Genomic DNA, 72,089 nt, shown 5'->3' with positions numbered 1-72,089 from the left:
AATTCTTCAGAGTTAGCACTAATAATACTCCCTTCTTTAATTCTTTATTTTAATAGTGTGGGGTTTTTTTATTTTTTGGCACACTGTCAATTTTGTTGATTTTTCACCTTTTGGTTTCATTAATACTCATTGCTTTTCTGTTTTCCATTTAATTGATTCCCACTTCAGTCTTATAGTTTCCATCATTCCACTTCTTTACATTTAGTTTCTTCTTCTCTTCCTAGTTTCTTAAGGCAAAAACTAACTTATTGATTTGAGCTCTTTCTTCACTTCCAATGTAGATGTTTAAAGCTTTAAGTTTCTCTTTAATCTGCTTCTCTTTAATGTACTTCTGCAGTATCCCACAAATCTTGATTTGCCATGCTTTGGTTTTTATTCAGTTTAAAATATTTTCCAATTTCCATGTGATTTCTTTTTTGACCAATGGATTATTTGAAATATCTTAATTTTCAAATTGGGAATTTCCTAAATTTGTTTCTGTTGCTGGTTTCTAATTGTGTTGTGGTCTAAGGATATAACTGTAGGATTTCAATGATTTTAAATTTAGTGATCCTTGTTTATAGCCTAACACATGGTCTACCCTGGAAAATGTTCCATGTGTGCTATTGTTTGGTGAAGTATTTCACAGGGTTGGTAGTGTTATTTAAGTCTTCTACAATGTTGATTTTTCTGTCATGTACAATACCACTTTACAAATTACTGAGTATAGAGTATTGAAGTTTCCAACTATTATTATTGAATGGTCCATTTCTTCTTTCAACTCTTTCCATTTTTTCTTCATATATTTTGGGGATCTGTTATTGAGTGTTTACACTTTGATTCCACTTCCTTTTACTGGGCCATTTTACATTATAAAATTCCCCTCTTGGTTTCTAGTAACATATGTGGTCTTTAATTCTACTTTTTCTGATAATAAGGTTATCCTTTACATAGTATATCACTGTTGTACTTTTGATTTTTACCAATTTGGATCAAAAGTATCTATCTTATAGACAGCATACAGCTGGAGCTTAATGCTTTATTCAGTCTGATATTCTCCGCCTTTGACTAGAATTTTTAATTCATTCACATTTAGTGTAGTTATTGATATGGTTTTATTTACATCTGCCACTTTGCTTTTTTGTTTTCTCTGTTTCATGCCTCTCTTGTTCCTCTGTTCCTCAGCTACTACTTTCTATGGGGATAAACAAATATTTTACAGTGCACCACTTTAATTATTTTGTTATTTTTTTCTTAAATATTTTGTGAGATGTTTTAGTGGTTGGCTTGGGATTTGCACTGCAAATTCTTAGCTTATTACAATCTACTTCAGATTAATACTAACTTTTCTTAATAGTTTATTGTCAAGTTGATTTCCATATAACACCCAGCCCTCATTCCCACAAGTGCCCTCCTCCATGCCCATCATCCACCTTCCCCTCACCCCCACGCCCATCAGTCCTCAGATTGTTCTCAGCATTCAAGAGTCTCTCATAGTTTGCCTCCCCCCTTCTCCCCCACTACTTACCCCCCCCCTCTTCTCCCCCATGGTCCTCCATTAAGTTCTTCCTAATCCACCTATACGTGCCAACATATGGTAGCTGTCCTTCTCTGCCTGACTTATTTCGCTCAGCATAACACCCTCAAGGTCCATCCATGTTGCTACACATGGCCAGCTTTCATTCTTTCTCATTGCCATGTAGTATTCCATTGTATAGATAAACCACATCTTCTTGATCCATTCGTCCGTTGATGGACATTTAGGCTCTTTCCATGTTTGGCTATTGTTGAGAGTGCTGCTATGAACATTGGGGTACATGTGCCCCTATGCATCAGCACTCCTATATCCCTTAGGTAAATTCCTAGCAGTGCTATTGCTGGGTCACAAGGGAGTTCTATTGTTAATTTTTTGAGGAATCACCACACTGTTTTCCAGAGGGGCCACACCCGTTTACATTCCCACCAACAGTGTAGGAGGGTGCCCATCTCTCCACATCCTCGCCAGCATCTAGAGTCCTCTAATTTGCTCATTTTAGCCACTCTGACCAGTGTGACGTAGTATCTCAGTGTGGTTTTGATTTGTATTTCCCTGATGAGGAGGGATGCTGAGCATCGTTTCATGTGTCTGTTGGCCATCTGGATGTCCTCTTTGGAGAAGTGTCTGTTCATACCTTCTGCCCATTTCTTCACTGGGTTGTTTGTTTTTCGGACGTGGAGTTTGGTGAGTTCCTTATAGATTTTGGATACTAGCCCTTTATCTGATATGTCATTTGCAACTATCTTTTCCCATTCCATTGCTTGCCTATTAGTTTTATGGATTCTTTCCTTTGCCATGCAAAAGCTTTTAATCTTGATGAGGTCCCAATAGTTCATTTTTGCTCTTGATTCCCTTGCCTTTAGGGATGTGTCAAGTAAGAAATTGCTGCGGTTGAGGTCAAGGAGGTTGTTTCCTGCTTTCTCCTCTAGGGTTTTGATGGTATCCTGACTCCCATTCAGGTCCTTTATCCATTTTGAGTTTATTTTTGTGTATGGTGTGAGAAAATGATCTAGTTTCATTCTTCTGCCTGTTGCTGTCCAGTTCTCTCAGCACCATCTGTTAAAGAGGCTGTCTTTTTTCCATTGGATACTCTTTCCTGCTTTGTCAAAGATTAGTTGGCTGTACACTTTTGGGTCAATTTCTGGGTTCTCAATTCTATTCCATTGGTCTATGTGTCTGTTTTTGTGCCAATACCATACTGTCTTGATGATGACAGCTTTGTAGTAGAGGCTAAAGTCTGGAATGGTGATGCCTCCTGCTTTGGTTTTCTTCTTCAATATTACTTTGGCTATTCGGGGTCTTTTGTGTTTCCATACAAATTTTAGGATAGTTTGTTCTAGTTTTGAGAAGCATGCTGGTGCAATTTTGATTGGGATTGCATTGAATGTGTAGATTGCTTTGGGTAGTAGTGACATTTTAACTCTCAGATTAAGACTAACTTAATTCATATAAAATGTAGAAACTTATTCCAATATAGCTCCATTCCTTCCTCCTTCCTTTTTGCTATTATGTTCATATATATTATGGCTTTACATGTCATAAGCTAATTTAGTTTTACAGGTATTGTTTTATGTAACCTCACATATTTTCAAACAGTTAAAAGAAAAAAGAAAAAATATTTATGCAATTTTATATGTTTACCTGTATATGTATCTCTTTCAATGTTCCTTATTTTTACATGTGAATTCTATTTACCATCTAGTAAAATTTCTTCACAACCTGAAGGAATTTCTTTAGTATTTGTTGTAAGACAGGTCTAATAGAAATAAACTCACTCACTTTTCAATCTTGGAATGGCTTTCTTTTTCAAATGTCAACTTTGAATGATAATTTTAAGGGATTTAGAATTATTGGAATGTCAGTCTTGAAGGATAATTTTAATGGATTTATACATCTTGGGTGACAGTCATTCTTTCAGCATTTTGAATAGGTCATTCCACTGCATTCTGCCTTCCTTTGTTTTGAATGAGAAGTCGGCTGTTATATTGTTGTCCCTTATATATGATGAGTCATTTTTCTTTTGTTCTTCTCAAGACTGTCTTTGGTTTTAAACAGTTTGATACAAGGTGTACAGGTGTGGCTGGCTCTCTTGAACCTATTATACTTGTAAGTCACTGAGTTTGTTGGATATATTGATTAGTTTTTAATCAAATTTCGACAGTATTTGGCTGTATGTCTTCAATTTTTTTCTATTATTTTCTCTTTCCCCTCTCCTCTGAGATTCCCAATTTGCATATGTTAGTATGATTGATAGTATCCCAGAAGTCTCTCAGGCTCTCCTCATTTTTCTTTTCTTTCCCTTCTGTTGAACAATTTCTATTGCTCAATCTTCAAATTTTCTGATTCTTTCTTCTGCAATCTCAAATATGCTGTAGGGCCCCTATAACAATGCTTAGCCTCAGTTATTTTACTTTTTATCTATAGAATTTCCACTTAGTTATTTTTATATCTCTTTATTAAGAGTCTCTAATTAATCATTATCATATTGTTCTTTCATTGCTTGGAAGTTACCTTCAGTTGTTTCAACATATTTACAATAGCTTCTTGGAAGTCTTTGTCTACTTAGTCCAAAAACTAGACTCCTCAGAGATGATAAGTATTGACTTTTTTTTCCTGAGCATTAGTGATACTTCATTATTTCCTTATATAACATCTTACATTCATTCTATTTTTGTTGTTGTTGTTGCTGAACAAAGTGCTGAACACTTTGTTGAAAATTGGACATTTTAGATAATGTAGCAACTCATGATTTCTATTTTTCCTTCCTGGGCATTATTACTGCTGCTGCTTTTTAAACTGTTTAGTAGGGGCACCTGGGTGGCTCAGTCAGTTAAGTGTCTGACTTCAGCACGGGTCAGATCTCACGGTTCGTGTATTCAAGACCTGTATCAGGCTCTGTGCTGACAGCTCAGAGCCTGGAGTCTGTTTCAGATTCTGTGTCTCCCTCTTTCTCTGCCTCTCCCCTACTGATGCTCTGTCTCTCTCTGTCTCAAAAATAGACTATAAAAATTTTTTTTAAAAATTAAAGTGTTTAGTAATTTGCCTGAACTAATTCTATAGTCTGCCTCCCTCACACAGTGTGACCACTGCTCAGTAATTTTATTCTTGCTTTGTTAAGCCTGACTTCCTAGGGGTTGCCCTTGTGCTAGCATAGCTTAGTGGTCAACCAAGGATTGCTCAGAGGTTGTATTCAAACACCCTGAACCAGTCTACCATTTTAAGATAAAGCTATGTGTAGGCTGGGAAATGCATTTAAAGTTCAGGTGGTTTACAAGACAGCCTTGACTTGAACTTTGTGTGTGCAGACTCACAATCAGCCAGAATGAATATACAGCTAGGGAATCTCTCCAGTGTCTATTGAATATGTGCATGCACTGCGTTCCAGATGACCAGAGATATTTTGGAGCCTATCAATGCCCACTATGGCTATCTCATTCTGTGGCTCTCCCTGCTAAACGTTTTTCTCCAACAAGGATCACAAGCTTCTGGACAGTTGCAATGTTGGTCTTATTTTTTTGCGACTGAGATCATACAATTTTCCATAAAACTTAGGGATGTGATTTCTTTTTAGCACTCAAGTCCAGATCAGGTCATTCCCCTCTAGCAGTGAGGTTGCTGGTTTTCTCAACTTGCCATGCCCTAACAGAACTTCTACACAGACTGAAATGGTCTTGTGGATGAAGTAAATGGAAGCATTTCAGGCTAAAAGGCCACAAATGTTCACAGTTTTAACCCATGGTTCAATAGGATTTTAAAAAATAAATTTTTCTACATTTGTTTTTATATCTTTGGTGGACTTAATTCAAGAGTTATAAAATGGTTGTTTTTCATAATTCTGTTCTGTTTTACCATTGCTTTTTGTGGTAAAAAGTAAAAGAAGATATACTATGTTCCTCACTTCTACCTTAGAAGTCTTGCCCTCCAGAATAAAATTGTGTGTCATGAGAACAACAGCAAAGAGATTACTGGGGGAAGGAATCTCAAAATGATCACTTTATAATAAAGTAAAATAAAAATCAATAATTAACCTAGAGTTTGGAAATATGATTGAATAGCATCAATAAATAATAGTAAAATTTAAAAAAGAAAAATGTTTTACATGAGAATTAAGATAACCGGGTTCTGGTTCTGACACTGCTACCCATGAGCTGCAAATCCTAATGTATTGCTTCATCTTGCTGAGTCTCATATTACTAAGCTATCAAAAAAAAACAAAAAGTATCTGGAATCAAATTTCCTATAAGGGTCTTTCTACTTATTTCAGATAAAAACAACAAAACATGGCAAGGAGATGCTTAAAGGACAACATTAACACTGAAAATATAAGCGAGTTTGCTGCACTAAAACACTTAGAGCTTGGCAAAACCCTCTGGTAAGCATGGATTTCTTCAGTGCACCCTCAGAAATATGAATGTGTCACTAGACCCAAGCACTCAGTCATTTGACATGCATAACCAAAATGTACAATGGCTTGCTTGAGAATATAAATAATAACTAGATAAGCAAGGCCTAAGCACCACAAATTAGTAGTATGACATGGTATATGTCCATCATTATGGAAGGAAAGACAATGTTTCAAATCTCTGCTCCCCACTTAGTAACTGCAGGTAAGAATCCTTACTATTCTAGGCCTCAAATTCCTCATCTGAAAAAGTATAAAATCATTCTTTTGACAGCTAAGAGGATTCATATATGGCATTTCAAGTAGATAACAGAGCGTGGAATACAAATGTTCCATCAATTGTCATAGTTATAATTATTTCATATGCCCAGGGGTGGTCCTCTGGGTTGACAATGGAGGTACCTGTGTGAATGAATGTGAGAATCCACACCCACTCCCTCCCCTTTACTGGACTCGTGCTAGGATAAGTGATGCTAAGGAAGCCCTCCTAAAAACAAACATCAAGGACCCATTATTGCCTCACAACCCTATGGGAATTGGAAAAGAGTGCCAATGAGGTGGGAGGGTAAGTAGGAAAGGTGAGAAGGGAGAGGGCACTGAACAGAAGGTACAGAGAGCCACTGATTTGCGTTAGGTGGTAGTAGAAAGGTAAGAGCAACTGAGGGTGGCAAGAGGAGGAGAGAAGACCAATTCTGCCTGAGGCCACCTCACAGATCCTATTACAGGAAACCAAGGGCTTCTCCCTTCTCTTTCACAACAACCCCAAGCATCTGTATATGTCTATGACTCACCACTCTCTCTCCTCTATCAGCAAAACATGTAGTTTAACCCCTCCACTTTGCCTCCCAAATTGGTCCCAAGCCCAGAGATTTCCCAAAATTGTGTCTCATTTATCCCCCTTGGCAGGCAGCACTAAGGATTGACATGCTGCTGACCAAGTTTCTCTATTCTAGTATATGTTGTTTTCTGACATATGGGCCTTTCCACTAAGGATCTAGTATATAGCCTCTTTGAGTGAATCAGTTGGGATGTTGGAGGATATATTGGCTTCTATAACTGACAAGGTCCAGAGGTAGGATGGAGATCAAATATGGTTCAATCAGGGTTTTGCTCCATGTTTCTGTGATGCTTTTGCCTCTGCCCATCCTCACATTCATCATCAGGCTGCAGCAATTTCAGGAACTGTACCCGGCCAGCATAGTAGACACAGGGAGAAAGGGACTATTCCTTTCTCTGGCTCTCTCTATAGAAAAAGAACTTACTTTACCATCATCTCCTTGAAAATATACCCTTTTCTGAGCCCATTCCTGTGGTCCAAGGAATGGCATAAAATGGTTGGCGATAGCCTGAATTCTTCAACTGACCACTGGCAAACTTCTCAGGAACTCATGTCCAGATGAACGCTCTGGGAATCTTGGTAAAATGCAGATTCTGGTTCAGGAAATTTTGAATGAAGTCTAACATTCTGCATTTCTAGCGTCCCAGGTAACACTGACAGTCTTCTCTTTGAGTACAGAGGAATAGTGGGCATGTGGACTAGATTGGGAAGGGCCTGTAAGCTTTTATACACCACTGAATTCACAGGGTCTGTAATACTACTCAGTACACAAAAGGTATCCTACAAATATCTGTTAAATTTTGAAAATTATCTGCCTAAAACTGGGAAAATGATGCATAGCCAGCTAAATCATTGTAATCCATTACTCCTCTGTGGACACAACTGTCAACTTCTGAGCCTTTTAATATTATTTAAAACACTCATTAGGGGCACCTGGGTGGCTCAGTCAGTTAAGTGGACAATTCTTGATTTTGGCTCAGGTCATGGTCTCTTGGTTTGTGGGACTCAGCTCTGTGCTGACAGTGTAGAGACTACTTGGCATTCTCTCTCTCTCTCTCTCTCTCTCCTTCTCTCTGCCCTTTCCTCACTCATGTGAGTGCACCCTCTCCCTCTCCCAAATAAACTTAAAAAATATATAAGGATGCCTGGGTGGGGCAGTTGGTTAAGCTTTGGACTTCAGCTCAGGTCATGATCTCTCCGTTAAGGAGTTCGAGCCACACATTGACCTTTTTGCTCCAGTGTAGAGTTCACTTTGGAGCCTCTGTCTCCCTCTCTCTCTGCCTTTCCCCTGCTTGCTTGCGCTCTCGCATGCGCACGCACTCACGTTCCCTCTCTCTCTCTCTCAAAAATAAACTATAAAAAATATATAAAAAAATAAAACAATAGATTCTGAAAGCTAAAAACGAATAAATGATAGAACACTTGTACTTTGAAAAGTTACAGAAGTTGCCTTTCCTTGAGAACATGTGTAAGAGATAAGCTCAATAACCCTACGGAAACATCAATATTTAGAAACCCGGATCTCCTTTCCAGGTGCACAAAATTTTGCAATTAGAAGTATTATATACAAAGATTACTAAATATTTGAGCTTAGAAGTAAACTGCATTATTCTCTGCAAACTTTTTAGCATGGCTTCTGGTATGGAACAAGGATAAGTGGCATGTGAAAAAAAAATTTTAAATGGCACAAAGTATCCAAATTCAAACTGAGATACAGAAATGAATGTTGAAATAAGATACTCTTTTGTTCACACAATATTCTCTGATTCATTAGAAAACATTCATTCTTACTGTTTACAGCACTAGCTTTGTGTTCTAGAGAGGGAGCAAAGACACTTAGATAGGTTCTTCTGGAATTCCATGCTCTTGCCCAGAATGATAGGTCTTGAGAGAAACCATTATCTCAAAAAGAAAAACTTAAAATGGAAGACTATAAAACATTTTGAAAAACAGACTTTTGACCTCTGATACCCTAATAAAGCAATTTTTCTGCTGTTAGAATAACACCTGTACAGCAGGGAACGCCAATGGCCAACGTAAACTCTATATGCACCACCTATCTCATGTGCCTGCTGAGTAGCAGGTCTCAGATGACCATCAGAGGCCCAGTCCGTTCCTGTGAAAGGGCCAATCCCCATTTCCTCATTCCCCTTCCCTACCCAGGGAAAAACACATATTTATTCCTTCTGGTATGATCTCTGGAGATGACAATTAGTCTCATGGAAATGACTGCAAACTTGTAACTGAGATTTCTCAGCTGCCCCTAAACTATAAGTCTGCCTCCAGCCAAGTTCATGGGTTCCTCTCTATCCAATAGGTAGTTTATGCGTGGCTGTCTTTTTTCATAAGAGAAGTATAGCTAGGAAAAAGAAAAGAGAAAGCAGGAGACAGATCTTATCACCCACTTTTTCCTTCTCCAAGCAGAAATCAGCCTATCCCCTCCATCAAAGAAAGTGTAGGGGAGCAAGTCTCACTGCCTTCCCTGACAATTAAAGTAACAAAAAAGCCTCTTGAACCAAAGTTGAGACAAGTTTGAAAGCTTCAATGGAGCCAGGTCTACAGCTGAGAGGCTGGAACATACTATGAACTACTTAGACAAAAAAAAAAAAAAAAAAAAAATCCTACAGCTAAAACTTCCACAAAAACCTAGAAATTGCTACCTTCAAAGGGACATTTTTCCCACCAAACTCTATGGGAAGACCTGGAGACTGGATGGAAGACAGAGGCACTCCAGGAGATTCCTGGATAGCATGTAGTTTAAATGGAACCCGAAACTCTTTGGTAAAACCAGAACTGCCATAATTCTTGACTCAGAAGCAAAGAGAATTTTCCATAGTAATGACTATATGCTTACTTCATTCTACCCTCCCCGACTGCTCTCTATTGTGTCCCATTCTTTTCAAGCATTTACATAATTTGGCTCACCGTCTGCCTAGAATATATTGGAGGTCTGAATTCCTAAGAACTGGATGGACCGAAATGGTCACAAAAGGATCAAGCAGATGGGTCAGTTCACTTGTTCCTAAAAGGTCTTCCCCATTTCCCCTCCCTTCTTAATTTTAGATTCAGGAATTCTGAAGAGTGGTGTTAGTAATCAAGACTAAAATAGAGAAAGAGGAGCTGTGAATGCTCCATTAGGAAACATATTAGAATTAGGAAAATCTGCTTAGGGAAGTTAATTCTCGAGCTCATCATTGTCTTTGCATCACTGGAAGCTTTTCAGGAACTCTAAATAATGGGCTTTAAGACAGCATTCTAAAATAAAATCTTCTTTGAAATACTAAGCAGTCTAGAGAATTTACAGAACCAAAAGTATTCAGCTAAAAGTTTTATACAAGCTTTCATCACTACAGAGTGATGAAAATTTTCCCCATCCTTTCCATTTCTATGCAAATTTTTAATCAAGGAGGTGGCAGCATTTACTAAATATGTACCCAGCCACTTGAGCTTCAGGACACTGTATAAATAATTGAAGTCATTCATTTACAAATAAGACATAAATGAGTAACTATAAAGATCATAGAGTCAATTTGTGGAAATTAACAACATTTCAAAGGTCAAATAAAATCCACCTGAAAAGTCCTAGTTTTATAATTCTAAACAGTTGCTGCTTATGAACAAAAATGTAATCCTTTATTCTTCTCTTTAGTAACTATTCCTTCCTTCCCCACTCTCACCACCCGTACTCCCAGGGTGGTTTTTTTTTTTTCTTTCTAACAAACATAGAAAAAGGAAAAGCAAAATAATAACTGTTAAAATTCCAAGATTTTACTTCAAGCCAAGGCCACATTTCTAAGTAACTTTGATCAGGTAAATTACCTCTAAGTGTCTCAATTTTTCCCTCAGAAAATTGAAATAATTTATCACCTTTGATCTGCAAATTTGTGAGGGCATTTAAAGACTGAATGAAACTTACCTGATGTTTGTTTCCAGGAAGGTGGAATAGACATACTTTTCCCTATTCCTCCTGCTAAATTCTACTAAGAACCCTGGATATTAAATATAAAACAAACACAAGCATATCTGAAAGGTTAAGTAGAGGAAGGCATTCCAGCTAGGGACCTTAGGCCAGAAGAACATAGGTGGGGAGTTCTCTGAGGCTTCTTTCTGCTTCATATAGTCCACAGTAGATACTGGAGAACTGGCGCCCCATGGTCACAGACACAAAGGAATAAAGAAGGAAGAAAGGGAGAGGGAGAGAAAGAGAGAGAGGGAGGGAGGAAGAAGCAGCCCAAAGGAAAGCCTGCCCTCTCTGGCCAAAGGACCAGGAAAAGTGTTGTCCAGAAATACAAAAACATTTGAATAATACAAAGCCTACTCCAGCCAAACAACACAGAAAAGAACTGCAACCCAACCCCCACCTCTGCCAGCAAAATCCACATGGAGAGCCTAGACACCCACCCTTGGCAGGCTGTAACAAGATGCCTCCTCTCTCTCTTCCTTGGGAGTATGTCAAAGGAAGCCTAATGGATGGTAAGAACTTTCACCAGTATTTAGTGGTAACAAGAATAGTCCAACTCACAAGCGTCAGTGGAAGCCATGAGGGGACCCTGAAATTCCATCCCATCTAGCAGTACGAAGTCCCTTACTCCCTGGGTGTCAATGGAGGCAGAGTGGAGAAGCTGGACTTCCACTTGCACCTGGCAGCGGGAGGTGACACCCCTACTTCACCCACCAGAGCACTGTCAGAGGAGGCCTGCTACACAGGATTTAAGTAAGACCTAGAATCTGTTAACAACCCAAATTTTCCAGGTTTTGATTTAAAAAAAATCACTTGTTATACCAAGAACCTGGAAGAACTCAAGCTAAATGAGAAAAGGACAATCAGCAGATTGCTCCAAGATGATACAGACATTGGAATTTTCTGACAAGGATTTTAAAGGAGCCTTCATAAAACTACTCAGAATACTTACAAACATTGAAGTAAATTAATACACAGAAAGTCCTGGCAAAGAAACAGATGATATGAGGAAAATCCAAATGGAAATTTTAGAACTAAAAAATAAAATAATTGATGTAAAAGAACTCCACAGATGGGCTTGACACCAGAATGAACAAGGCAGAGGAGAGAACCAGTGAACCTAAACAGAATAGAAATTATTCAATCCAAGCAACAGAGTATAAACAGACTAAAATGGACAGTCTCAGGGCTATGTGAACTGTAACAAAGACCTTGTCGTCAAAGTCCTAGAAAGAAAGGGGAAAGAAGATGAGACTGAAAAAATAGTTAAAGAAATATGGCAATGAGAAAGAATGAAATCTGGCCATGTGTAGCAACATGGATGGACCTTGAGGGTGTTATGCTGAGCGAAATAAGTCAGGCAGAGAAGGACAAATATCATATGTTTGCACGTATAGGAGGGTTAGGAGGAACTTAACGGGGGACCGTGGGGGAGAAGAAGGGGGGAAATAGTTGGGGAGAGGGAGAGAGGCAAACCATGAGAGACTCTTGAATGCTGAGAACAAACCTAGGGCTGATGGGTGTGGGAGGGAGGGGGGAGATGGGCATGGAGGAGGGCACTTTTGGAGATGAGCACTGGGTGTTATACGGAAACCAACTTGACAATAAACTATTAGTAAAAAAATAAAATAAAATAAAAAGAAACAGAAAAGAAAGAAATATGGCAAAAAAAAAACCTCCTAAATTTTGAGGAAAAAAAAAAAAAAGAAGGAGAGGTAAGGAGCAGAGGGGGAGGCAGCCTGCAGATTCAAAGGGAGTAAACTACAAAGCCATAGAAATCTATTAACAAGACACACCCTAGTCAAACTTTTGAAAACTAAAGACAAAGAAAATATCAAAAGCCGCCTAAGAAAGATGACACATTGTTTACAGGCGTAAAAAGAAATTCAAATAGCAGATCATTTCTCACCAGTAACCACAGAAGGCAGAGAAAGTGGCACAATGTTTTTTAAGAGCTGGAAAAAAAAAAAATCAATCCAGAATCCTATACCCAGTTGACAGGATGCTTCAAGAATGAACACGAAACCAATACATTCTCAGGTAAAGAAAACCTAAGACAATTTGTTGCCTCCAGACCTACCTTAAAAGAGTAGCTGAAGAATGGCAGGAACCACCACCGGGACACAGGCGTGTGACCCCAGGTGCCCCGCCCGCGACAGAACTGCTGGCATGGTACTGCTACTGAGGATTCGCTCTGCCTCCGACTCTGGCGGGAGAGCCAGGAGAGCCGTCCTGAGGGCGCGCGCATCCTGCCGCCTCCCAGGCCGCAGCTGTGAACCCACGTAATGATCAAAGGACTCCTGCAACGTCAGCAACAAAGAGGGTCCACAGGTGGAATAGATATATGGGTTAAGCACAATCAACTTTCCTTCTCTTCCTGACTTTTCTGAATTATGTTTTAATGATTGAAGCAAAAATTGTAACTTTGTCTAACGTGGTTGGCAATGAATGCAGAGAAATTATTTGAGACACTCATGTTCTCCCCTTACCTGAGGGGAGGTAAGATTTCTTCACTTCAGTTTCTGCAGTACAAGTTATATACCAAAAATGCCTTACAAACAGGTGCGCGTGCGCGCGTGCACACACACACACTATACATACACTAGAATTCTAAAAAATGTTCAAGTAAGACAGGTAGGAAAAAGAAAATAAAAGGCAGTGAAAGCAAAGAGAAATAATAAAAAAGCAGACTTAGGCAATTATCAATCATGTATCACTTGTCATTAAAAAGACATTGTGGCAATTAAAACACAAGGGTTTGCAGACTAGATTAAGAAATATGACCCAACTATGTGCTGTCTACAAGAAAGTAACTTCAAATACAAAGATTGAAGTAGGTTGAATGTAAAAAGATGAAAAACAAAGATAATATGATGTTGTATGTTTTATGTGCCTGCATATTTAAAGCAAAAATTGATAGAACTAAATGGAAAAATCCACTGTTACAGTGGAATACTTCAACACACCTCTCAACAACTTATAAATAACTAGACAGAACTAGACAGAAAGGATTTCGAAAATCCAACAACATTATCAACTAATGAAGTCTAAAGGCATTCACAGAACACTCCACACAATAGCAGAAATCACATTGTCTTCAATTCGTCACATGATATATACCAGAATAGACCAAATCTTCTCCATAGAACAAACTGCAATAAATTTAAAATATTTGAAATTGTATGGAGTATGTTATCAGACCACAATGTAATCAAACTAGAAATCAACATCAGGAAGGCAAAAAGAAAATGTTTTAACACTTGAAAACTAAATACTTCTAAATAAACCCTAAGTCAAAGAGAAATTCTCAATGGCAAAAAATAAATGGAAATATATCCAAATTTGCAAGACATTACATAAAGTACTGTTGACAGGGAAATATAGTAGTACTAGATTGCTTACATGAAGAAGAAAAGTCTTGAATCAATAAACTAAACTCTCATCTCCAGAGCATAGAAAATGAAGAGCAAAAATAAACCCAAATAGGAAGGAAGGAAATAACAAAGAACAGCAATTAATGAAATTGAAAACAGGAAAATATTAGAGAAAATCAATGAACAGAAAGTTTGGTTCTTTGAATATAAATCTACAAACCTCTAGCAAGACTGACAAAGAAAAAAGAAAGGGCACAACTAAAATTATCTACAGTAAAACAAGATACCACTACAGACCCTGCAGACACCAAAAGAATAAGGGAATATTACAAACATCTCTACACATATATTTGAAAACGTAAATAAAACGAACAAATTACTCAGAAGCACAAACTATCAAAAATCATCTGATATGTAACAGATAGTTTCAATAACCCTAGAACTATTTTAAAAATTGAAATTGAATTCATAATTAAAAATCTCTCCAGAAAAGAAATCTTCAAGCCAGATGTTCACTGAAGAATTCTACTAATGCTCAAAGAATTAATGCCAAATTTATACAATCTCTTCCAGAAAATTCAAGAAGAAGGAATGCTTTCTAATTCATTCCATGGAGCCAGTATTATCCTTATAACAAAACCAGACAAAAATAGTACCAAAAAAAAAAAAACCTAATGTAGGCCAATATTCCTCATGAATATAGGTGCACAAATTTTTAATAATATATTAGCAGATAGAAATCAAAAATCTACTTCTCCAAAGAGGACATCCAGATGGCCAACAGACACATGAAACGATGCTCAGCATCCCTCCTCATCAGGGAAATACAAATCAAAACCACACTGAGATACCACCTCACGCCAGTCAGAGTGGCTCAAATGAGCAAATCAGAGAACTCTAGATGCTGGCGAGGATGTGGAGAAACGGGCACCCTCCTACACTGCTGGTGGGAATGTAAACTGGTACAGCCCCTCTGGAAAACAGTGTGGAGGTTCCTCAGGAAACTAACAATAGAACTCCCTTATGACCCAGCAATAGCACTGCTAGGAATTTACCCAAGGGATACAGAAATGCTGAGGCATAGGAGCACATGTACCCCAATGTTCATAGCAGCACTCTCCACAATAGCTAAAACATGGAAAGAGCCTAAGTGTCCATCAACAGACGAATGGATCAAGAAGGTGTGGTTTATCTATACCATGGAATACTACATGGCAATGAGAAACAATGAAATCTGGCCATGTGTAGCAACATGGATGGACCTTGAGGGGGTTATGCTGAGCGAAATAAGTGAGGCAGAGAAGGACAAATATCATATGTTTGCACGTATAGGAGGATTAGGAGGAACTTGACGGAGGAACAAGGGGGAGAAGAAGGGCGGAAATGGTGGGGGAAAGGGAGAGAGGCAAACCATGAGAGACTCTTGAATGCTGACAAAAACTGAGTACTGATGGGTGTGGGGGGGAGGGGGGGATGGGCATGGAGGAGGGCACTTTGGGGATGAGCACTGAGTGTTATGTAGAAACTAATTTGACAATAAACTATTTGTAAAAAAAAAAAAAAAGAAAGAAATCAAAAATCTATAAAACTCTTACACCATGACCAAGTAGGAATTGTTCCAGTGATACAAGGCTGGCTGAATATTTGAAAATCAATCAATGTAATCCACCACATTAACAAACAAGAAAAATCATTGATCACAGCCACTGAAGCATAAAATGCATTTTTCATGCATGTTAAAAGCTCTCAAAACACAGAAATAGAGGAGAATTTCTTCAATGTGATAAGGAAACATCTTTTTTAAAAACACCTACAGCAAATCTTCTATATAGTGATGAAAGGAAGTCAAGATAAGGAAAACATTAAGATGAAACAGGATGCCTGACAGTCTGACAGTCAGTCAACATTAGTGAGAAGATCATCTAGGGTAGAGGCTTATGTTAGAGCTAGGAGCAGAAAGGTGGGAGAAATGCCTCCCCCCTTTTTTAAATGAAGTCTTAAGGGCATCTTGTGTTTCAGAGGATAAAGGTGTCTTCTACTGGTGAATGTTCAGGTTCCTAAAAAGTAAATAACTGTTTCAGCCTTTTAAATTCCATATGAAATTATCAAATGAGTCATGAGAAATATGCTAACGTCAAAATTAAAATCAAATGAATCACTGTTTCTGGATGCAAAGCAGAGCACTTTGCTCTGTGCTTATACTCTGAAAAAGGCCAACTGGCTGCCTGCTGCCTGCCCCACCACCACACCCCTACCCTCTGGAGGGGCCCTTCCCAGCATCTCAGAAGCTGGGTTATGGATAGGAGAAGAGCAATATCTCTCCCCACAACAAGCGTTTTCCACGAGGTAAGTCTGTGGAGTGACTCGTCTCCCAAAATGCAAGCCCATCGCCATGGAAACAAAAAAATAACAATAGGATTTTGTGCCTTCTCCAAGTTGGTATCTCAGAAGAGACCTTCCTCACAGTTTCAGTTGTGTTCAACAAACTCTCAATTTTGTGATGACGTAGGACCAAATCCCTTTCCCTTCATAGCCAATCAGGTTGGCTTTTCTAGCTCCTCTTTTCCTAACATATTTCCTTCTCTCCACAGAAGGTCTTGATACCCAGAGGAAGGGAGAGAGAGAGAGCTGAATATAAAATAGAACTATAGGAAAATTCTAATTGCTTTTTTGAAGATTGGGAACATGATAGGTACAAAATTTAAAGTGCCAATTTGTACTCCTGCCAGAGAAGGACCACCAATTAGCTTATCTGAGCACTGGACAGCCTTGTGAGTCCTGACTCCTTTGGGACCCAGAGATCAAAGCCCCACCGGGCAGGAACCTTCCAGAGTTGTGTTTTGGCAACAGCTGCCATAGAGGGAGGTTCTTATTTTTACACCAATGGGGCTGAAACATCACCATCCCCCTGAACTTCCTAGAAATGGCACATAATACACAGACTTGTCCCCATCCCTGGAAGTTTCTTAATATCCCTAAGATGAATAGCAGTGTTACAGTTTCAGTGTCCTCTAACTTTAATGGTTGTCTAATGGCTCTTTGCGACACTTCCCCCCATGCTATGACAACGAACTGGCTTGTACTTTAGGAATGTCTATCAATCCCCACTCTACTCCTTCATGCTGTGTCCTTAAAATTACCTTAGTGAACCCACAAGTATATGAAGCGGTGAGGTTAAAAGCCCAAAGGGTGAACCTGGGTGGCTCAGTCAGTTGAGCATACAACTTCAGCTCAGGTCATGATCTCTGGTTTGTGAGCTTGAGCCCCAAGTCAGGCTCTGTGGTGACAGCCTGCTTTGGATTCTGTGTCTCCCTCTGCCTCTGCCCCCCCTCACCCCACCTATACTCTCTCTCTCAACAATAAATAAACATTGAAAAAAATGGTTAAATAAAAGCACAAAGGAAGTATCCTTCTGACATCCAGACCTCAACCTGACCTCATCAGTGAAAGTGATATTTAGGCATGAAAGGTGCTCACAAAAGACATAGAGGATCTGGAGCTCACTTCCATATTATATAATGACAACCTGCCAGATATATATTTCCCCAACAGTTATATTTTCTTTAGGGTTGCTGTTGTTGTAAATGGATTCTAGAATTCTTCAGGTCAGAGTGCCTGGTGGTTGAGTCAGTTAAGCATCCAACTTAGGCTCAAGTCACCATCTCTCTGTTTATGAGCCTGAGCCCTGTGTCAGGCTCTGTGCTGACAGTGCAGAGCCTGCTTCAGATTCTGTCTTCCTCTCTCTCTGCCCATATCCCATGATCTCTCTCTCTCTCAAAACTAAATAAACACTTTTAAAAAATAGAATTCTTGAGAGGGGAGGCAAGATGGCTGAGAAGTAGGGAGCTCCATACATTTTGCATGGAGCAAACAGGGAAGGCTTGAAGCCATAGGACACTGAACTGCAGGAGTTTGGGAGGAAAAAAAGACACAGTCCACTAAGAAGACAACCAGACAGGTGCATGAGAGTGAACTGGGGAAGATAAAAATGTGCAGTACCCAAAGACACGGAGGGAGAGGAGAGAACCTCCTTCACGGGGAGCCACGGAGAGTTGAGGGTAAGAGAAAGAGCGGCTTAAACTGCTCATAGAACTGTCCCTGGAGAAGAGAAAATCCTCCGGTTGGGATGGAGAGTGATCCTATTTCTAGCTGTGGTGCTGGCTTTGGGCTAGGTGCCCCGATCCAGACGGCACCAGGAGAAATTGCTCCGCTGCTGTCCCGACAGGATCCCCAGCAGGGAAGCAGCCGGGTCTGCAACATTATATTCTGGGCAGTATCAATAAAGTGTGCAAACTAAGATCTGGAAACGATGCGGGGCTTGGGATATAGAACACGGCCCACCTTGGCTATGCCCATCACACGGGGAGATCGGACCCAAAAGAGTGATTTGCAATGCTTGGTTCGAGAAGGGACTGGGCCATTTTTCTCCCCACAAACACCAAGGCTGGACCTCAGAGAGCAACCAGCAAGACCGCAGTGGAGGCTAAGACCTGCCTACAACAAACCATGCCCATCCCTGCTAGAGAGCTGCTTTTTTTTTTTTTTTTCCACCAGACCCCAGGGCAAGACCAACATGGATGCACTGCCCTGATTAATCTAGATCAATTCTTTCTTTCCAGATATATTTTCCTTTTTCTCATTCGTATCCTTCCCCTCTGCTGGACTGAGCACTCTGGTCATTGGTTTGCTTTAACAGTCACATTTAATCCATTCTCTAGATGTATATTCTACACCTCCACTGCTACCTTTCTATCTCTCTCTCTCTGGAGTAATCAGACTATATAGTTTCCCTGAGTAACATTGTCTTCGTTTCTTTCTCCTCGCCTCCTACCATATACTCCTCTTTCTCTCTCTGAATTAAGCCTCTTAGTCTCTCTGCCTGGTCATTGTCCAATTTCACTTTCACCCCACCCCTGTCATTTCTCTCTTTGTATATGCTCTTCCATCAGCACTGCGTACACCCTGCTCTTCATTTGTAGCTGGGAAATCTGGTTTATGCTTTTAGACTGTCCTTTGCTTTTTGGGCCTTTTCTTTTTTATTTTTATTTTTTTCTTTTTCTTTTTCCCTTTCGGTTTGCTTGTTTGTTGGATTCGTCTGTGTGTTTGCATGCCTTTGTTCCCTGTGTGTTTGTCTGTCTGTTTTCCCTTCCAGGGATACCTCAAGAAACAAGCCAAAGTACACATGGTGGAGAGTCCCAAATACCACTATGAGTAGGGAAATAAAATAACTGAAGTCTCAACAAGAGAGACCTAGAGACACCATTAAAAGAACACTTCCTGAACAGACAGTCCTGGACAGTCAATGAGCCTTCTTTAATATAGCAGTACTCGCAGGTGCAGAGTGCATAATAAGCTTTTAAAACTAACAAGAGACAGGAAGCTAGCCAAAATAACAAAATGGAAGAACTCCCCTCTAAAAATATTTCAGGAAGAAATAACAGCTAAAGAACTGCTCAACACAGATATAAGCAACATAACTAAACAGCAATTTAGAAAAATAGTCATAAAATTAAATGTTCTGCTTGAAAAAGACAAGGAAGACATCAGAGAAGCTATTGCTACAAAGACTATGGAGCTTAAAAATAGTTGTGATGAATTAAAAAGTGCTATCAATGAGGTGCATAATAAAATGGAGGCATTCAATGCATGAAATGAAAAGGCAGAGAATGATAGGTGACTTAGAAGACACAATTATAGAAAAAGAGGAAGCTGAGAAAAGGAGAGATAAACTGATCCAGGAACACAAAAGGAGAGTTCAAGAACTGAGTGATACAATCAAATGGAACAATATCCGCATCATAGGAATTCCAGAGAGGGAGAAAGAGGGAAAGGCGCTGAAGGAGTCCTTAAACAAATTATACCTGAGAACTTACCCAATCTGGGGAAGGAAACAGACATTGAAATCCAAGAGGCACAAAAAACTCCCCTCAGACGTAACTTGAATTGATGTTCTACACAACATATCAGTGAAACTCGCAAAATATAAGGATAAAAAGAATTCTGAAAGCAACTAGGGATAAAAGGGCCCTGACATACAAAGGGAGACCTATCAGAGTAGTTACAGACCTATCTACTGAAACTTGGCAGGCTAGAAAGAAATGGCAGGAGATCTTCAATGCAATGAACAGAAAAAATATGCACCCAAGAATCCCCTACCCAGCAAGCCTATCATTCAAAATAGAAGGAGAGATAAAAGTCTTTCCAAATAAACAAAAATTGAAAGAATTCATCACCACTAAACAGCCCTACAAGAAATCCTGAGGGGGACTCTATGAGGGAAATTTTGCAAGGAGCACAAGGTACCAGAGACACCACCACAAGCATGAATCATGCAAAGAACACAATGACTCTAAACCCATATTTTTCAATAATAACAGTGAATGTAAATGGACTAAATGCTCCAATCCAGAGACATAAGGTAACAGAATGGATAAAAAAACAAAATCCATCTATTTGCTGTCTACAAGAGACTCAGTTTATACCTGCGGACACCTTCAGATTGAAAGCAGGGGGATGGAGAAGTATCTATCATGCTACTGTAAGTCAAAACAAAGCTAGAGTAGCCATACTTATATTAGACAAACTGGACTTTAAAGTAAAAGCAGTAACAAGGGATGAAGAAGGGCATTCTATAATAAACACAGGGTCTATCCATCAGGAAGATCTAACAATTATAAATGTCTACACAGCAAATACGGGAGCACCTCAACAATCACCAACAGAAAATATCTTATGGATAAGAATGTGCTAGTAAAAGGGGACTTTAATACTCCACTTACAGCAATGGATAGATCAATTAGACAGAAAATCACTAAAGAAACAATGGGCTTGAATGACACATTGGACGAGATGGATTTGACAGATATATTTAGAGGCCATGGAATTCACTTTCTTCTCAAGTGCACATGGCACATTCTCCAAGATAGATCACATAATGGATCATAAAGCAGCCCTCAATAAATATAAAATAACTGAGATCATACCATGCACACTTCCAGATCACAATGCTATGAATCTTGAAATCAACCATAGGTAGAAGTCTGGAAAACCTCCAAAAACATGGAGGTGAAAGAACACCCTACTAAAGAATAAATAGGCCAATCAGGCAATTAGAGAAGACATTTAAAAATATATGGAAACAAATGAAAATGAAAATACAACAATCCAAACTCTATGGGATGCAGCAAAGGCAGTCCTGAGAGGAAAGTACATTGCACTCCAGGCCTACTTCAAAAATTAGAAAAAGCTCAAGTCCAAAATCTAACAGTGCACCTAAAGGAACTAGAAGGAGGGCGACAAGAGCACTCCAAATGCAGTAGGAGAAGAGAAATAATAAAAATCATGGCAGAAATAAACAATATATAATAAAAAAAAAACAGTTGAACAGATCAATGAAACCAAGAGTTGGTTTTTTGAAAAAATAAACAAAATTGATAAACCTTTTGCCAGGCTTCCCAAAAAGAAAGAGAACCCAAAGAGAGAAAATCACGAATGAAAATGGATTTATTACCTTCAATCCCTCAGAAATACAAGCAATCATCAGGGAATACTATGAAAAATTATATGCCAACAAACTGGACAACTTAGAAGAAATGGACAAATTCCTAAACACACACTACCAAAATTCACTTTGGAAGAGATAGAAAATCTGAACAGACCCATAACTAGCGAAGAAATTGAAGCATTTATCAAAAATCTCCCAACAAATAAGAGCCCTGGGCCAGATGGCTTCCCTGGGGAATTCTACCAGACATTTAAATCGGAGTTAATACCCATTCTTCTCAAGCTATTCCAAAAACTAGAAATCGAAGGAAAACTTCCAGACTCATTCTATGATGCCAGCATCACTTTGATTCCCAAGCCAGACAGAGACCCAGCAAAAAAAGAAAACTACAGGCCAATATCCTTGATGAATATAGATTCAAAAATCCTCAACAAGATGCTTACATATCGAATTCACCAGCAGATAAAAGAATTATCCACCATGGTCGAGTGGGATTCATTCCTCGGTGACAGAGCTTGTTCAATATGTGTAAATCAATCAATGTGATACATCACATTAACAAAAGAAAAGATAAAAACCATATGATCCTGTCAATAGATACAAAAAAAGCATGTGACAAAATACAGCACCCCTTCTTAATAAAGACCCTTGAGGATGTCGGGATAGAAAGAACTTACTTAAATGTCATAAAAGGCATCTATGAGAAGCCCTCAGCTAACATCATCTTCAACAGGGAAAAACTGAGAGCTTTCCCCCTGAGATTAGGAACATAACAGGGATGTCCACTCTCACCACTGTTGTTTAACATAGTGCTGGAAGTCCTAGCATCAGCCATCAGACAACAAAAGGAAATCAAAGGCATCAGAATTGACAAAGAAGAAGTCAAACTTTCACTTTTCCCAGATGACATGAGACTCTACATAGAAACCCTGACAGACTCTACCAGAAGCCTACTGGAACTGATCCATGAATTCAGCAAAGTTGCAGGGTACAAAATCAATGTACAGAAATCAGTTGCATTTTTATGCACCAATAACGAAGCAACAAAAAGAGAAATCGAGAAACTGATCCCATTCACAATCGCACACACACACAAAAATACATAGGAATAAATCTAACCCAAGATATAAGAGATCTGTTTGATGAAAACTATAGAAAAATTATGAAGGAAATTGAAGGAGACACAAAGAAATGGAAAAGCATTCCATGCTCATGGATCAGAAGAATAAATATTGTTAAAATGTCATTACTACCCAAAGCAGTCTACATATTCAATGCAATCCCAATCAAAATTGCACCAGCATTCTTCTCAAAGCTGGAATAAACTATCCTAAAATTTGTATGGAACCACAAAAGACCCCAAAGAGCCAAATTAATATTGAAGAAGAAAACCAAAACAGGAGGCATAACAATCCCAGGCTTTAGCCTCTACTACAAAGCTGTCATCATCAAGACAGTATGGTACTGGCACAAAAACACATAGACCAATGGAATAGGATAGAGAACTCAGAATTTGACCCACAAATGTATGGCCAAATAATCTTTGACAAAGAGGGAAAGAGTATCCAATGGAAAAAAGGCAACCTCTTTAACAGATTGTGCTGGGAGAACTGGACAGCACAGGCAGAAAAATGAAACTATATCACTTTCTCATATCATACACAAAAATAAACTCAAAATGAGTAAAATGAGTAAAGGACCTGAATGTGAGACAGGAGACCATCAAAACCCTCTATGAGAAAGCAGGAAACAACCTCCTTAACCTCAACTGCAGAATTTCTTATCTGACACATGTCCAAAGGCAAGGGAATGAAGAGCAAGAACGAACTATTAGGACCTCATCAAGATAAAAGCTTCTGCATAGCAAAGGAAACAATCAGTAAAACTAATAGGAACCGACAGAACAGAACGGAATGGGAAAAGATAGGTGCAAATCGCATATCAGATAAAGGGCTAGTATCCAAAATCTATAAGGCACTCACCAAACTCTACACCTGAAAAACAAATAATCCAGTGAAGAAATGGACAGAAGACATGAACAGACACTTCTCCAAAGAGGACATCCAGATGGCCAACAGACACATGAAACGATGCTCAGCATCCCTCATCATCAGGGAAATACAAATCAAANGAAGAAATGGGCATATGACATGAACATACAGTTCTCCAAAGAGGATCCAGACTGCCAACAGACACATGAAACGATGCTCAGCATCCCTCATCATCAGGGAAATACAAATCAAAACTACACTGAGATATTACCTCACGCCAGTCAGAGTGGCTAAAATGAAGAAATCAGGAGACTATAGATGCTGACGAGAATGTGGAGAAACAGGCACCCTCCTACACTGTTGGTGGGAATGTAAACTGGTGCGGCCCCTCTGGAAAACAGTGTGGAGATTCCTCAAAAAACTAACAATAGAACTCCCCTATGACCCAGCAGTAGCACTGCTAGGAATTTACCCAAGGGATACAGGAGTGCTGATGCATAGGGGCACGTGTACCTCACTGTTCATAGCAGCACTCTCAACAATAGCTAAATCACGGAAAGAGCCTAAGTGTCCATCAGCTGACAAACGGATCAAGAAGATGTGGTTTATCTATACAATGGAATACTACATGGCAATGAGAAAGAATGAAAGCTGTCCATGTGTAGCAACATGGATGGACCTTGAGGGTGTTATGCTAAGCAAAAGAAATCAGGCAGAGAAAGATACCACATGTTTTCACTTATAGTTGGATTAGGAGAAACTTAACGGAGGACTATAGGGTGTAGGGGATAGTTGGGGAGAGGGAGGGAGGCAAACCATGAGAGACTCTTGAATACTGAGAACAAACTGAGGGCTGATGGTGATGGGGGAGAGGGGAAGGGGGGTGATGGATATGGAGGAGGGAACTTGTTGGGATGAGCACTGAGTGTTATATGGAAACCAACCTGACAATAAACCATGAAAGAAAAAAAAAAAGAATTCTTCAGCTGAAAAGCTGTTCCCTCTTCCCATGTATATAAAAGCAAGCCACCAAAAGTAACTTCTAAGCCCTTCTCTAGATAGGCAAAATGTTCTATAACATCACCAAGGATTTATTATGCTATGTGATAGTATTTAGAAATCACTCCTCTGCTCATGAAAGCTGCAGTGACCAACATATATAGATATACATATATATGTGATCATTGATCTCATATATATACATATACATGCACACATATGTAAGTTTTTTAAACCACAAATAACCCCAAAGTTCTCCAATGTTCTCCAATTTCTTTTATTTAGCCAAGCTATCTTCAGGCAGCAAACACACACTTAATCTTAGGAGATTAGAAAATATTAGAATCTTCTCCTGAGGCTATTTTCCTATCTCTATTTAGCTTACCTATTGATTGTCATGAGGTTTGCAATCTGATTTATTTCAGGACCCCAGTGTTTAAATACTGTGCCTTATAATGTTGACAATACTCATGTGCTGGTATTTATAGGTTTACTAGTTAAACCAAATGATTGAGCAATTTTTAAGTCAGTAGTAAGGTTTCTTTATAGGAGAATATTTTGTCAAACTTATATGTACAGGCCAGACGGGCTTCAGATGATCCTTGTTTCCAAGACAGGCTAGGATGAACAAATTTTAGGGCTCCCTGTTTGATCCCCATGCCAGGAAATCCTGCCTGTAAATGAATCAGTGAAGTTGGTAAAGTTTTCCATGGATTTGACTGAATTCCAGCACAGGGAACCCTGTGAAGAGGAGAGACAGAGAGGCAGCATCTCAGAGGATGAACAAGGGAAAGGGGCAGACCCAGAGTGAGGAAAGCACGTCAGATACAAATTGTGGACACATGCAAGACGAACTTGTGAACACACGTCCAACTTGGCAGATGTATAAAGATCATGTATTTATAACACGCTCCTGAAACATCTTACTGAAATGAACAATTTAATTTACTTTGATTTAAAATTAGGCTTTTAAGAATTTTTAAAAACACTTCCAAATACGATCCACCAAAAAAGCACTTCTCAGAGCCAGTGTTCTCCACAAACAATAGTCTTGAGTTTCTGAATCTTACCTCAAAAAGCCATCTCTATCTCTTTGCCTCAAACAAGAGAGTGGCTGGGAGCTGGTGCTCAATTTAATGATTTAAAACACACCCTTGGAAGCTAAGCTGACTTTTTCTTGTCCATTCAGGTGGGAAGTGTGTTCCAGCAAAAGGGAACACTTTAGAAAGTTCTCAAACAGATAATGCCTAAAGAGCTCGACTTCAAAAAATCTGATACCAGCCATCTACCCAACAAAAGGAAGGGTAACCTGGTAAGAAAACTAAGCCTTCCATATTAAGACAAAGATAAAATAGTTCAGCCGCCAAGATTCGACATCTTTTTAAAAATGCCTTTTCAATCTTTAACTTTTGTCTGCTTGGTTGTCTAGCAACCAAGTGCCGAAAAGAAACTCCACCCAAAACAAAGTGAAACAATACAGACACTTAACTTCATGAGTGTGTGCGCGTGTGTTAAGATCCTCAGCGTGCAAAGATAGAAACTACCTTTCAGACAATTAAAACAGAAAAAGCCTTGATTGTGGATGGCAGGAGAGGAAGTTGGGAGTGAGTAAAAAGCAACTTGAAAATGCGTAATGCGGGATGAGGGTATAGTTTCCACACACCGGGGCTAAAGCAAGGTTTACACTCTTAAGTAATAAAAACAAACCATTAAGCTAGGCCCAGCACTGTCAGGAAGTATAAAACAGTTCTTGAAACTTTGCAGTTACTATACAAAAGCTTTTCATAAACTCTGTTTCCTGATCTTCATTAAACGTTCACATCAAGTTGCCATGGGGCAATTAGCTTGCCTCCTGAAATCAATAAAAAATCAACAATTTGGAAATAGTTGTACAGTAAAATAGTTCAATAATTATTCTCTCATAGTGTTGTGGCCAAGTGGTTCCAGTGTAAATGCAGTCCAGATGAGATCCTGCTCCTTATGAGGGAAGCTTTAAGCAAATCGGTGGTTTGCACAGAGATCTCCCCATCAGAACGGACTGCAACAATAATGTACTCCTGGCTCTGTCTTAGAGTGGGGCCCAGGGCATGGGGCAAACACAGCCTTGAAGTGGGTGTTCAAGTCAGCGTCTGGCATACTGATTAAGCACCCGAGAGAGACTCAATTCAAAATGTAGAGACCTAAATGAAATGATAAACCCAACAACAATAAAAACACTGGGTGCCCTGCACTCAGCATATGGACTCCAGACAAGAGCAATTTTCCTTTGGATATATCGGAAAAATATATATGTATATGTGTGTGTATACATACATGTTATGCACACACATATAGTATATGTTAATATATTATTAGTGTGTATAGTATATAAAGGGTGTTTGGAGACTAGGAATTCATTCATCCCAGCATTTCAACAAATATTCAACTCTGTGTTGCTTATAAGAAATCTTCACAGTGGTCCCCTAAAGAGTAAAAATGAGGCTGTTTAACAGATAACCCTCATAGGACATTTTGCTAAAAAGGAGGCACCAACACAGAGATATTTCTTTGCTGCCCCCCACTGCAGAGGGAAATCTATTCCTTTCGCTTTTTCTAGCTTGAGCCCATTCACCTCACCACCTTATTCGAAGCCAATTGCAGCATCACAAACTCCAATATCCATCAAATCAAACCTCAAATACCAGCTTGCGAAGCTTTATATCACCCTCTAGGCTCAGTAGTGTTGTACAATGAACTGTCTTAGAACTTAAAAAAAAAATCAAGTATCATTTTTAGTATAAACAAATGCTTCAAATGTATGACATCTATTTGCTGCCTTCAAAGGGAAAACTTTTAACTCAGACGCTTGGCACTAAGATCACACGGGATCAAGTCAGTGGACTGACTTGAGTGTTAAACTTTTTTAAAGTACGTTAAGGGCTTGCACCTGCTCCCCCATCCACATAGATGTACTGACACGTATTTGACTAAACTGACTGCGTACATGCCCAAGCAAGCAAGCAGAGCAGATTTTACAAGATAAGCAACCAAGTGTTTTCATGTCTGAGGGTGGCTAGAACACAAAATTGCCAGTCATCTTGTGGGGGAAAAGAATGCCTTTGAAAAAAAATATGTAGAACATCATTTCAGATATGGTGAATTGGATTCAAATACCATCCTGTATACAGGTTCCTTTTTTTTCCTTTAAGGGTTACTTCTTAGAGAGGGGCCTAAACTCAGTTCAACTTTCTGCTGTTGTGACACAGAAAGAATTATCAGAGCCTTGCTACGCAAAGTGTAGTCCATGGGCCAGAGGTAACAGCTTCACCTGCGAGCGTCTCAGAAGTTCAGACTCTCAGGCCCCACCACAGATTCCCTGAAACAGAACTTATGTTATAACATGATCCCAAGGGGTCTGTATACACATCAACTTGTATTCCCCTTGAGGCAGTACTGGCGAATCATATGCACATTAAGATCTAAGATGTTTTATTTAGAGCATCGGGCACCCAAGTTAGGTAGAAGTTCACTTTGAAATTTGCAGGGGAGGGAGATAGTCAAAAACTCTGCCCTGGAGAACACAGGAAGGCTGTAATTTATGTCAACAAAGTAGAGAAAAAAGGAAAAGTATTTTACCTGAGTAAAGCAGACTTGCATTTTATCCAGCTCACCCTGCCTGCCCCCTGAAAAAAAATCAACCAGAAAAGGAATAGGGCAATCTTACTTCTTTGTAATTGTCCATGCATATGACTTATTCTACACTTATTCTTTATTGCAAGGTTATGTTTCTTTTGCCTTAAACAGATTGGGGGCTGGGGCATCTAACATTTCACGAATCAGTATCTTAACACTAATATGACTGCAGAATAGAAACACACTCTTTTAAAAAGTACCTTGAGTTGCACAAATGATTTCTCCATCTTCAATAAAAAATTGAGGGAAAAGACATGGAATGTTTAGATTATCTAGTGATAATCCTGGCCTCTTAAGGTACAATTTAGAGTACCAATTGGAGTACAAATTACAAAAAGGGGAAACACAGATAAATTTGTAAACTTTCAACCTCCCCCTCCCCAATTTTGAATGCAAAAAAATGAACAGAGCAATCGGGACCTGCTATACAGGTTAAAACCATGCCAGGGCGAGCACACAGCCCAGACAAGCACAAAAACAGATGACACAATTTAATCAATTTTGAAAGGTGATCCTCCAAAATTCAGAAACTGATACATTTTTTAAAGCCAACTGTAAAAGGATTCAAGGATTCCTACAGAATAGTCACTGCAGATTCAAAAGATTGATTCCATGTCATGGAGTTAGTTATGACACTTTTTCTCAAAATGAAGAATGTGAGCCAAAAGGTCTGTAAGAATGTAGAATGTATGTAAGAATATTCTGTTTCTCAAATGAGCTGCCAAGGTCAGAGTCCTCAACTAAACTGAAGCTGAAAATACCATCATCTAGACATATGTAATATATATCACATATTTTCATATGTTTTTATACATATTACATATTACGTGTATACATTTACATGTTTGTGTATAATTTATGTACATATAAAACATGCAAGAGAACACATTTGAGTTGACACCATTGAAATCCATTTTAACAAAATCAGAACCAATGAAGCAGAAAAATCAAAAAGAGTGGATTGAATTGCCAAATGGCTGGAAACTCTTGTGCTATAATCTCACACTCTCATCTCAAGTATTTGGAGATGAGAAAACATGGTTATTATTTCTTAAGATGTTAAGATAGTGCACGTTGTCCCTCCTATCCATGGCAAACGGGGGTGAGGATGGCTGGAGGACAGAGATCATCTTGCCCTCCAAATTCAGTTCTAATACTTAATACTCGCCTATGCAAAAGCCAACAGGGATAGGGCTAAAAAGGAATGGAAAGATTTTTAAAAGTGGGAGGAATAAAATATAACTGGCATTAATTTAAAAACATGATCTACATAATCTCAAGGCAAGGGTTAAATCTATCACAATCAAAATGTAACTACATCCATGGTCATCTCAAGTTAATTCTTGGGGAGAATCTGATTGTAACAGTCTGTTCCTTTATGAGCAGGCGATTTTTTCAGCCAATTCTAAGGCAAGGCTAGGAAAGATTAGAACCAGGCCTCTCCAATCACAGCAGGGTCAGAGGTGACAGAGAGCCCTAGAAATTGACCTAAAATACTTTCAGTAAAATAGTGGGGAGTTGTGAGTCCCCTGGCCATACATACCCACCAAACCCTTCCTTGGGTCTTATTTCAACGCAGAGCACAGAAGCTCTGCCACTGTGAGAGTTCACTCTGAGCAGCCTAATTTGACTTCATTCTGCTTGGGCTTCTGTCCAATTGGCAGATGTCCTTGCAGAAGCTGATCTCAGACACTTTCCCTTTCTAATTTTTTGGCTCCGTTGCCTCTGTTGCATGGGATATCATCTCTGAAACTTTATCTTGGGTTCCCCAGGTTTTGCTTGTTTTGGAGCTTTGGTTTTCTCTTAAATCTTTCTCTTAAATCATGAACCCCAAAGACGTTCATGTGAAGCACTAAATCACTGGTAATTCCTTTGAGGCAAACATGAATTATCAAGTGACTTGCAAATTTCCAACCATTCCTTCCCTATTCCCCACCTCCCTCCAAAATGAGTAACTTCAGAACCAAAAATGCAAACACGAGGTAATCATCATGAATGCTGTACAAATGCACCATTTTCTTACAGGTTGGACTTTATAAAATGAAATGCCAGAGCTCTGATATTTATTATCTGAAATAGGTTTAACATTTGGAGAATTGTGTTCAAACACATAACCTTGGAAAGAAAAGCAAGCTGATCAGGGAACAGGCAGTGGGCAGAAAACATGATGGGCACAATTTTGATGTGTGTTGGGACAAATTTAGAAAACTGGGACCTTCTGAGCATAAAGAGCTCCCAAATGAGGTAAAAGCTAAATACAAATCAATTTCCAATTCTTCATGAGAGCCACTAGATATCAAATTTAAATATACATCACCACAATATTAATAACAAAGAAATCTTATGTTTTATTTAATACTTTGGCCAGACCAGCCCCTTTGAAGGGGTCACTACTTTAGGAAAGAAGAACAATAAACCATCATTCACTTTCCTGCAGACTCATCATTTCCTAATTATTTCTATTGGTCCTGCTTTATTCTTTCTGCAAATTAAGGGGTAGGAAAGTGTTTCTATATTAGATCAGCAATGTCTGGTTCTTATCCAAATATTCCACCTAAAAAGGACGTAAGTTCTCATGGACTGGACAACCTCTCTGCAACATTCCTGAGAATTGAATAATATAATAATCTTGAAAGTCAGCAGAGTGGATTATCCACTTTTTTTCTGGACTTGAACTTGTGACCTTAACAGTAGCACTGCAAAAAAGCAAATGTGCTAAGCACTTTGCCAGAGTAACCTTCCATGTAGACTTTTCATCTTAAATACACACAACTGGAAACAACTACAATTTTTGGAAAATTATGTACAAACCCAATACTTCTTTTGATTACATATAAATACAAATTAGCTATCTTTCCTAAAAAGTGGTTATAATAGTAAATAAATACAAAATAAATCTGACCATTATACTTCATGTGCTGGGGTTGAACCCATATAAAATGTACAACTAAATACATTTTAAAATCTTTAAGGAATAATTCTCTGATTAAAATATTTGTTTTCCCAACTTCTTTTTGTAGATATAAATATATTTTCAAAATAGCTGTGTGTTTTTTTCTCCATTCCATTCCATAAATAAAGTCTTCATTGGGAAATATTAAAGTGTCAACTTGTTTTTTTTTTTTTGCTTTTTTTCTAAAATATATATATATTTATATATATTTATTTTATTTTGCTGTGCTAACGACACCCACAACCCTCCACAACCATGTCCTGATAGTTCTTTAATACGACCTTTTCATTTTCATCAAGGTACAGCATGGAGATAGCACTGAGTTCCGTTGGTACACAGCACGCCTTAGGAATTTTAGAATTAACCGAGTTGACCAACGTCTGAACAATGGCATGATTAGTGGAGTTCAGGTGATCTGCCAGGGGAAAAGGGCATTCCCCATGGCAGTAAAAGGCATGGTACCCCGGGGGGGCTACGATCCAGTCATTCCACCCCACATCACTGAAGTCCACATACAAAGGGTGTCTCTTACAGCTGGACTTAAGGCGTTTGCGCTGTTTATGTTTTGCTTGACGCTTTTCTCTTTTGTGCAGAGGGTGCCCTTTCCCATCATGGCCAAAAGTTACTAGCAGTGGCCTGATTTGTGACCAGCTGTGCTCATCTTGGTGCAAAGACCTGCTAATCCTGACATGTCTCTTGGAGACACCTTGGTTCTCTTCCAAGTGGGTCACCTCCACCACAAATCCATGGTTGGCGAGTCCCTGTGCAGTCCACCTCATCACAGCAGGGGTGACGTCAAAACTCTCCCACCTGCTTGCGTTCTGATTCACCAACCTGGTGTCCAAAAGTCTGGTCATAGGAAACTTCAAGTTGGCTGCTGCAGGTTTTATAATTTCATAAATATTAATTCGGTGATGGAAACTGCTATTGTTTTCCAAAGTTTCCTGTATCTGTTCCCGAAAAACCTGAAGTTCTGCTGAGGTGATAAACTCATCGGTGGGGATAGAGGTTAAATTAAAGAAGAATCTCCGGGTTGTTTTTCCATTCACTTCTGGCAGTTCTTCCAAAGATTCTGATTTGATAGATAAAGGTGGAAAAGAAGAAAAAACTCATTCAGTAAAATAAGAAACGGCAATCTGATGATATATGAGAATTTGTATACCTCACTTCAGGGTTTGATTTAACCCATGTAAAAGTTTGCAACCAGAAAATAAAAGCTTCCCCTTTAGATTAAAAGGAATCCTCCTTTTTCTGTGTTTATGTCAACATGCACACAATGAAGCAAAACTTCACAATTCATTGTTACGTTTTTAATCCAATATGTGAATACTGCTTCCAGGTGGCTATAATAATGGGGGAAATGGTGAAGCATTTCTTTGGAATTCACAGACTTTAGGGCAAAAAAAAAAAAAGTGAGCACTATAGTTAGTAGAGGTCTAATGAGTGAGGATTTGAGGAAATTATTGCATTTCTTAAAAAGAAAAAGGCTTTAATGTCAATCCCTTAAGCGGTATTCTAAAACATTACTCTGCAATTTAGATGATTTACAAATCTCGATATACAGATTTCAGTTTCCTAATTAAAGAGTCTGAAACTCAACATCAACGATGACATTTTGCAAAGCACACCCTACTATTTTACTCCAAGTCCAGAGACAAAGGCATTTACAGGGACCGACTTCTTTGGAAGTGTAAGGGTGGTACTAAGACACCGTAGTAATTAAGGCCAGACAATTTCAAGAGAAGGAACTTCCCAACTGTTGTCTATTCTCTCACCTCCTTATGACCTCAAAAACCAAATCTCATTTTAGATACTTTTGGGGAAAAAAAGATCCTCTTCTGTTTTTAATTCCTTTGTCCTTAAAAAAAATAATAAACCATATTAAAAACATATACCTACCAAATGGCCACAAAAAAAATAAGAAAATTTACAAAAATACCATTATGATATTTGTGACATAAGGGATAATCTCATCCTATTACAGAATAAACATTCTATATTATCATTATTTCAAAGTAGCCATTTAAGTGGGCTATGCATTTAAGGTCTTTCTGATTTAAGATTGCTGAATTTAAAGTTTAAGAAGTAATGTTTTCCCAGCAAACAATATAACATAGCACCTTGAATGCTTTCATCTGCAAATCATCAAAGGTACACATTATCATTAAACTGGCAGTAAATAGCAATAGGATTTGAGACATTTGGGTTTATTTTTTTCTAGCTTTACCACATCCTGCCATTTCATTGTCTAAAAACTTAACCTGCTTCATTTAGGATCCAACCTAACTGCTACCAAAATCTATTTAGCCCTATTATTCTCAGAAGAAGAAGCCATATTTTTATTAACTTTATGGTTGTATTTCCCCTAAGTCAAATACCTGTAAGCTGAACACAGAGAATCTAGATGTGTTAGCAGAGGAGAATCACTTCAGATCACTCACTCAAAGGTTCTACTTGTGTAAACCTTCATTATCAAAGCACCAGTCGTCAAGGCAACCTAAGTGGAAGTGCCAAGTTCAAGAGGGACAGTTTACAAGAAATTATGGAGTAATGCGCTAATGTGATGCTTCTCAAATTTTAGTCTTCACACAAAAGTCCTAAGATACCTTCAAACTCCAAATGCAGATTCTGATTCAGTAGGCCTGGGTGGGACCTGAGATTCAGCATTTCTAGCCAACTCCCAGATGAGGCGATGCTGGCAGGTCATGGACTACCCCCAGAGGGGCAAGATTTTAAAGGATGCTTTTCACATTCAAGTGTAAATTCCAGGAGCATATTTTAAAGTGACTTTTGGTCAAATAATACAACAGTGAGGAGAAGAAACATTAGTGTTGGCCAAGGAGTAAGAGGTGAGTCCATGGGTGGGCAGCCAGGGACTTAGAACAGAAAGATCTTCCAGGGCCCATTACTCAGGATGTTGAGGCTATCAGGCTAAGAAGTAAACCTTCCGTGGTCCCCTCAGGCTTACTAATCTACACCTGTTAGGAATACCTTTGGGGAACCATCCAAACTTTAAACCTCACTCTAAGGTAATGGTACTTCAGGCCACGCACTATTTTCAACAACCAATCAGAGCAGCGCTCTTCTCAGTAGCTCCAAAACACATCAAGGACTGTGTTTAAGCTTCTTTCCTTCTTTCCTTTCCTCTAATTCAAGAGCCCTCTAATGTTTCCAATAAAGGCATTCTTTCAGCAGAGAAGCCAACAGATACCAAAGAAAAAAGGAGTGACATAAAAATCAGCAATGTCCCCCAGATGTAATGACATAAGTCCAGACCTGGCTTGAGCTACTGACTTCTTTGATAGCCAACACACCTAAGAATGCTCTCTTTTCTTTTAAAGAGGGAGAAGAAAAGGCAAATTATTCAGGGCATTTGCAGAACAGCTGTAATAAGAAGGTGTCCAGAGAAATAACAATTGCAGCAAAAACTCTGAATCAAAATCCATAAATGAAAAAGAAGGAAGTTATGAACAGACACAAGGACACAGAGACACACTCACATACACACCCAGTGGATGATAATGAAGGGGCATTCACCAAGAGCAGCAGGAAAGATAGGTAAAATGAATAAAGATGGGTATAGAAGAGGAATAAAATAGAATAACCCTCTCGAAGATAAATGTAAGGCTGAATCATATAAAATTGCCACCATTTGGCCAGATTTGACAGAAAAAAAAAAGAAAACAGCAGTTTCATGCACTTCAAAATCCCACTGGAGGTTAAATGGCAAAAAGGATATCACTTAGCAGCCTTATCAAAGGGAAGAATTGCACTATTAAACAGCAGTAATGTGAAGTAACGTGAAGACCTTTCTCTGACTTTCCAACTTCATCAAGAACCCCTATTTGTCCTTAATACAAAGGACACTGTGGTGATGCCCCTGTGGATTCAGGTCACAGAGGCAAGTCAGAAGCTCACAGAAAACCCCAAACCAAGAAAAAAAAAACTGTTCACATTTAGGGCACCTACCACCATTTCCTTTGATCTGCAAGGAATGAATTTCTTCTTGAGGGTAGAAAAATCGAAACCTATTTCAAATAAAGTAAAATAAAGGGGAAAAAAGCTGCAAATCACCATACCAACCCTAGAGATTCTGAAAATATAATAGAGCATTTACCCAGGTAGGTGCTATATGTTTTGGAGGCTTATATAGCTGTTAATTCTCTATAAATAACCTTTGTTGAATAAGCTGAATTTGTCAAGGGCTCTGGGTATTCTGGTCTATTTTAGACCTGAGTTCCTACCTCTAAGTTCTTATCTAAACATACAGAGCTATGGCTGCAAAAAAAAAAAAAAAAAAAAAAAAAAGTGGAGTTAATAAAGAAAAATAAGGCACCAGTGACAAGTGATCTCTCCTCCAAAAGTGAAGTTTTAACTTAATCATATGCACTGTCAATTATTCATCTACTTCAAAATAACACAAAAGAGGAGACTCAATTCCCTCAGCCAGCCTGGGTCCCCTCTGGCTTCCTCTTCCCTAGACAAGGAGGAATATAGGACATAAGCGAAAGAAATCATCATGATAATGTAATTAGTGTCCTTAATGCTTTTGTGCCATATCTGGCACTAAGATCTTTTACATGAATTATCTCACAACAAATCACTTAGAGAGGACCTTTTACTATCTCCATTTTGGAAATGAAACAGTTGGAGCTCAGAAAGGTTATATGACTTTCCTAAGGTCACAGAGCTAGTAAATGAAGAGCAGGGCTATGAGCTTGAGTCTACTGTAGTTCCCAAGTTTCTGGCCACTAGATGACACTACCTAACATGAGGGAAGAGTCAAAAACTCAAGCAGAAGTCAAAGCCATTAGGGAAACCTTTATATTTAATACAATAATAACCATAGGATGAGATCTTTCCCAACCAAAGGGATACAAATATACTACCACTCAAGTATGGTGGAATCAGAAAGAACTAAAGATCAGGAAAGTAAAGTAGCAGAGCCCACTAGGATATGCAGATCTATTTGGAACCACTGATATTTTGTGGCTGTCTTTTTGTCCTAAAAAATGAAGAGTTTTAGCAAAAAGTGAGTTATTATTATGTTTTGAGAAGTCTGCAACACTCTTTGGACAAAAAAAGACCATTAACCTGGGGATGCTATAGCAAATCAGGAAGGTTGGAAATCACTACCCTTCAGTCAAAGTGGCTGAGAATAAGAAACACTACTTTCTAAAATATAAAATAATTGCTAGAGAATTGATACATGAGAGAGAAAAAATATGTAAGATAAAAACGTTAAAAGGAAACAGTCTAAAAAAAGATAACAAAAGAAATGACAAATACAGGAAAAGTATGGTATTGACCCTGACTTGGCTTCTGCCCACCCTTAACTCCAACACCTTTGGAATGATCATGTGCCTTCTTACTGTCTTCTGACTACTTGGTGAAATACACAAAGGGCAAGTCTAAAAAGAAAAAAAAAAAAAAGACAAAATAGCTTAATGAGAAGGGATCAAGAAGAATACAGAGGAACCACTAAAAGAGCCGTGGACACAAAATATTAGTATAAGAACAATCACTGGGCACCAGAGCCTCAATCTCCATGAGGATTTCCAGAGAGAATGCCTGTTCGACTTGATAGGGACTTTCTTAACAACACTGAAATACCTGGGGATCCTAGGAAAGCACATCAGGTAAGCATTGGTTTGTGGGGTATACCTGGCCAAATCTTTTGCTTACACTGGGAATTTATGATACAAGTTCTCTCTCATAGGGTAGTGGTTAGATATATTTTCATGATAATTACATTTGTGGTAAAAGGGCTAATCTCTATTTGAAGGCTTTAGTCATAGAAGCAAATAATTCCTTTGTTTCAGGCAAAAAGAAGTCTGTGTCCTTCTGGGTGTAGAGAGTAAGCACATGGTCCTTCTATATTCCATCCTGACAGGAAAGCATAGAGACCTTTTCACAGGGCCAATGAAAGCAACCAATTTCAACGTGTTTTTAACTACAGCAAGCACAGAACACTCTTTCCAGTTGGAGAAGTGATTTTTCTATCCTCAGTGGCAATAGTGCAAGATCTATGTGGCCAAAGCACTTTTTAATGACTGAAGAAAAGAAAATTATTGCAGCACTTGGGCTCTCCTGAGTGAAAAGTATTGTACAGAGGACTAGGCCAAATTTAATAGGAGAAATGACAACTGGTAATTTTTGTCTCTTACCATGTAGTCCCATTATCTTCATACAGTGGTTGAGATCTGATAACCGTGATATCTCTTGTGTTGTAAGTTCACCAAATCACCCAGATCCCACCCACAAATAAAAGCAACAGGTAATTCTTGGAATTGGGCCCTTACTCCTCTACCAAACAAATGCCCATTAAGTCTGCATGAGCCAAGTTCTGCTTTTAAGCCAGCTGCCTTAATCTCATGGTTTATTAGAAGATTTTTGGTGCTATGCACAGCACAAGGATGTTTATAAAAAACAAATTCTGGGTTACACAAAAATGAAATTGGTCTTCAAAAAGTGCATTATGTGGTCTAATGGTGATATACTAGTCATAACAAAAAAAGAAATGGATTTGATGAAATGTGAGGCAAAAATTACGTGGGTTTTCTGTATCATCTAACTGCATTAAGATCTGACGTTACTGTAACTTGATTTTAAGCAGGTTGGTAACTTCTGTATTATTTTGCACATAACACTTATGCTTTTAAAGATGTAAATGTTGACTTATAAACTCAAGCATGCTATTTAAGCTAAAATAGCACTCAAATAATTTGCAGCCTGTTCAGTTTTGATCAAGCTACTTTCAGAGGAAGAAGGAGAAAGGCACAGACTTCACTGATGGAATCCTGCAACTAAATGTTTTAGGTGTCAAGTGACTTAAATGTTCTTCCTTTTAAATTAGAAGAGGCACAGAATACCTTCTTCGCCTTAAAAATAAAGTTAAGAATGATTCCAGGCTAAATGTCCAGGAGAGGTGGCTGAAATAGCTATTCTTGTTACTTTTCTATGCAGAAAAACAGTTCAAATCAGCGTCAGCTGGGAATGGAGAACTGTATCTATATAGTCATCCCAAGATTATGTTGACAGAATGTACAGGAGTGAAAACATTTCTACGTAGGACCACAGACAACTTTCGCTTCAATGAATGACTCCTGAGGGAGTAGAAGGCTATCTTCTGTCTTTTCTCATCGGATCGCTACTGCAAAAAGCACCTCACTTGGAAATGTGCTGGAAAATGAACTGATTATCAATTCAGTGTCCCCTTCAGAACATACAGCTGCTTTGATGAAGTACCTTTTGTTATGCAACTTGCCTTTGGGACTTCTTCCCAATGCCAAGTGTTGTTCTCACAAGCCAAGGGTAGTCACCCTTCACACTGGCAGAAAAGGCCTGGCTGCAACATTTATTTGTTTACAACAGATCATAGGTTTCCACTTGAAATTTACCACCTCAAAAGACAAGAAAAAGGGAACTTTACTCCCAAGTCTCCAATAACCTACAGGTGGCTGCTCTGTGATATACAGCTTTGGACCATTCCCTAGTATCTGATGAAACCTGTTCTCTATTTGGAATGTATTAAGCCAAAGGGGCATTTAAAAGTGTAGAGAAAGAACTAAAGTGGAACATATTTTTAACTAATTGATCTAACCTGGGTACAACAGATGTCAATAGCTGCTCTAAGACATTTCAAATCCACTAAATGTTTTTCTGATGAAACAAGCAGAAATATCCTACCTTAGGAAAACCACATCCAGTATCATAAAAGGAAAAAAAATCCACATTTCAATGCACATGGAAAAAAAAAAAAAACAAAAAAAACAGGCAGCTGCTGCAAAAGCTTTTATCTGAAGGCTTGCCTTGTCTCTACCAGGGAGTTCATCTCAGATTTAAGCACAAAACAAGAAAGTCATTGTGGAAACAATAAGATTGATTGTGGGATTGATCTCCCACGGGGATTAGATAGGGATTCGAAATCTTCCAAACCAGGCCCAGATCAACTGTAAATTAGAAAGACTTTGGGGCCCCGGGCTTTGATTTTTCAATAGTATCTCTGAAAATTCTGCCCTTGGCTGTGTCTGGCCTGAAACCCCCGCCTAGGCAGGGAAAGCAGATTTACAGGGCAAGGACTTCCAAACAAACTTAAAGAGATCCCAATCTGCCCCCTCCTTTTCATTCTTCCCCTATGAAATTCTTGCACGTTTAGCTGACTAGGGGCATGCCTTTTGCCCTCATCTTCCCCATCATTTGATTTCTCTCCAGTTACTGGAGGAGGAGTCGCTCTTCTGGCTGCAAGCCAGGAAAAGGGTGCGGATTTACCAAAGGGGAATCCCTGGCTCCCGAACCACACAGGCAGTGCGTTAAAGCCAGGTTCCGAAAGGTTCTTACGAAGTCAAGAATGGAAACGTCTGCGAAGTCCTGGCCAAGCTGCCTTTCCAGGGATGCCAACACTCAGCCCACGGTGGGGAGCTTTGGGAGGTGACTCTCCGCCCGCATCTCCGCCCCCGCTCTCTGCTCCACGCCTCACCTTCGTGGTGGAAACTGCGCACGGTGTTGGCGAGGCTGGCTGCCCTCTCCAGCCGGTGGTCGGGGACGGGGGCGCCCGCCTGGCCCGAGTGCCGGCGATACAGGTCCAGCATGTAGGGGGGCACCACGGCGTCCCTGCTGGGGGTGGGTCTCCGCTTCAGGCCGAACATGCTGAGCAGCCGCAACTCAAACTCACTCAGGACTTCGTCCGAGGGCTGCGACGAGGAGCGGCCAGTGGATGCCGCGAACTTCCTCCGGCCCAGCTCGGGAATGAGGCCGGCCGCGCCGCCCAGGAGGACCTGGGGAAGCAGCAACGCTAGAAGACAGCGGGTCCCGGCCACCATGGTCGACCTGTGGACAGGGCCGACGTGAGTCACCGAGTTCCCCGCCCAACCCTCACCCCTTCCGCCCCCGCGTCCCCCGGCTCCCGCTCGATCCGTTGCCTCCTCCTCCAGGGTGCCCACTTGGTTTGCAACACTCGTGGGGATACTTAAAAGGGGCTGAAGCTTGAACGTTTGGGAGAATGAAAAACCCCGAGTTCCTGAGCCTGAAGGCTTTTCCTCTTTCATCCTACTCTCACCCCGTCTGACACGATTTGCGCGCGCGGGCGTGCGCGCGCGCGCGCGCGCACACACACACACACACAGAGTCGATGACTGTCACCTTTTTTCTGTGACACTGGTGCTGACACCCAGTGCAGGGACCCTGGGGAAACCACCGCTTGGTCTGACATCTCTCCGTTCCCTAAACAAACCAAAACACATTGCCCAGCGTTGGCTCGCATATAAACAGGCACTAATGGTGCATGTGACTTCCTTAAAGGCACTGTATAGAACTTCCTGATACACACACACACACACACACTCACACACATACACACAGAGAGTCTATGACTTCCAGACCCAGTTAATTCAAGGCCACAACTTTCGAAGCCGCTTGCAACTTATGGCCCCCACCTCTAAACCTCAGAGGTGTCAGGACAGGCCACTCCAACCCCGACCTCCCCTCCCCCATGCAGTCAAGATACACATGTATATTCTTGGAATTACGTAAATAACTAACATCTATCAATTTATGTATGAGTAGAAAGTGACATTGAAGTACTATCCCCCTCGCATTCCTGGAAACAAACAGGGAGAACCCCAACTTCTAGTATTTTCCTAAATGGGACTTGGCTCTGAGTAGAGAGCAGGTCTCCGTGAGAAATTTGAAGGGAGAAAAGACGGCCATGGTAGGGTGTAAAGGTTGGCAACGAACGGGTGAAATCCAGGGGCCACCTTCTCGAAGGCATTTCTTTGACTTTTTTTTTTTTTTAATCATTTAAATGTTAACAGCCCTAATAAAATACTGAAAAGAGGGAAGGGAGGAGGGGCGGAAGAGTGCGAGCCAGGAGGGCCAGGCTGACGGTCGCCGGGGGCGGTAGGATGTGGGCATCCCCGCAGGGGCTCGGCAGCACGTGGACCTGGAGGGGTCTGTTTACGTCCGGCCAGGCCCAGCCCCCGGACGGGCACATCTGCGGGGGCCTCCTGGGCCCCGCGCCCAACCCCCCCGCCGTAGCTGGGGTCCCACGTCCTCTACCTTTAGGAGACCGCAGACCGTCTAAGAAGCACGCGGGGACACGTCCATTGAAAGAGCCTCCACATGGAAAAAGCTCTGGTCGGAGGACCTGGCGCAGGGACCGGGTTCCCTTCCTTTGCCACCTCCTCCTCCCGGGTGCCGGCGGGGCAGTCCTTCTCGCGCAGGGAAAGGCGTCTCGGGGTCGGGCCCAGCGGAGTAGTGAAGTGGCGCGGGGTTCAGAGACCGCGAGGCTGGGTCCGCTGGGGTAAAGGCACCGGCGCTAAGTGGGGAGCGTGAGCTATTCTCCCTGCAAGTTCAAGAAGTCTCCAGCCAAGTGCTGACACACAGCAACAGCGAGCAGGGGGAGGAGTGCGGGGAAGGGAAGGGAAGGGAGAGAGGAAAGGCTGGTGCTGTCGTTGTCCTTAGGAACCAGCGCCCGCGGGACGCGTGGCCCCGCGCGGAGCCTGTTGCGGCACTCGGGGGGCGAGGGTCTGGCGCTCGGCGCTAGCTCCGCCGCGGCCCATGGCTCGGGGCAGCCATCCTGGGAGACGCCGGGTCCGGGCAAGGGCGCAGCGGCGATCTCGGTGCCGGGAGAGTTGCCCCCCCGCATCACTCTGCCTTACTCCAGCGCACCCCCATTAGCGCTAGCCAGCTGAGACCCCCGCGGCTCCGGCGCTCCGGCGTCCTCGGGCGCATTCTCCGGCGAGTCGAGCCGAGTCCCGGGCCGCCAAGGCGGGTGGCCGCGCTCTCCCCTCACTCTCCGAGCCCCCGGGCCAAGCTGCGGTGCGCTTTGTGGCCAGCCCGGGGTCCGCTCACACGTCGGCGGGCGCGTCGCAGGCCCCCAAGCTCCGGCAGTCGGGGATCGGCATCGCGGCACTAGAGCTCGGCTGCCGGCTCCGCGGCGCTGTGCGCGCCGGTCCTCGGCTCCGGCGCGGCCCGGGCAGCTGAGGCCACGGCGCAGTGGCGCGCACGGCCGGGCGCTCCAGCCCGCGCGAGGTCTGCGGCGCGCTGGTGCCTCTGAGCCCCCAGTAATCCGCGAGACGTTGGCCGCGAGGTCGTTCGGGTCGGTGGCGGAGCCTGTGGCGGCTGATGTCCGGCGGCGGCTGCCAATCCCCGGCGGGGTGTGGGAAGCGGAGCGGCGGGCGCAGCGCAAGCCGGGCGCAGCGCGGCGGGGCGAGGACTCCGGCGGCGGCGGCGGCGGCGGCGGCGGCGCCGTGGCGCGGCGCTCGCGGCTTTTAAAGGGGACGCAGCCTGCCGTCTCCCTCTCCGCGGAGGCCGAACACCTCCCCCTCGGTGGCGCGGCCCGCCGGGGATCCCCGAGCGGGCGGGAGCGGCGCGCAGGGGTGTGGACGGCGCGCCGGGGCAGCCGCGGCGGGGTGGGGCCGAGGGCGGGGACGCGTGGCCGCCGAGGGGGGCGCTAGCGCCTCCAGCCCCTGCCCTCAAAGGGGAAAGTAAATGGAACGCCTGGACATTCTCTGGGACTGCAGGGGCGAAATTCGGAACAAACACGGGGTCGAGTCTTTATTTCCCACCTGGCCCGTTATTCAAGTTTCAGTTTGAAGTTTTTCGATAATAGACGATTTTTAAAAATATTTAAAGACCTTAACCAAGTTACAAGTCATCTTGACATAGGCTTGGGTAGACACTTCTGTGTTTCCCCAGGGTAGGAGAATTAAAAGAAAACTGGAGATTGCAAACTAGGTGTCATTTAAACTTTAACACATACTGATATGCATGTGTACATATGCAAATGCATGAGTACGCATTTAGATTTACATATGTATACATTTATGTTTATGTAAATGCACTATTTTATTCAGATGTAAATGTAATATACAAAAATGTTCGCATATGTCTCTATCAATATATGCATATATGTAAATGTGCTAACGAAAGCATATTATACCTGTACATGTGAAATGGATGTCATCCTGCGGTACATTTTGGCAAGGCTGACCCTTGTGTGTGTGGTGGTGTGAAGACAGGATATTATTTCTTTTTATGGTAGACATCACTTCATGCTTTGTGATATTTATCTTGCCCAGCTCAACAAGACAATCAGCAGCTCAGAGGAAGGTAAAATAATGCGCAGTGTGAACCAAGCACACAAGACTATTCTGGTTTGAGACCTTAGAACCTCTGACCCACCAGGACCCAGCAGCAAGTATATCACATATGGTCAAGTCATTTGTCTCCCTCAGCTGAATATTCCCCAAATCTACTGCACCATGGCGACTCGAGTTTAAGGCTTTCTGTCCCTCCCAGGATTCCAGGATCCTCCATGCATAACACATCCAGGTTGCCCAAATGATCCCAGAAACCAAACGCAGAAAATTTTTGGAAAAGACCAGATCAGCAAAATCAAGTCTGCCTTCACAGAACCTCTAGCCTGCAAAGCAGAAAAAGTCTGAAGCAGGAGCTCATAACAGCGTATTATCCATGTGTATTATTTTTTCAGTTGGGAAGCTAAAATAATTCTAGGTTCTGCTCACGTAAATCGGATTAGCAACCCACAGGGGAATTAGGCACTTGCTGTTTCTGAAAGTATAAAGGTCAAATAAGGTATTTCAGAGGAAGCCTGCCTACTAGGAAAATAAATGGGGTGGGGGAGGGTAAAATATTCAGGAACGTGCTACTTTTTTCACCCTGAAAATAAAGTGCTATGAAAGCTGATTGTCCCTTGAATCATTGGCCACCAAACAAGTCAGCAATAGAACACATTCTACTGATAGACACTGATGTTAAAAAATGTTTATTGTGCCTCCAAAGCGATTTCCTTCCATATCAAGTTTAACTGAGAAGTTAACAATTGTTTCTGTCATAAGTGAGATTTAGAAAACAAAACAGGACTTAAGAGACCTGAATCAGTACGTAGCTTTTAAAGAGGAGGGAAAAGATGATGGCTGTTGGCTGTTCCTAGAGTGAAGATGGAAAATAAATCTCCGGTGATGACATCAAGGATGTCCTGCAGCTTCAGGCCTTCAACTTTTGAAACAGGAACCTTGTCGGTTTATGAAATAATCTTCGATAGTCAAGACTCTGAGAGAAAATGGATACTTCTGGACACTCAATTCTATTTCAGCGTTGCCCATCACAGGATCTCTTTTATGTGTGATTTCTGAGATATAGGATTTCTGAGAGGCTACTGAATGCCTTTCTGAAGCACAACTTCCTAAATTTTGGCCTTATGTGTCCAAGATCCAGGCTCTCTGGTTGTTTTTTAGAGATGGCTGCCCTCTTGTGGTGGAAATGAGTTCCAACTCTCGGGAGAAAAAAGTCCATAAGTAAATAAGTAAATAAATAAATAAATAAATAAATAATCTCCACAGGCTAAATTGGGGTACAAACTACAGGGTAATCATACCTGATCATTTTCCAAGCAAGAGAAATAATTAAAAATTATAAATATAAATGGAGATAACCTAACCCTCCTTTTATTCTCTCCAGTAGTCACCATCCACCTGTAACTCAGAATACAAGGTTACTTCTGGTACCAGTGTCTGTGTGCCTTGAACATATCACTTACTACTAGCTGTGGCCACCCCTACCTTTTTCAAAGGTTCATTATAAGTTTTTCAGCCCATTAGGTAAGATTCAATCTTTGTGGGTGTATCAAATTTGGTGTACCTGCCAAATGTGGGGAGTGGCCAGAGTGGGAGTGTGGAATTGTTTGGGGGAAAGGCTGATGGTAGTTGCAAGAGTGCACAGGCAAGCTATGTTAAAAAACAAAAACAAAACAAATGAAACAAAACAAAAAAACAAAGCCTACCTACCAGGTAACAACTCTGTATAAAGGAAGTTGCTGCTATTCCCTTCCAGTCATTTCTTACCAGTTTTTTAAAGAGATACTGAAAATTCACATTTGATTATGTGTGGACATGACCTAGGATGAAATTAAGTGCTTAAAGAGTCATACTTTGGCAACTTTTCCTTTAGCAGTTCAGCCCAGATAATGTTTAATTTTATTACATCCTGCAGCTATTAGCATTCACCATTGTTCTTGCTAGGTCAACCATTATGCAAATTAACATTAAAATAATGATCCTTACTATTGTAAAGGTCACAGCAGGCATTAAATGATCCATCTACCTTGTAATTGTCATTCCACTGAAACCTGTGGCAACTCCCCTGACAAACCTCTTGACTTTTTAGCATACTTATCACTTTGTTACTGGTGTGACACACCACACCAATTCTAACTTACTTCACCTGGATGAGGAAAAAGAGCAGCATTTAGTCAACCAAGCGTTTTTACCTGTTGGGCGTATGGTAAAAGGGGTCGAGAAGCGAGAGTGATTTATTTGCAAAACTAGGCGTAAGAGGCCTATTCAGGGTTATTGCTTTCAGGCAAATACTGACCACATCTTAAAAATTAAGGGAGAATGAGTTTTGTAAATTGATTAGATTGTATTTTAGGATGCACACAGTAGGTATTCTATAAACAACTTGATTACAACCCAAGACCTAATTGAGTGACTTAGATTCCAATTCTGGTTCAGCTGTGCATGGCTGAATGGTCATCTCTTGGGGTGCTTGGGTAGATATCAGTTCCAGTCATGATCTCAGAGTTGGAGAGTTTGAGTCCTCCACTGGGCTCTGAGATGACAGCGCAGACCCTGCTTGGGATTCTGTCTCCCTCTCTACCCCTCCCCCACTTGCTCTATCTAAATAATGATAAACTTTAAAAAAAAATATTTAAAATGGTCATCTCTTGGCCTCATCTGTTGATCAGAGTAAATAAATATATGTTCTGCCTGCCTCAGACAACATGAAGGTCGAATGCATAAAACGTGTGGAATTGGAGAATTTAAAAATGCCCTACAAACAGAAGATCCTGATTGCTACTTGATGTCTCTTGAAATGTGTTTTTCAGCTTTCTGACTGAAATATGACCTGATTTTGAGAGATAGGACTTTGCATGCCTTTTTTGCTTCTCTAACAGCTTTTATCATATTGCCAACAGTGGATATTTTGTCAGAAAGGTCAGCACTTGGGTTGATCTTGGACAATAACAAATTTTCTTAGTCTCAGCTCTTTCAGGAATAACATGCAGAGATTAACAGCTGATCTCTTCACAAAGCTCTTATGAAAAAGAAGTGAGAAGATAATGTGTCCAGACAAAAGAAATGTTGCAAAATTTGAATTACTATACACATGCAAACTAAGGTCACTGGTTCTTCTGAAATTAAATTTGCTTTGTTATTTTGCACTCGGTAGATATCAAAAATGTATTAGATATCCATTAGATATCATTTCATTACCATACATCAATATATTTGCCTATCCTGTCAATGATACTAAAGTATTTTGATCTTGTGTTAATTAGGTTGTGAAGAGTCATGGCAAGAATTGACTGTAGTATTTCTCTTTACATATCCCATCTCCAAATATTTACTGAGTAGCTATTTAAAAAATTTTTTTAGCATTTATTTATTGTTGAGAAACAGAGAGAGGCAGAGCATGAGCAGAAGAAGGTCAGAGAGAGGGAGACACAGAATCTGAAGCAGGCTCCAGGCTCTGAGCTGTCAGCACATGTCAAACCCATGAACTGTGAGATCATGACCTGAGCCAAATATGGACACTTAACCAAATAAGCCACCCATGCGCCCCCTGAGTAGCTATTATGCCTACGGCACTATTTACTTAAGTCCCAAGTAATAGAAAATACACAGTCTCTGAACATAATACATTTAGAATTCAGCAGATCAAACGTATTTGCAGACTAGTAAATATAAGATCTCTGAGGGGCTCCTGGGTGGCTTAGTCGGTTAAGCGTCCGACTTTCGCTTAGGTCATGATCTAGCGGTTGGTGGGTTCGAGCCCCGCGTCGGGCTCTGTGCTGACTGCCAGCTCAGAGCCTGTTTCAGTCTGTGACTCCCTCTCTCTCTGACCCTCCCCTGCTCACGCTGTCTTTCTCTCTCTCTCTCCTAGAAATAAATAAAAATCTTAAAAAAAAAAAAAAATATATATATATATATATATATATATATATATAAGATCTCTGAATAAGAATAAGGGGCACCTGGGTGGCTCAGTTGGTTGAGTGTCTCACTATTGATTTTAGCTCAGGTCATGATCTCACAGCTGTGGGATCAAGTCCCACATCTGGCTCCCATTGGGTATGGAGACTGTTTAAGATTCTCTTTCCCTCTTCCTCTGCCCCTGCCTAATTCATGCACACATCTCCCTCTAAAAAAAAAAAAAAGGTAAAAAAAAGAAAGAAAAAAACCTTTAAGAGAAGTGAAAAACAAGAAAAACAATTGCTGTAAGTTTAATGGAGAAAGAACAATTTCACTTCTGAAATGTAGATTCATTACATTCATAGAAGGGAGGGCGCTGGAGAGAGGAACATTTAGGACAAAGAATTTCTGTAGGAATGGTAGGTGTCTTTATGAATGTCAGCATTAACTGCAGTAGATGGCCATGAATGCCGTTGGTTACTGCATTTCACACACTAGCTGCTTTCCACCTGTTATTCTTCTGACCCTCATAAGAACCTTGCTCATGGGTGTTATTACCCCATTTTACAGATGAAGAAAATGTGCTTGAGGAGGTTAAGCCATTTTTCCCAAGGTCACACAGTGAGGGAGTAGCATAGCCAGTAGTCTATTCTAGAGCTCTTGTTTTTGTTCTTTAGGGTATTTCTCCTTACTACTCCCCTCCCCCATGCCATGCTCCACCCCTACCATGCTAATGGTCTCAGTTCCAGACAGTAGGAACAATCAAGGCCAAAGAATCAGATAGGAAAATACAAGATAGTGTTTTGAGGAGTATGGGTGGTAGTTCAGACTTGGGCATGTGCTTGGATAGGGTTAAGGGAATATTACAGGTAAGTCTATTCTTCAGGCAGGGTCCCAGCAGGTAGGTGAGGGCATATTTTTTTAACAAAAAATTTAAGGAAATTTGGGAGCACCTGGGTAGCTCAGTTATTTAAGTGTCTAACTTCAGCTCAGGTCATGATCTCACAGTTCTTGAGTTTGAGCCTCGCATAGGGCTCTGTGCTAGCAGCTCAGAGCCTGAGCCTGCTTTGGATTCTCTGTCTCCCCTTCTCTCTGCCCTTCACCCATTCACGTTCTGTCCCTATTTCTCTTTAATAATAATAATAATAAATAAATAAATATTTAAAACATTTAAGGAAGTTTAACCAAAGCCATTGTACAAAGGTGTGGGCAGAGTTGAGGGAAAATGACAAGAGAGAGTGAAGTACCCTGGCCTCACATTAGGAAGCCAAACCAAGGCTTTACACCCTAAGGCTTACAGGGGCACAGATGCAACCATTACAGAGCCTGAGAAAGCTGCAGTTGCAGAAGCGAGAACCTTGGCAGAAGTGAGGCATCACTGGTTCAAGGTCAGCTGGGGAGGAGCTGGCAGGGAAGAAAAATATCTCATATTTTCTTTTCTCCTACTTTCTGAATATCTGTTGAAATCTCCCACAGACCTAATTTAACCAGAAGGATGGGTGTATTAATTCTCTATTGCTGTGTAACAAAGTACTGCAAACTTGGTGACTTGATGCCCCTTTATTATCTCATAGTTTTGATGGGTCACGAATTCAGGCATAACTTAGCTGGTTCTCACAAGGCTGCAGTCTCATTTAAGGCTCAAGGTACTCTTTAAAGTCTATGGGGCTGTCAGCAGAATTCATTTCCTTGCAGCCAAAAAACTCATTCATGATCACTTTTTTCACCAGCTCTAACAGAAGAACATCTCTCTGATTACTAGACCCTCTTCTAAAAGACTCAACTGAGTATAGACCCATCCAGGATAGGCCCAGCTCCCTTTTCATTAACTCAAATTCAATTGATTAGAGACCTTAATTACATCTGCAAAAATCCCGTCACCTGTTGCTATACCATATAACCTAATAAGAGGCATAATATCCCATTCTATTCATGGATCCAGATCATACACAAGGGGAGGGGACTATGCAAAGGCTGAGAATCTCATTCTATGCAGGCCATAGAAATCAACCTTTCAGGCCCAGAGCAAGGTACAGAGTAGACCTGGAGTACAAAGAGAGAATATCCAATGTAGTAGGTAAGGTTTGAAAGGTAAGCAGACTTCGGGACTTCAAGATTCTTGACTGCTAGTCTAAGACGTTTGGCCTCCATCCTATATAATTGGATCGCTGTGAAATAATTTTACCAGGGGCATGGCATAGCTGGAGATGCATGTTAAGGAAACATCTTAATATCTCATGTTTGGTAGAGTATAGTGGTGAAGAATAGGGAGAATAGAGAGACTGTAGGTAAAGGGACCAGGTAGTAGCTTTTGTAGTTATACATGTAATGGTGATGGAGTGGTAATGGAGTCCTGAAGTCCACATGAAAAATAAGCCAATATGAAAGCTGTAAAGGAGATCAGATAGGTAGGTGTGGCCTGAAGATCGGCAGTAGGTCTGGGGAAGGGAAAAATCAATATCTGCAGTTTTCAGAGCTTGGGTGACAAAAAAACATGGTGCTATTAATAGTAAGGAGTGTGAACAGGAGCCAGATGGGAGATGCAGGCGTGGTTCTTTTTGGGTGTGGTTAAATATCCTCATGGAAGTGCACAGCAGATAATTAGACACCAGTCTGGAGTTCAGGAAAAGGATTAGGGGATTGGGTTGCAGGTTTCTGAGCTAAATCTTAACTATTTAGAAAGGAAGAGATTGCCAAGGAAGGTATAGAAGATGGCGCAGAAAATGTTTTAGAGAAGTGAAAAACAGACCATGGTAATTTTGTCTTAGAATGCCTAAGAGAAAGGCAGGTCCACAACCTTAAGTGCTGGTGCATTAACAATAGCTCCTGGATGGTTCATGATCTAAACTGACTCCCAAAATTCTAGTCACCTACAGCAATAAGGACTTGGTCCTGCATCCTTTATTAGCTGCCTTCCCTTCCTTGCCTCACTTCTCTATTCCCCTAATTGTGATTCTGTACCTCCCTATACCCTACCAGTACTCAAATCCTTGTTTTAGAATCAGCTTCTGTGGAATTCAAAATATACATTGGATGATATTCAGTAGAATATCTACTGACCTGAGATAGCGGGGCCTTGAATTGAAATGGCACTCTGCCATGAATGAAACAACATCATTGGCTTCAGAGACCTGTTTTCAGCACTTTTTTCATTTACCCCCTCAATGACTTTTACTTTTCCAGGCACTGCTAGGCTTCTGGGCTACAAAGATGAACACTGTGATTTATACAAATCCATCAAACAGAAGCTTATACAAAGTACAAAAACTGAACCAACAGAGTTACCACCTTCCCCTGGAGGCCAGAGAAGGTTTCCTGGGAGGACATAATAGTTGAATCAAATCATGAAAACTGAGCAGGTGTTGGGCAGATAGGCAAAGGGGGAAGGGAATTCCAGGCAGGAGGAACAGCAGGGGTAAAGGCAGAAAAGCATGAAACATCAAGATGCATTAAAGAAATGGTTGGCAATTTAGTGTGACTGGACAGAAGAGGACAGGGGGTGCCAGCATTTTGCTGGGCAAAGGAATTTGGACTTTTCCCTATAGGATGTACTTTGAGAAAAATCTCTTTGGTAGAAGTGAGCATGATCATGGTTTGGAATAATGCCAGATTCCAGGCAGAAGGACAAATTAAAAGGTTGTTGTAATTATTCAAGCAAGAGATGAGAAGTCCTTGAACTCAGCAGAAACATGGAGCAAAGGAGAAGGCTATAAGAGATTGAAAAGATAAGATCTGATGGCACTTAACAGTCCACAGGGAATGAGAAAGCATTATAGGACATGAACCAGTGTGGAGAGTGCAGAAGAAGGAAGCTGCTCAATTTACAAGTGTATAGACATAGAGAAAATTCTTGAAAAAACTCATGTGACTTTTGGAATCCAAAATTTCAATTCCTAACCATCAATGATTGTGTCTTTAAGATCATTTCCCCAAGGTCATGCATGCTAGTTAGTGTATATCAAGGAGTAAACTAAGTCTGCTTACAATGGGAAAGGAATCATTTTAAGCTATGAGGGTCCAGCTTAATGTTTGAATAATTAATTAATAAAAGACCAATTTGCATACATAAAGTAGCTAACAGATGGGCAATATTTGGTTTAATCCAGAATAGAAAAAGCTATGAGACAATTAGACTATCATTACACTAAATGTCTGAAGAATTAATCTTGACAATAGACCTCCTGCTTTTCTAATGATTAATTTTTGCTAACTTGGTATTGATTCAGCAATTTATAGTCATAGCATCTTATTAAACAAGTAAACTATTATGTATACAGAAAAGATAGGTATTTAGGGGAGTTAGTAATTTTAATATGCTGATGAATACTAGCATATGTAGTAATTCAGACATGAAATCAAAATACAATTTTACATTTTACTTATAATTACACATAATTATAAGAAAAATGTCACTGAACACAATTTAATCTGTTTTTGAATATTTTACATTTGGTTAGGTTCCTATAATAACAACCTCAGGACCATGTTTTTGGCCCAGTCTTTGCACAGCTATTTTGAAATATACAGCAGTTGTATCATATTTGTCATGACCATTTGAGACACTATAGAGTGGTTATTTCAAAGAAGGAAGGAAGGGAGGGAGAGAGGAAGGGAGAGAGGAAGGAAGGAATGGAGAAAGGGAAGGGGAAAGAAATTAGTTCACCTGTTATTTGTTCATTTGTCATAAAAGTAGTATAAAGAGTCAAGTTCTCTGGTTATTTGAGAGTTATTTGTTATTTTGAATTCAGAGTAAGGTTGAAGTCAGTGAATTTTAGCTTCAGTTTAGCTAGAGAGTTAAAACAGTGTCCAAAGTGCCAAATCAGAATCAGAATGCTAATTATTTGTCTATATTCAGTATAAATACCTTTGCTATAATTTACCTCCTTTACATATTTTAAGTTGTTATCACTGTCAAGCTACTGGAAGATGTCTGAATTGCATTCCCACATGTCTTCCTTCATTTTCATCAATAAACAAATAAAGCACTTTTATGTAGGAAGTAACTTTTAGATCAGTTGACTCTTGTTTCATGTCCTACATCAGTAATTAAAAATTGAAACTGGATGCTTTTCCCGTTTTGTTAATTTGGCTTTAATTAAGCCACAAAATGAACTGAAAGATAAGAGCTCTTCTTTAGTTGTCTACCTCCTTTTGAAATGTGTTAGGTGGACTAACCTTAAAAATGAATGACTGATTAATTCTTCCATGAAATCCCACTTTAATGACTACCTTAAACTATATCCTAAGTTACATGGAAAACTTCTTGTGCTTCATGTTGCTTCTGAGTTCTATGGTCTCTCCTCCACGTCTACCCAACAGGAAAGCCTCCAGGGATATGTGTTTTTCAAGAGTTTAAGGATCTCACTTTGGAGAAAGTAGGTTCAGGGACGGAGAAGTAGGGGAAAAGGCCTGTTAGGAGGGAAGGAACATGCAAATGGCAAATGCTTTTAGCCACCCAGATACCCCTCACACAGTAAACTAAAGGCATTGCTCCCCATTTATAAAATATCTGAATATTTTCAGGAATTCATTTTCATTTTAACATGAGGGAATAAACTATTAAACACTGAATAATGATCTCACATTTTATTTTGAATAATGTTTTAAACTATTTTTAGTCAAGAAAAGTAAAGAAAGAAAATTATAATGACTCATGATTCTGTTACCCAGATAACCTCTGTTAACTTCAAAAACAATAATCCACATATATGTTAAACAATTTAAACAGTACAAAAACACATAAAATGAGAATAAAGGTCTCTTCCTTTTTTTCTACCCCAAACGACTTTTTCTAAAGGTAATCAGGGTTAACAGATACAGTATAACCTTATGAAAATCAAGACATTAAATGCATGTTAGCATATATACATATGCATATGCATACATTCATGTGCAAATATTTTGGACAAAGGACAGAGAGCCACATCTTCCTAGTTATTTTGCTTTTATTTATATATGTATATGTCTTGGAGATTTTTCCGCCCTGATGTGTCTTATTGTTTTTAAAGGTAGTATTTTTAAAGGTAGTATTTAAATGTTTTTTAATTTGCTCCTCCTGATGGACATTTAGACATTTCTAGTCTTTTATTTTTCTTTTATAAAAAATACCTCAATAATAAATTTATATAAAAATGTTCAACTATATCCAGAGGGTACATTTCTAATAATAGATTTTCTGAGTCAGTATATGTGCATTAAAAAACTATTTTTTAAAGATGGTAGCTGAACTGTCCTTCAAAAAGGTGTGTACTGATTTATTCTAACATCAACAGAATCATCACCAATCTTGTGTGTCATCAAACATTAAGTGGTAAAGTAAAAATGGTATCTCATTTTAATTTGCATTTGTTTTTATTATTAATGACATAGAAATCCTATACTCACTGGTCATTATATTTCAGTTATTGATCAGCTTCTTTACTCATGTTTCTAGATTGCTTACTTTTCTCTGACTTGAAAAGCAGAAAAACAAAAATATCGTAATACTACAATCACACCTAAATTTTTTTAATTAATTTTTGTAGGATCTTTACATATTAAAGAAATGACCCCTTTGTCAGAAATGTGTTATGAGTATTTCTCCATCTGTTGACTGACTTATGACTTTATGATGCATTTTTTCTATATAGAAATTTTAAATATTTTTGTAATTCAATTATTAATTTTGTGACTTTCATGCTGTACATCTTACTTCAAAAGGACTTTTCATACTCCAAGGTCATAAGTACACCAATGTTTTCCTATAATATTTTAATGGAGTCATTATTTTTCTTTAAAATCTTTGACTCAGGAATTTATTTTAGCTTGCCAGTGTCCCATTACATTTATTAAATTATACATTATTACTGGTTTGAAATGACATCTTTATACTGTGTCATGTATCATCTTCATCCTATTTATATTTGGGACTCTTTCATTGATCTGTCCATCTAGTTCATTTTTTTTCTTTTTTCTTATCTAATTGCATAGGCTAATCTCCTAGTAGAATACACCTTGTTTGTAGTTAAATTCACACTTACAACAGTGCTTGACCCAGAGAATGTCCTCAAAAATATTAGTTGTATATTTCTTCATTCATCGAGTTTAGATATAGTCTACTGACTCACCATATTAAAAAATGGAGAAATTAGTACACTGACAAATCTTCTCCACTCTGCTCTTTATCTCCTGATTTCCTGTTGTTTATTATTATTATTTTAAATTTTTTAATAATTAGAATATGGACTTTCTGAAATATTATTTCCCACATTGACTTAATTTTAGTTCTGGGTGTAAAGAGGTTTAGTGTATCCACCTGTAGTCCTATTAGGGCTTCTCATCAGACAGGTCTTATTAAGAAGAACTCATAGATTTCATGAGATTCAATTCATTCCCATTTGATTAACAAACATTTATATAGTGTTTTTTATATATCAGGCATAGTTCTAAGTGCTTTACAAATCTGAAGTAATTTAATTATAACACTTATAGTTCTTGAATTTTTGCATGTAATTCAGTTGGCATTAGATCTATATGCCCTTTTGATGCCGTGTAGAATTACTGTCAACCCCCTTTATCTAAACTACCTCTATCCCAAATAAGTTGAAAATATTGTTCTACATCTTCTGGCAATAGATGTTTCTATAGTGAAGTATGAGGCCAGCTTGATTTTTATCCTAATATCCAACTTGCTTTTTCTATTTGTATTTCTGAAGAAAATTCTATTGATCCTTGAAGTTGAAACTTTAGCAGAATGTATCTGTGTTTGTCATTACTTATTAATTTATCCTAGAACACATTATATAACACATTAACAGACGTTAATTTAAATAATTTTCATTCATGTAACACTTTCTTATATATTTTAATCCCCTTCTCTCTTCCATTTGTTGGAATTACTTGTCAGGTTTTTTATGAACAAGTTTATTTACACTTACCTTGGGTTGCCTTCATAACCTCTGAATGCACATCTCTCCAAGTTGGAGGAAGATGAACCTTCACAATCTTTCCTCTATCTGTTTGAGGTAGAGTAGAAATCAAGGGTGCATTTGGGATATGTGGGACACCAAAGTCTTTAGTTTCTCTGTGACTCTGATTATCACATTTCAAAGGTGTTGATTTGAGTAATGTATCTCCTTTCCTTTATTTGATTCCTAGAAGTATATTTCTTTCTTTCCCTTTCTTATCAATTCTTTTCACTAAACAAACAAACTTATTCTGTTTCACTGTGCCATTTTACTTTGGTCTATGAACATCAACTATTTACTGGGTGCAATTCACATGTTCTAGCTATCATAGTTTAAAAGCAGATGCCACCATGAAAGAACAGCCTGATAATCCCACAATGTTCACTGAAAGTATATGACTTCCCCAAAGGCACCAGATGATTATGTTGAAGGTAGGGCTTATCCTACTTTCTCAGTTGTGGTGGCTAGAGAAGTTATACTGATATATTGGTAAGAATATCAGAATCAGACAATAGCATTAATGATAGCCATGTTTATTGAGCACTCACAATGTGCCAATTACTCTTCTAAACACTGAGCATAAATTAACTCATTTGATCCACACAGCAACACTGTAAATTATGCACTTCTGCCATCCCCATTTTATAGAGGGAAAATATAAAGGACAGAGTAGTAAAGTACTTTGCCCAAAGCCACTCAGTTGCAAGAAGTAGAAACAGGTTTAAAATCCTTGGAGGTCCCATCCCAGAAATGGTATTAACTCTAATATTATGCTGCTTAAACCATAGTCCAAGACACATTAAACTTTCTATATTGTATATGTGGACTTTGAAAGAAGTTTGGTTGCTCTAGGAAAGCTGAGATAGCTTTCCAATTAGGTCAACTCTGTTGACTCCATCAATTCATTCAGATATTCCATGTACAATACTTCTTACAGTTGGGTTTATTCAAGTTCTTGCTGAATTGATTAAATGATTTGATTTCATACTGGCCTATCCTTAATCAATAAAAACAATTTCATAGATAGTCCCTTTAAGATTTTTGTTTGCACATTTAGAGGTAGTCACAAAAAATATCACCAGAGGACAATTATGTTGCAGCTGGCCATCTTTTTTCTACTTATGCCTTGGTGAGAGAGAAAAGGACAAATTGGGCAGCCAGCCACATAATTAGAATTAACCTTGGCCATGAAGGCATGACAGATGAACCACCCTGATCACTCCAATATTTGCCTGTCTGCATGTGGAATTTCTGTCTTAGACCATGGCACAGAAAGAAACGTTCCTCTTTTGAAATTTTTCTCCGTAAACCAATCAAATTGTTCCCTTGAGACACATCATAAAGAAATGTCACTGAATACTCTAATTGTGGCATTCACCAGAGCTATTTTGTTTAAAGAAACATTGGTCACAAACTCAGATTTTAATCAAAACCAGAATTCTGGTGAGTTGAGTGGTTTTCCAATATTTTTCAGCTTAAATTTTTTGATAGTCACTGGCCCCATAAATTGAACCTGTATCCAAAAGATTTGAGCTAAATTAGTTCAGCATTTTACAGTTAAGTTGAAGTAGAAAACCTGCAATTTTCTCTGAGGACAACACACACACACACACACACACACACACACACACCACCTTACCAAAATACTTTTTTTTTTCCTGTCCACTGAGTATTACTCAAAAGTATCTGAAAGTTTAAAATTCAAACTTGGCAGTTGTATAATCCTCCCAGGGGAGGAAATTCAGGAGAATTTAAAGAAAATTGGCTTAGCAATGTGTTTTGAATATAGGCAACAGAACATTTGCTATTTGGGTACAACTACATCAATGAAACTTGAGTCGGTAGAAGTCTTGTCCGATGCCATTTAGAAGGCTGTCAGAGCTAAGGAAGGCGTTAGAAGAATACCACTTGGAACAGAGAACCGCCTTAAGGAAAGACTCTATTTCCTTCCATTTCCTGCTGTAGATAAATGAAGACCAAATAAAGGAAACCATAAGGTCATTTCAGCAAATAAAAACCAACCCACCATTCTGGGTATCATATATTGTGGTTATTGCTGCTGGTATTTTGTTCACTTCATGGCTTCAAAGCATTGCTGCAAATTGTTTGACACTTTGACATCCCTGTCACACTCCTGAATTTTAGTGGGACTGTGATTGCTTTGACCAAGAGATTACAGAGAAAGTTATACTAGGTGATATCTGAGGCCAAAATATGAAAGGCCAGGTAACATCCACTTAATTTACTGAAACACTTACTTGTGGAGCCCTGAGTTGCCAAGCAATAATTCTACCCTGAGGCTGCCACATTGAAGAAGATGGCATAACTTACTGATTAAAAAACACAGACTCTAAAACTAAACTGCGTGGGTTCAAATCCTCATTCTACCAACTACCAGCTGCATTGTAACCTTAATCCTTCTGTGCTTCAGTTTCCTCATTATAAAATAAGGATAAAAAGTAGTTTGGTGCATACCACCTGTGGTCTTATCTGCACCTTATACAGTTGTTTAATGGTCAGATGTATTAGTAGCTTAGAATAGTGCTGGCAGATAAGATACATTATGGAAGTATTTTTTAAATAAAACATACATATTCTTTTAGATGTCCCCCACAGGTTTACAAGCAGATTGCACTTAATACATTTCAAAATCATCCTGCATTTTATATTTCAGAGAACGGTCCTCCATCACCACAAGTAAAAAGGTTGCTTAAGCTCTGATTTACTTCATCAATTCAGACTCCCCGCCCCCCCAAAAATGTTAATGTCTAAAAAGCAGGGATGCTCCTGAAAAACCTCTTTTGCTTCTATTTCCCTTCTTTCATTCTAGGATGATGTTTGCTGTGTTTACATCACTGAACCAGGCATTTTCCTACTCATGTTCTAACACTGAGTAAAATATTTGAACTTATAAAATTTACAAGTCTAAAATAGTTACCAACATGTACTCCCCCACTCCGCAGCTTGCCTCACCCTGTGAGGGATTAGGTTATAAAAATGAATGAAATCATCATTCCTGTTTACTGGATAATCCCAAAGCTAAAATAAAAAAAGAAGCAGGGGAGACGGCAAAGAACATTTAAGGAAAAATGAAGATATATTGGTACAGAGAGACCTAACTACATATCTCACAGGGTAAATTACTGGCAAACACATCACAGCCTGATTGTCTGTGATTTTCTTTGACTCATTTTTCAGATGAAAATAAATGAAAAAAAGAAGATAAAGTTGCTTGTTAAAGTCCACTTAAGATATAGGTCAATTAGCTAATGCAAATATACAAATATACATGTCTTCAGAGATGCCAAATATGCTAGTCATTTGCTGGTCTGCAATACTTCCCACATTATGCTATGGAAACTACATTTCCTAGTCCCTCTTGCACCATGGCTTCCTGGTAGATTCAGCCAAAGGAAGAGTCTGATGGAAGATCTGGGAAGGGAAGATGGGAAATGTAGAAATAGTCCCCCCCCATTCTCTCTGCTTCAGACTATATCATCTCCTCTACAATTTCAACATTCATGGAGGAAACCTCAATATGGTTGTAGTTTCCAACAGATGCACCCAGATTCTGGTCTTGCTAACCACATTCCTTCTGCTAACCTTAGGGGTGATACCTATTTCTTGCTGTTACTAATCTCTGGATTGCCTCACCATCCTCTGTAGGGCTCCTTCCCTACTCCTCATCTCTGTTATCAAGTCCTTCTATTAAATCCCTTCTGTTTGAAACACCTGGAATAATTCCAGTTTTCCTGACTGGACCCTCACAGATACCCATAAGCAGTGTTTTTGTTTCTTTCAAACCAAAACTATATAGGAGTAGTGGTGTTTTATTGACCTGGTGTTTTTACGACAAACTGCACTAGTTATCTATGTGAAGGATGTTATGACACTCATGCTAATTTTTGTTTTCCTGAACTAACTGAGCTGCATTTATGATATACATAGGAGTAATTGTAATTGCTCACTTAGAGGACATGAGAGTTGAGTTGCTCAAAAAAGGGAATGATCTACTCAGATGCAAATTCTCTTTAATTCACCTCCTTATGGGGTCCTCACTATACATTCTATTTTGTCATACCAAATGTGCAGTATGTCAAACTCATGCACGGCATGTGGTGCATAAAAGCTCATCACTCTCACTACTATGATTTAACAGATAATCTTTAACATTGATGATTCTCTTCCTCAAGTAACATTTTTATTGATCTTAGGACCACCACAACTAGTAGAAATGCTTCCTCATAAACCATTAATTTACTTGCATGGTATCAATTTGGGGGTCTGGATACAGAATTTGGGTGCCAGGTACCATCAGGAAATGCCACAACACCCCCAGGGATGTGAACCTCAGTAGAAAAGCTAGGATTTGCAGTCAGAGCTGACTATTTGCATGGAGGCTTTATTGCAGCTGCAGACTTAGCACATATGAAAAGGTTTTCTGTGCTCAGTTTCTGGATGAGGCAGATTGCATCACCAGGAATTCCTGTCCTCTAACACATAGTGACCAACACGCCTTAATAAGCATTTGCCTTTTCATTTTCAGGTCAATAACGTCATGCTTTCTGTTCATTATGGAACCAATTTTTTTAAATCTCCTTTTTAAACTAGAGGGAAAGACGTAAAATAATAATTCCAATGCTGTGACTCTGGTATGTCCTGTGCACAAGTAGTCAGCCAACGAAACTCAGTGCAAACAATGGGTGATGTTCAGGTTTAAATAGGCAGGGTTTCCAAGGCATGGCATCTGGCAAGAGGTGCTGTTGTCAGGGGAAGGATCTTGTGTATCCTTCCATGAGGTAGATGTTCTTGGAGGGGGTGGGAAATTGGCCCTGTGCTGCCAAAGACAGCATCCTCTTAGCAAAGGAGTCAAGGGTTCAAAGTTAATGCACTCTGGTTGGAAACACTGACAGCAGAACCTGAGGAAAGCAGATGCAGCAAACAGGATACAGACCACTTCAGAAAGCCAGAGGATGAGAGTCCAGCCAACAAACCAATGTCAGAACCATAACAGTCCCAAGCAGACAGTGCAAAGGCAGAGAAAGAGACAGAGGCAGCAGACAGGCTCATGGGCTGTAAGTGGGCTGCATCAGGAGAGAGCTAAGCTCAGGGGAAGGCTGTCTTCGGAGGGGTTTTCTTCTTTCCTTGACCCTGGCCTAACTTCAATTTATCCCATTTCTGTTAGGCACTCAGAAACCCTAAGGTTGTAAAATGCCTCTCCTCCAAGCAGGAGCCATAGGGCTGCTCTGAAATGTCTTAAAGTCCTGAAGGATATCTTCTGGCATCCCAAATTCCCTATGTTGATCCCATGTTTGAGGAGCCTTTATCCACACAATGATAAACAATAATTTAGATGGATTTTCTTCCCAGATCAATGAATTCTGCAATCCTAACATTCTCTGTAGTGTTTAGTACACATTATGTTGTTCTCATTGAGATCTAAGTGAGTGCTGACAAATCGGCAATTAACTTATAATGCTAGTAAAGAGGCACTTGGGAAAATGCTTACAGATCATATGAACCAGAGGTTTTCCATGGCAGTGCCTAGATGACTCTTAATCAAGGACAAATTAGAGTTTGACAATATACTTATGGAGATATTTTCGCACTCTAACAGTAAAATGAAGGGAAATCATCCAAACACAGACTGGATGTCAAAAAAGTTCGTTCTTAGATAATGATTTGGAATGTGTAACTGTGTGTGTGTGTGTGTGTGTGTGTGTGTGTGTGTGTGTGTCAGAGCAAAGTGTCTGTGCATGGGGGTGATGGGAAAGAGTGACTTTGGGGGTAAGAAGAAGACAATCAGGAGCCAGGACTGCCTTGAAAGCAGTTGAGTACCTCCTTACTGGCTTTTAAAACATGCTACAGTTTCTACACTTCTTTTTTTCTTAATTTCTAATTTTTAACTTGAGAGAGAGAGATTGAAAGAGAGAGAGGGAGGGAGAATTTTAAGCAGGTTCCATGCTCAGCACAGAGCCTAATGTGGGGCTGGATCCCAAGCCCCTGGGGTCATGACCTGAGCCAAAATCATGAGTCAGATGCTCAATCAACTGAGCTGCCCAGGTACCCCAGTTTCTGTACTTTTATCAAGTAAAGAAGGAAAAAAGGAAATTGGAGCAACTATCCCTCTTCTTACTCCATGTAAAACTCTGCCCAGTGGCCTTTCATTCATGTACTTATCAAGTCTAGTAGCTGCTGTCTGGTGGCTAGTAGGTGATTTCTAGCTTAAAAAAGTATTAGGTATGGATTATAAAATACTTTTTAACTTTTTCATATTTATTACCAATACTTGAAATTTAAAAATTTTCTGTAAAAACCTGGAAATCTTTTTGAAAGATAAATATATGACAACACCAACTTTTCATTCCTATATGACATTAGTGTTCTGGGCCAAAGAAGAGAAGTATCCCTCTATTGGGATATGTGTTCCCCATTTTCCACAGATCCCATCACTCCCTATTGTTTCCTCAGTCTCTCTTGCCATTTATCATCACACTTACAATACTGTTTTTCTTATTACAGAATAAAAGTAAAATACATCTTGTACAAACATCTGTATCAAATGTAGGAAACAGAGAGGCATAGTGCATCTATGTATGCCAAGAAGTGTTTTTTCTAATACCTGTTTTATTTCCCTCATGTATGTTACCTACATGGCTGCTGTAGGCACTTGAGTTTGAGAGCCTGAATTAGACTAATTTTTTAAGTCTATTTATTTAGAGAGAGAGAGAGTACACACATAAGCAGAAGAGGACAGAGAGAGAGGGAGAGAGAGTGAATCCCAAGTAGGCTCTGCACAAAGGCACCAAGCCTAGCTTGTGGCTTGAACTCACAAACTGTGAGATCATGACCTGAGCCAAAATCAAGAGTCTGATGTGCAACTGACTGAGCCACCCACGTGCCCCTGAATTAGACTTATTTATAATAGAAGGGTGCAAATGACAGTGAGTGTGACAGTGGTCAATCTGTGGTACAAATATGATCAGTTAGGAGAGTGTCATTACTTCTGTCATTATTCTGCAGAGAGCCATATGGAAATAAACATCAAAAATGTAGCCTAGAAGACAGCTCAATAATCTATCTGCTCAGATCATTGGGATTCACTTCAACCACCAAACCTCCTTTTACATTTTCATTTAAGAAAATATTCCTTGAAATAGCCTTTAAAAGCTAATTGATACTACCCTTAATAAACTATGTGAAAAACCACAGGACTTTGTGTAAACAGTGAGCTGAAGGAAGAGTCAGACAGTTTTAAAGAGATCCAGGTGAGAAGGGAAGCTGTTCCTGTCAGTCAAGACTTCTCAGCACATGGGGGTATGTGTTGCTTCAGTAGATGAAGTTTTTAAGTGGCTCTCCCAGAGCTATAAAATGTCTCTTAAAAAAAAAAAAAAACAGATGGAAACATTGTACTGGAGATCTCTGAGGACTTTAATACATTTCAGGTCCTGCAGATTTACTTTTAATAGACAACAGAGGTAGTTCAAAGGGGAGGGAAATGCTATTAGAATGGAACAATTAAAGTCCCCTAAAATATGAAACACACACATACATAGTCAACAGCAGTGACGTCTACCAAGAGACACATTTTCAAAGGGAAAGAAAACAAAGACAAACACCGGATAAGACCAATGAATGGGATACTATAAGTCAATGAGGTAACATGGGACCTTTCTCCCTGGAGGGTTTGGAGGACTCTAAAATCACAGGATAATAGGTGTTCTTCCAATCCCAGGTGTAGATATTTTTTCACTGGATCACATCAAATTTAAAGCATAATTAAGCCCAAGAAGCAAACATACTTCCTCACACTGAGATCTTTCCCCCTTTCTTGACAATACTGTTTTTGTATAATTTCTTCATCTGGATATTCTACAGCAAAAAGAAGTTAGAGGTGGATCCAGCCGACTGAATATAAGATTGAAAATTCAAACACTGGTTCGTTATTCTCTGTTTATTTTCATGTCCACTCCACCCCATCCTTCAATTCACATTCCTCTTTGCTCTCTCCTGCTTTGTGTCCCATGAGGTGATATCTCTGGATGGAATCACCCCATCCCTTGTGTCTTCTGGTTTCTGGAGGGGAGGGGGTACTGGTAGGATACCCTGGAAGTCAGGAGGGCACAATATTTATTCCTCTGCTGTCTTCCTTCTGGGTCTCATGTTTGGGAGTATGTTCCTGTACTTGTGCTACAGCTCCTAGGTAGCAGCTCCTCTTGCCTGGCATTACTGCTTCCTTCCCTTGTGCCATCAGAAATGGCATGGGAACAGTCTCTTCCTGTTGGTGGATTCTGGGCATCTCATTATCTCTTATTAGTTCCCTCAACTATCTAAGTACTTGACTCTTCTGTACCTGTTCGGGACATTAAACTCTCTGGAATCAAACCCTTTGAATGGGCCACGAGCCCCTGATGGGATCCTGATAGGTATAATTTCATTTTCTAGAAGTCCTGGGTAACTCTCTAAATGCTTATGGCTTTATAAACAGTGATCATTTTGTTAACAAAATTAATTGAGAGCTTTCTGTAAATCAGGCAGTGTATTTTATATTATTTTCTCATTTAAGGTTCACATTTACCCTAGAGGTAAGATATTGTTTTTATCATGCCGATTTTGTATGTAGGGAAATTGAAACTTAGGATAATTAAGTAATTTGTTCATGGTTCCATAGCAACTTAGGGATCCGCTTGAGACTCAAACTCAGGTCCCTCTGAAGCTATTAGAGAGAGACAGAGTGGACAAAAGAGATGTCTCAAAATCTCTGAGGGGCTCTTGTGGAGAAAGATTTGGATTTTTCCCATAGAAGAACAAACGGTGGAATGAACCCCAGAGGGAAGAAGTGGTGGTATGCTGATAAATGTTTATCATTTGGGCTCTTAGTATGGAAGGTGGGAGGATAAGCCTTGACTTGTAGCTTTTGGCAAATCTCTGTGCTGTAAACACACCTATAGCTGATTTCAAGGTTCCATCTTTAAGTCACTCAGTGTGGAGTTGGGAACAGATGTGCACAGTCAGCACTTGAGCTGGTGTAAGTATCAACTTGCTCCACTGTGGCACTGGATGGAAGTCTCAAGAATGAATTTTGTCTAAACGAGAGGAAGGGTCATCCAAAACAGCCATCAGTTGCTCTATGAAAGAATGAGGTAACCATTACTGTAGGTCACCAGAAGTTCAATGAGCTTCTGCAGACCTTATAGAAGGAATGTCTATCCTTAATAGGGCTTGAGTTGATCTCTTAGGTCATACCTAACTTTAATATTGAAAGATTTCTGTCAAAGTGGTAAGTAGTCTAGGTGTTAGAGGAGAAAAGAAAGAGAGAAGACAAAGTTCAGGCTTTGGAGCTAGATAAACCCAAGATTCTGCTCCCAATTTCAAAAGACTATGTGACCTTGGACAAGATATTAAACCACTCTTTTTTTCCTCATCTCTGTAAAATGGAGATAATAATTCTGCTTCCTCATGGTACATGATTAAATCCTTGGATAAATCATGAAATGTATTTTCCATGTCTCCCTCTAACATTCCCATCCATTCCTCTCCAATCAGGGGCAAAAAAACAAGCATCTATATACAAATCACTTTATACATAAATTTGGTTACAAGATTAACATCCAAGATCCCTACTTGATAGTTTGACCTGTGGTATTAAAAATTCCATGTTCAAGACACTTCTCCAAAGAGGAGATCCAGATGGCCAAAAGACACATGAAACGATGCTCAGCATCCCTCCTCATTAGGGAAATACAAATCAAAACCACACTAAGATACCACCTCACACCAATCAGAGTGGCTTAAATGAGCAAATCAGAGAACTCTAGATGCTGGTAAGGATGTGGAGAAATGGGCACTCTCCTACACTGTTGGTGGGAATGTAAACTGGTGCAGCCCCTCTGGAAAACAGTGTGGAGGTTTCTCAAAAAATTAGCAATAGAACTCCCCTATGACTCAGCAATAGCACTGCTAGGAATTTACCCAAGGGATACAGGAGTGCTGATGCATAGGGGCACATGGACCCCAATGTTCATAGCAGCTCTCTCAACAATAGCCAAAACATGGAAAGAGCCTAAGTGGCCATCAACTGGCAAATGGATCAAGAAGATGTGGTTTATCTATACAATGGAATACTACATGGCAATGAGAAAGAATGAAATCTGGCCATGTGTAGCAACATGGATGGACCTTGAGGGTGTTATGCTGAGTGAAATAAGTCAGGCAGAGAAGGACAGCTACCATATGTTGGCACGTATAGGAGGATTAGGAGGAACTTAATGGAGGACTGTGGGGGAGAAGAAGAGGGGAAAATAGTGGGGGAGAGGGAGAGAGGCAAACCATGAGAGACTCTTGAATGCTGAGAACAAACTGAGGACTAATGGGGGGGGAGGGGGGAGATGGGCATGGAGGAGATGGGCAGGGAGGAGGGCACTTGTGGGGATGAGCACTGAGTGTTATATGGAAACCAACTTGACAATAAACTATTTGTAAAAAAAAAATTCTATGTTCAGAGGAGGCAAGATGATGGAGAAGCAGGGAGCTCCGTACATTTCATTTGCCCCCATCTCTCAAACGGAGAAGGCCTGAAGCCATAAGAACCCTTACAAAATCCAGGAGTTTGGCAGGAAAAGGAGACAGAGTTTGCTGAGAAAACAACCTTATAACTTGATTATGAACTGGGGAAGATAAAAACGAGCCGGGACCCGGGGACATGAAGGGAACCCCCATTGCAGGAAGCCATGGTGAGTCGAGGGGAAAAGAAAGAGCGGCTGAAACTGTTCAAGGAACTGTCCCTGTCCCTGGAGAAGAGAAAAACCTCAGTTCGGGACACAGAGTGATCCAGTTTCCAGCTGTGCAGCTAACTTTGACCTGGACGCCCTGGTCCCAGGCGATGCCAGGAGAAAGGGCTCCTCTACTCTCCAGCTCAATCCAGAGGGGAAGCAGTGCACCTCAAGCCACTCCACTGCTCTTCTGGCTTGGCTCAATCCCCAGTGGGAAGGCTGCCAGCATGAAACTGCTCAGAGGGACTTGGCCTGCAGGTTTATATTTCGGGCAGTATCAGTGGGGCCCAGACTAAGATTTGGAAATGAGGCATGGCTTGGGACGTAGAGCATGGCCCACCTTGGCTATGCCTACCGCACAGGGAGATCGGACCCAAAAGAGTGAGTTGTAATGCTTGGTTCGAGAAGAGACTGGGGCACCACTATTTTTCTCCCCACAACCACCAAGGTGGGACATCTGGGAGTGGCCTGCAGGATGCAGTGGAGGCTAAGACCTGCCTACGCCAAAACACGCCCATCACCACTAGAAAGCTGCTTTTTTTCTTTTTCTTTTTTTTTTTTTTTTTTTTACCAGAGCCCGGGGCAAGACCAACATGGATGCACTGCCATGATTAATTCTATATGAATTCTTTTAATTCAGTTATATTTTCTCTTGTCTCATTTGTATCCCTTCCCTCTGCTGGACTGGGAACTATGGTCATTGGTTTGCTTAGAGAGTCATATTTATTTATTTATTTATTTATTTAGGGGGGGTATATTTTTATTTTTTTTTGTTTTTTGTTTTTTCTTAGTTTATTATCAAGTTGGTTTCCATATAACACTCAGTGCACATCCCCACAAGTGCCCTCCTCCATGCCCATCACCACCCTTCCCCTGTCCCCATCCACCATCAGCCCTCAGTTTATTCTCAGTATTCAAGGGTCTCTCACGGTTTGCCTACATCCCTCTCCCCAACTATTTTTTCCCTTCTTCTACCCCATGGTCCTCCATTAAGTTCCTCCTAATCCACCTATATGTGCAAACATATGGTATCTGTCCTTCTCTGCCAGACTTATTTCGCTCTGCATTAACACCCTCAAGTTCCATCCATGTTGCTACACATGGCCAGATTTCATTCCTTCTCATTGCCATGTAATATTCCATTGTACAGATACACCACATCTTCTTGATCCATTCGTCACATTTAATCCATTCTCTAGATGTATATTCTACACCTCCACTGCTACCTTTCTATTCTCCCTGGAAGATCAGACTATATAGTTTCTCTGAGTAACATTATCTTTGTTTCCTTCTCCTCGCCTCTTATCATATTCCCCTCTTTCTCTCTCTGAATTAAGCCTCTTAGTCTCTCTGTCTGGCCATTGTCCAATTTCGCTTCCTCCCTACACTGTCATTTCTCTCTTCGTATGCTCTTCCACTAGCACTGCATACACCCTGCTCTTTATTTGTAGCTAGGAATTCTGGTTTTATGCTTTTAGACTGTCCTTTGTCTTTTGGGCTTTTTCTTTTCTTTTCTTTTCTTCTTTTTCCTTTTTATTTATATTATTTGTTTTTCCTCCTTCCTCTTTTTTTACTTTTTTTTTCATTTTCTTTTCCCTTTCGGTTTGCGTGTTTGTAGGATTTGTCTGTGCGTTTGTGTGCCTTTGTTCCCTGTGTGCTTGTCTCTGTTTTCTTTTCCAGGGCTACCTCCAGAAACAAGCCAAAGCACACATGGTGGAGAGTCCCTAATACCAATATGAGTAGGGAAATAAAATAACCCAAGTCTCAACAAGAGAGACCAAGAGACACCATTCAAAGAACACTTCCTGAATGGACGGGGCCTGGACAGTCAAAGAGCCTTCTTTAATACAGCAGTACTCACAGGTGCAGAGTACATAACAAGCTTTTAAAACTAACAAGAGACAAAAAGCTAGCCAAAATGACAAAACAGAAGAACTCTTCTCTAAAGAAATTCCAGGAAGAAATAACAGCTAAAGAACTGCTCAAAAACGGATATATGCAACATAACTGAGCAACAGTTTAGAATAGTCATAAAATTAATCCTGCGCTTGAAAAAGGCATGGAAGACATCAGAGAAGCTATTGCTACAAAGACTGTGGAGCTTAAAAATAGCTGTGATGAATTAAAAATCCTTTAAATAAGGTGCATAATAAAATGGAGGCATCCAATGCACAAACTGAAGAAGCAGAGAAGAGAATAAGTGAATTAGAAGACACAATTATAAAAAAGAGGAAACCGAGAAAAAGAGAGATAAACTGATACAGGAACACGAAAGGAGAGTTTGATAGCTGAGTGATACAATCGAACATAACAATATCCGCATCAGAGGAATTCCATAAGAGGAAGAAAGAGGAAAAGGTGCTGAAGGAGTCCTTGAACAAATTATAGCTGAGAACTTCCCCAATCTGGGGAAGGGAAAAGACATTGAAATCCAAGAGGCACAGAAAACTCCCCTCAGACGTTAACTTGAATCTATCTTCTACATGACATATCATAGTGAAACTGGCAAAATACAAGGACAAAGAGAGAATTCTGAAAGCAGCTAGGGAGAAAAGGGCCCTAACATACAAAGGGAAACCTATCAGAGTGGTGACAGACCTATCTACTGAAACTTGACAGGCCAGAAAGGAATGGCAGGAAATCTTCAATGTGATGAACAGAAAAAATATGCAGCCAAGAATCCTCTATCCAGCAAGCCTGTCATTCAGAATAGAAGGAGAGATAAAAGTCTTCCCAAATAAACGGAAATGGAAAGAATTCATCACCACTAAACCAGCCCTACAAGAAATCCTAAGGGTGGGCTCTATGAGGGAAATGTTGCAAGGAGCGCAAGGTACCAGAGACACCACCACAAGCATGAATCATGCAAAGAACACAATGACTCTAAACCCATATTTTTCAATAATAACAGTGAATGTAAATGGACTAAATGCTCCAATCCAGAGACATAAGGTAACAGAATGGATAAAAAAACAAAATCCATCTATTTGCTGTCTACAAGAGACTCAGTTTATACCTGCGGACACCTTCAGATTGAAAGCAGGGGGATGGAGAAGTATCTATCATGCTACTGTAAGTCAAAACAAAGCTAGAGTAGCCATACTTATATCAGACAAACTGGACTTTAAAGTAAAAGCAGTAACAAGGGATGAAGAAGGGCATTCTATAATAAACACAGGGTCTATCCATCAGGAAGATCTAACAATTATAAATGTCTACACAGCAAATACGGGAGCACCTCAACAATCACCAACAGAAAATATCTTATGGATAAGAATGTGCTAGTAAAAGGGGACTTTAATACTCCACTTACAGCAATGGATAGATCAATTAGACAGAAAATCACTAAAGAAACAATGGGCTTGAATGACACATTGGACGAGATGGATTTGACAGATATATTTAGAGGCCATGGAATTCACTTTCTTCTCAAGTGCACATGGCACATTCTCCAAGATAGATCACATAATGGATCATAAAGCAGCCCTCAATAAATATAAAATAACTGAGATCATACCATGTACACTTCCAGATCACAATGCTTTGAATCTTGAAATCAACCACAGGTAGAAGTCGGGAAAACCTCCAAAAACATGGAGGTGAAAGAACACCCTACTAAACAATGAATGGGCCAATCAGGCAATTAGAGAAAACATTAAAAAATATATGGAAAGAAATGAAAATGAAAATACAACAATCCAAACTCTATGGGATGCGGCAAAGGCAGTCTTGAGAGGAAAGTACATTGCACTCCAGGCCTACTTCAAGAAATTAGAAAAAGCGCCAGTACAAAATCTAGAAGTGCACCTAAAGGAACTAGAAGGAGAGCAACAAGAGCACTCCAAACACAGTAGGAGAAGAGAAATAATAAAAATCAGGGCAGAAATAAACAATATACACTCAAAAAAACCATTTAAACAGATTAATGAAACCAAGAATTGTTTTTTTGAAAAAATAAACAAAATTGATAAACCTTTTGCCAGGCTTCTCAAAAAGAAAAGAGAGAGCACCCAAAGAGACAAAATCACGAATGAAAATGGATTTATTACATCCAATCCCTCAGAAATAAATACAAGCAATTATCAGGGAATGCTATGAAAAATTATATGTCAACAAATTGGACAACTTAGAAGAAATGGACAATTCCTAAACACACTCTACCAAAATTCACACGGGAAGAGATCGAAAATCTGAACAGACCTGTAACTAGTGAAGAAATTGAATCAGTTATCAAAAATTGCCCAACAAATAGAGCCCTGGGCCAGATAGCTTCCCTGGCGAATTCTACCAGACATTTAAATCAGAGTTAAGGGGCGCCTGGGTGGCTTAGTCGGTTAAGCGTCCGACTTTTGCTTAGGTCATGATCTCGCGGTTCGTGGGTTCGTGCCCCGCGTCTGGCTCTGTGCTGACTGCCAGCTCAGAGCCTGGAGCCTGTTTCAGTCTGTGACTCCCTCTCTCTCGGACCCTCCCCTGCTCACGCTGTCTCTCTCTCTCTCCTAGAAATAAATAAAACATTTAAAAAAGAAATAAATCAGAGTTAATACCCATTCTTCTCAAGCTATTACAAAAAATATAAATCAAAGGAAAACTTCCAGACTCATTCTACAAAGCCAGCATCACTTTGGTTTCCAAGCCAGTGAGAGACCCAGCAAAAAAATAAAGAGAATAACAGGCCAATATCCTTGATGAATACAGATGTAAAAATCCTCAACAAGATACTTGCATATTGAATTCAACAGCACATAAAAAGAATTATCCACCATGATAAGTGGGATTCATTCCTGGGTTATAGAGCTGGTTCAATATCTGCAAATCAATCAATGTAATACATCACATCAACAAAAGAAAAGATAAAAACCATATGATCCTGTTGATAGATGCAGAGAAAGCATCTGAAGAAATACAGCATCCCTTCTTAATAAAGACCCTGGAGAAAGTCGGGATAGAAGGAACTTACTTAAACATCATTAAAGCCATATATGAGAAGCCCTCAGCTAACATCTTCCTCAGTGGGGAAAAACTGAGAGCTTTCTCCCTGAAATTGGGAACAGAACAGGGATGTGCACTCTTACCACTGTCGTTTAACATAGTGCTGGAAGTCCTAACATCAGCCATCAGACAACAAAAGGAAATAAAAGGCATCAGAATTGGCAAAGAAGTAAAACTTTCACTTTTCCCAGATGACATGACACTCTACATAGAAACCAGACAGACTCTACCAGAAGTCTACTAGAACTGATCCATCAATTCAGCAAAGTTGTAGGGTACAAAATCAACGTACAGAAATAGGTTGCATTCTTATATACCAATAATGAAGCAACAAAAAGAGAAATCGAGAAACGGATCCCATTCACAATTGCACAAAAAAACCCATAAAATACATAGGGATGAATCTAACCAAAGATACAAGAGATCTGTATGATGAACACTACAGAAAACTTATGAAGGAAATTGAATAAGACACAAAGAAATGGAAAAACATTCCATGCTCATGGATTGGAAGAATAAATACTGTTAAAATGTCATTACTACCCAAAGCAATCTATACATTCAATGCAATCCCAATCAAAATTGCACCAGCATTCTTCTCAAAACTAGAACAAACTATCCTAAAATTTGTATGGAACCACAAAAAACCCCGAATAGCCAACATAATATTGAAGAAGAAAACCAAAGCAGGAGGCATCACCATCCCAGACAAGAGACTCTACTACCAAGCTGGTATGGTATGGCACAAAATCATCAAGACAGTATGGTATTAGCACAAAAACAGACACATAGACCAATGGAATAGAATAGAGAGCTCAGAATCGGACCCACAAATGTATGGCCAACTAATCCTTGAAAAAGTGGGAAAGAGTATCCAATGGGAAAAAGACAGCCTCTTTAATAGATAGTGCTGGGAGAACTGGACAGCAACAGGCAGAAGAATGAAACTAGATCCTTTTCTCACACCATACACAAAAATAAACTCAAAATTGATAAAGGACATGAATGCAAGATAGGAAACCATCAATACTCTAGAGAAGAAAGCAGGAAATAACCTCCTTGGCCTCAAATGCAGCAATTTCTTACTTGACACATCCCCAAAGGCAAGGGAGTCAAGAGCAAAAATAAACTATTGGGACCTCATCAAGACAAAAAAGCTTCTGCACGGCAAAGGAAA

General features: G+C 39.9%; 1 protein-coding gene across 1 annotated transcript; it reads right to left on the bottom strand.

Annotated features, from left to right (window-relative positions):
- Positions 1 to 31,403: 31,403 nt before the first annotated feature.
- Positions 31,404 to 40,032, bottom strand: BMP2 (bone morphogenetic protein 2). Its single transcript, XM_039224592.1, has 2 exons — positions 39,690 to 40,032; positions 31,404 to 32,282 (listed from the first exon to the last, which is right to left on the bottom strand). Exons 1-2 carry the CDS (start codon positions 40,030 to 40,032, stop codon positions 31,438 to 31,440), a joined length of 1,188 nt encoding a protein of 395 aa, XP_039080523.1. The 3' UTR covers positions 31,404 to 31,437.
- Between the last annotated feature and the right edge of the window lie 32,057 nt (positions 40,033 to 72,089).

The sequence above is a fragment of the Hyaena hyaena genome, unplaced genomic scaffold (genome assembly GCF_003009895.1).
Source record: "Hyaena hyaena isolate Hyena2069 unplaced genomic scaffold, ASM300989v1 scaffold_16, whole genome shotgun sequence".
NCBI lineage: Eukaryota > Metazoa > Chordata > Mammalia > Carnivora > Hyaenidae > Hyaena > Hyaena hyaena.
Note: the sequence above shows the minus strand (reverse complement) of the source record. Positions and strands in the feature narration are given on the sequence as shown.

Bases quoted from the DNA above. Each gene is read 5' to 3' on its own strand.
- BMP2 (XM_039224592.1), bottom strand. From the start codon at position 40,032: ATGGTGGCCGGGACCCGCTGTCTTCTAGCGTTGCTGCTTCCCCAGGTC. The intron at 32,283-39,689 runs GTGAGGCGTGGA...CTATCAAATCAG, and splicing joins GCGCAGTTTCCACCACGAAG to AATCTTTGGAAGAACTGCCA.